Below are 67,500 nucleotides of genomic sequence, written 5' to 3'. Positions count from 1 at the left end.
TGGTATAAGTCGTGATTTACTTCAAGCCAATTTGCCAAATCAACCTTAGTATATATATATATATATATATATATATACATATATATATATATGTATATATATATATATATATATATATATATGCCTCTCTCTTTTATTTTCCATCCATATGCTATTTGAATCTTTTATATGTTATATTCTCTTGATAATGAAAAAATGTATAAAAATGGGTATCACTTTTTAATTATTATAACAACGATTTGAATAAATTCTGACACGTGGCAACAGCGCTTTTTCCTCCCAAGTTGCCACGTCGAGGAGGTGTCACAGGTGAGTCATGTGGGACTAATCGTTGTTATAATCCTAATGTTATACACATCGTACTACACAGCTTCTTTTACTATGTACAGAATGTAAAGGAAAAAAACAGATAGCACATACATGGGAAATGAAATACAGAGAGGCATGTGCTAAAATTTATTTGGCAGAATGATTAAATCATGACGTTTGACATATCCTGAACGGACTTCTTGCAGCGCACACACTATAACTATTTTGTCTTCCACAACAAAACGTTTCCAGCTACTATAGAAGAGTTTTTTATAATACGATCCTCAACATTCCAATAATGATTTCGTTTTCAGACGCAAAAGACATTTTACCAAAACACGAAATGGAAGCTAAAAACATTTTCAGGGTAAAAATCATCAGAGTAACTACTATGAGAGAATTTCTCTTTACTATACGACTCTACCACACTCCGACGACGCGTTCGTAGTCGCTTACAAAAGATACGTTACCTAAACACAGGAAGCAAACAAACTTCTTTAAACCCTGTTTTGCTGGTCCGCCATGCGTGGTCTCTCTTTTCAGACTAATAATAACCATGAATGTCTCTAGCCTAAGTGGACAACAATAAACAATGTCGTTTCTGAAGAGATATGCTTTATGAAAACATGATGAATAAAGATTTATGTACGTTCAAACTGCCTTTTACGTAAAATGTACTTCAGTCAAACCTTGAGTACTCACGGAGGTAACATCTATAGCATCTTCAGTCACAAACTTGCCGATTATTTCCAAAATTAATGATACGTGTGCCGTTAAGGACAAGGAAAGGGAAATTATGGTGGATTTCACTGACATATATAGGAAGCATATGACAATGTGGAAGGTGAAATCGAAAGAATACTCTAAAAGGAATTTAAGAAATAAAGGTATAGATGAATTGAATGGAAAGCTAAAAGAGCATGACCCTCAGTGCACGCGGGATGATGTGATGAAAAAAAAATCAACTGTCTTCATAGTTTTTTTCGAAAGCATGATAAGTTCCTGGTATAATCCTAGATAGGTGCTAGTTGCGATGAGAGCTGAAAATCTCAAGTCTTGCAGAGAGCTTCCCGTTGCTAAAAAACGCAATATTGCGCTCAGCCATTCATGATGGTTAATGGCCTTTCTCATAACGGTGTCTTTACAAGTAATGAATGGAGTGACCAAATTCAAAAGTTCTAAATATGTTGATTCGTCCATGCGCACATGATTGCGCCAACCATCTGGGTGTAATTTCAGCTCCTTCAAGTTGGTATGAGAAATGTGGTCCCTTTTCAGTAACCAGCCCTTTGTCCATTTTCAACCCTTCCTTTTCTTTTCATTGAGGTCAATCACTATCCCAATTGCCATCACCTCGTCTTGAGTAAGGGCCATGTTTTTATTTATTATTTTATTATTATTATGATTTTTTTTTTCGCATCCGACCTAGATATGGACCAGGGGGTCTCCTGTCGGCATGCTCCGCCTTTGTAATCCTTTACTCCTTACCCTCTTGCACAAAGCTTAGATATTGCAATGAGCCTCCATCAAGAAATGATGTTTACCTAGTCATATAAGCTCTCCATTACCACACGGGTGACACGAAAACTAATTTGATTTTAAATAGCATATATACATATATAATATATATATATATGTATGTATATATATATATATATATATATATATATATATGTATGTATGTATGTATGTATGTATGTATAAATATATGTACAACATTGAATGGGTACCAGTGATTAGAGATACATTTTAACAACCACAATGCACTTTAATTCTAAGCCATCAACATCGGGAGACCTAATGGATAAGTTACTACGACGCTTGCCATGTGATTGCTGGGTTCGAGTCCTTGGCAGTACCGCATTTCAATTTCTGCATGTCGGCCTCCGTTAGGTCGCCCGATGTTGATGGCTTAGAATTAAAGTGCATTATGGTTGTTAATATATATATATATATATATATATATATAATATATATATATATATATATATATATATATACACAAAGTCTTATTAGGCCAAATATTTTTATCATTTTTTTTTTAATGTAGCCCGTACACATGCAACCTAGTACCCGGCTGATAACTATTATAGAACTACACATTGCGTCATTTTGATAATACGAGCACATAAGAAGTTGATGCAATTCAACGTCCCATTTATTTATGTAACATCAAATAGAATACATTATAACACGTGGGGCCTTCATATCGCCGACGCGTGCATAGAAATGGAATATATGATAATTATGGATCACTGTAGGTTCGGCTTTGGTGTCGTCGATTTAGTGCGCTTGAATTTCAACGGAAATATCGTAGTAAAGTGGTTCTGCTGTTGCAAATTATACATTTGTATAAAATGTAGTCTCAAGATGTAAGCTAATCATACTACAACTATCGATCAAATACAAGATGATTGTTAATGCCAACTTTGGTGTTGCTGTTGCAAATTATACATTTGTATAAAATGTAGTCTCAATATGTAAGCTAATCATACTACAACTATCGATCAAATACAAGATGATCGTTAATACCAACTTTGAACTAAAGCAAAGGGTTTCTTCTCATTAATGTTTTGTATTTTTTTTTTTCTATTTTCTTGTCGGCGTTTGATTTGGGAGAAGATTGAAAGGAAACCATATCAATGTTGAAAATCCATGAAAAGGGAATAGAGAAAGGTTTAGAACTAGGCTGGTGTTAACGGTTTATTAACCTTTTTTTTTCTAGGATTTCTTGTGCGTTAAATAAAACCGCCGGCAACATACAGAATAAAAATACAAGCCGAGTTAAGTGCTCAGAAGGTTATAAGGTCGTTTCCATCGCCGTCGCTACGGTGCGTTCGAATTTCAACGAAAAAGCTGGCTGATCGTCATGTAAGAGTTTTAAGGGTTGATTCACACTATCGGTCCGGTCACGCTCCACTCTCGGTTCTGAGGCATTCACACGTACGGTCCGCTCTCGCTCCCGTCATCGCCCCTCCCTCGATACCAGTAGAAGTCTTACCATCAGTTACGAAGGAAGTGTGACTTTTCTGACGCCGAGTTGGCAATATTCGCTATTGCACTTGATGAAGAAGAAGAAGAAGGAAAACAAAATAGAAAAAGAAAGAGATTGTGGGTTCATCCTATGTTGCAAGATAGGAAGACTGAAGGAGAATTTCATACTCTGTATCCTCGTCTTATTGATGATGAGAGTAAATTCCACAGCTATTTCAGAATGAACAAAGGAACATTTGAGAAAATACTATCCAAAATTGAGGATGACTTGAAATGTACAAGAAGATGCTACACTTCCTGGCACTGATGTGCTTGCACCATACGTTATAGTGGGAGATGAGGCTTTCCCGCTGAAGAGAAATTTGATGAGGCCCTACCCAGGTTCACAGACTGAACATAAGATAGAGAAGAGGATTTTTAATTATAGATTATCTAGAGCCAGGAGGATAGTTGAGTGCACATTTGGTATTCTAGTGCAAACCTTCAGAATATATTTAAGGAAACTTAAAGCTATGCCTTCTAACGCTAATGCAATCATTACAACAACATGCATACTTCACAATCTGATACACCCAAATGCTGTTGCATTACCAGATACTGTTGTCATGCCTCCATCAAACACAGTACGTCCAATGAGAGGAAGAGGGGGAAATGCTACAAAGGAGGCTTTTGGCGCGAGAGAAACACTGAAAGATTATTTCAGCTCCCCAGCTGGTTCAATGCCTTGGCAAAATGATAAAATATAAGTAGACAAACAAACTTGTGTAGGAATATTTGTTGAGTGAGCTAAGGAGATGCATTTCCGCAGTGGATAATAGGTTATTATCCATATGGAATTTCTTTCTTCGGTTAATAATGTGTATTTTTTTCTCTCGGTACCTTGGCAATATGATAAGTATGCAAACATTATCACTGTAGTGCAGCGAAGTCAGGTCATACAGCTCTGGTTTACCTTTTGACTAATTCTATTAGCATTTCATCTAAATCCACAAAATTAAAGTAAGTTTTGTAGGTTATATTGTATTCAGTTGGTGCTTATGAATATCCTCGCTGTACGCATTGTCATTGTATCAGTGATAAATAAAAAGAAAATGTATTTTTATCATTTTTCTAACTTTCTCATGATCCCATTGTGGTGTTTCCTTTGGATTATCCATGGTTTGGTAGGACAGAGGGTAACACTACTTGCTTATATGAAGGCTGAATCTCGACTGGAGTGGAGCAGGACCGTGGCAACTGAGTTCACACTGGCGCTCACGGTCCAGTCTCGCTCCAGTAAAAATATCTTTTGACGGAACCGTGACCGGAGCGAGACTGGAGCGAGAGCGCCAGTGTGAATGCTTCCATTGAAATTAATGAGACAATATTGGACCGGACCGAGAGCGTAGCGGGAGTGGAGCGCGACCGGACCGATAGTGTGAATCAACCCTAAGTCCTCTCGAGGGCAATTTGGCGAAATGGGAAGTCACCTTACCAGTAAGGACTTGATATTTATTAGCAATGATATCCAACACACACGCCTCCACATCGCTGGCGTTCAAGAGCAAAATGATTCCTTTATTGTCATTTTACTGTTTGTTTGATCCTCTCGATCCAACAGTTTGCCATAATTAAGATAACAAATTTCTAATCAATTTTATGTATTCATTTTTTAAATGTCTGCCTTGTTCATAATTCATATATCTATGTATATAAGAAAATAAAGTTTTCCAGTTTTGAAAATTTCCTGGCGTTTTTATGACCACCTTCCGAAATCCGGCAAAAATGTCCCATTGTGTAAGGCAACGGCAATGATCCTGCCTGATTACGACTATGCCATCGACGAATCGGAATCAGATGTGTCGGTCCCCCTTAAGATTTGGGAAAGGACTTTCCAAGGAGAAGAAGAATTAAAGAGGGAGAAAGAAATAAAACAAGAATTAAAGGAGATCATAATGTCCCATCGAAAAAAATGAAAATAAAAGAGACCTTTAGGTTTGGGAAAGGACTTTCCAAGAAAAAGAAGAATTAAAGAAGGAGAAAGAAGAAATAGAACAAGAATTAAAGAAGGAGATCATAAGAAATATTTCAAAACGGGATGCCGTTGAGTATATCGAGTGTGTCCCTTCGAGAAAAAAAAATGAAAATAAAAGAAACCGGAGGTCCTGGAGCGAGCGAAGCGAGCAAGCGCCGCAGGCCAAGGCACCCACGGCGTAGCCATGACGGCGTAGCCGGTGCCTTGTTCTCTAAAATGATAAAATCTGGAAGAAACGAGGGATAAAGGTATAAAAAAGAAATTACATTCGAAGATTTTTTTTTATGATCAGAATCGTGTGTCATTCAAAACCCAACAGAAACTGTCGATTCTTCTGAAGCTGCCAGCAACAGTCTCAGAGCATTATAATATCATCTCAAAATCTTTTATGGGTTGTTATTGGTGAAATATGCCTAATGTATATATATTTCTTTATTCTTTGGTGAGTCTAATATTTTAGTAGAAAGGCTTTAATGAGATGTGCTTTGAAAATTAGTTATTAAAGACTATAAAAGCGTCAACATTCTTGTAATTTTGAGTGTCTCGCAACACAGCTATTGTTGTTGTCACAGATGTTAGCGCTTTTATTTTCGTGGGCAATCTTACACAGCTGTCATACAGTGCCTCATATTTCATGTTTTGGTCTATTGAGCGGAGTGTGTTTATGTTTGGGTTGAAAAAGTCCTTTTTCAATCTGTGGAAAGATGATTGAAGTATTCGTGTCTTGTCGCCCAAAATTTGGTGTAGTGTCGTTGTTGTTTAAGGAGTTCAATGAAAGTGTAGCTGTTTGTTTTGGGGGTGTCATGCAAATCGGCAGAGCTGGGCGCGTGACCGCCGGACATGTAGCGTTACCAAAAAATCTGGGGTGCGTTTCCGTCAATGCGTTACCGAATTTAATTTCCTTAGAGCGGTGTATATATATATATATATATATATATATATATATATATATATATATATATATGTGTGTGTGTGTGTGTGTGTGTGTGTGTGTGTGTGTGTGTGTGTGTGTGTGTGTGTGTGTGTGTGTGTGTGTGTGTGTGTGTGTGTGTGTGTGTGTGTGTGTGTGTGTGTGTGTAACACATAGGGTAGCAGAGATTGCGAAGAGTCCAAAGGTGAAGATTTAGGCAATTAAGAACAGCTTCCAGACTTTTTCACCCAAGACAGTCAAAAGGATCCAACTTAAAAGGAAACTAATGCTTCAAAGAAAATGTCTGACACAAGTTTACTCACTTCGACGTTCATACACGCGGACATACACACATAGAAGTACACATTCTTAAAGAAGGATGTCCGGAACATTTTTTTTTTTTTTTTTAACAATATTACGAGAAGAGCAGGTCCCCAGTCTCCACACACCCACCCAATAAAGTTGCCTTTTACAACTTGAGTGAGATTATTCTTGTCATCCGTCATTCACTTTTGTCTTTAAAAGTAACGGAGTGCAAGAGCAATAAATGACGAAATCGTGTTTAGCTGAGCCCAACGAGGCCGGAAAAAAACATTAGATAAGATTATCTGGCGTTGTTTGAAGTTGAAATCAATCATCTTAGTAAGCCAAGGTCCTCAAGGGAGGTCGCTAGCCAAGGCACACACTCACTACCACCCATTCCACTCTCATCCACAACCCTCACCTCCCTCTCATCATAACTCCTCTTGAATGAAGGGGTCAGTCCTGTCCAGCCCATCCACATCAGGGCTGATTCATCTACACGGCGACCCTCCCTCCTAATCCCCTAATGAGGAAAACAGAGAAGACGGGGAGAGATCCCTTCAGGCTGCGTCAAGAACATATGAATGAGACTGCAAGAGATCATAAGAGCTACACAACCACTCGTACCTATTCCCTGTTTTCTCCTTTACCTGCTCAACAGACATTCCCCTCTTGTTCAAAGCACCTTTCACCCCATCCATCCATCTCATCCTCGGTCGTCCCCTCAAGTTCACTCCATTCACCTGTTTCCCACACTCTTTTTGTTAATCTTTCTTCACTCGTTCTTTCCATGTGTTCAAACTACATACATACATATATATATACCAAGGCTTTTCCCCCCTTACAAGGGGGCTAGCCAAAAAGAAAAAGGCATAAAATCATTCCCACCCATTCCATCCCTGAATACACTCCACACCCCTCCACCCTCCCTCTACATTAATAATTCATGGGTCCTATCTGTCATCTCCCTTTCCAACGTCGCTCTACTCGCCTCCTAATTTCTTACTCTACCTTGTGATCCCAACCATACTTTTCAGACATTTCATCTCAAACACATTTAAGCTTCTCTCTACCTCTCTTAAATTCCTAGTCTCCTTTCCATACACTGTCGTAGACACAATCGCCTTTTCATATAAGCTCCTCTTTGCATCCATTCCCAGATACATACTCCTCATGGCACTTTTCAATCCCCCAAGACATTTACTTGCTTTCCTCATCCTATATATTACCTCCACCCCTCACTCCTCCATTCCCTGCCACATGCGACCCCAAGTACTTAAAACTACCCACTTTCTCCAGCTTCTCTCATCTAAGACTTACTCCCAACTTGTCATCTCTCTCGTAGTACATCTCATCAACTTTTACCCACATTTACTTTCAACTTTCACCTATCGTATACCTTCCCAAACTCCGTCACTAACTGCCTTAGACCTTCCTTAGAACCCACAACAAGCGCAGCGTCGTCCGCAAACAAAAAGTGGCTCATCTTCGTCCCTCCATTCTTTACCTTCTCCAATCCCCTGCCCAACCTCCTCGCATTTCCCGCGCCACCCATTCATGTACACGCTGAACAGCCACAGCGACATGACACGAGCCTGACGCAGCCCAACCATCAAGCCACTCGCTCTCCCCAATTCTGATCCTAATACAAGCTCTACTACTCTCGTAAAAACTCTTAACTACCCTTAACAGCGTTCCCCTAACCACATACATTTGCAATACTTCCCACAATGCCTTCCTGCCTACCCTGTCATAAGCCTTCTCCAAGGCTGCTTCATTTAATCGTCGTCCTTCTCCGTCCCGGGTATGATTGAGAGGAGATGCGACGGGGATGAATAGAATACCTTGCTGACAAACAGAAGAAAAGGGAAAACATTACACAGTAGGGAAGGTGTTTAGGCCTATTACCATGAAATCGGTACTTTTCCAGTTCTTTTTTTCTCGTCGTCAAACGATTTTATTCAGCGTAAAAGGAGAATCTAGTGCGTCAAGAATTGACAATACGATCACTGTGAGTCATCGATAAACTTCAGCTCCAACCTACACCCCAACAGACACTACAAATCAAATCAATCATCTTAATTCTTTGAAGTCTAAAACACTCCTTTGAAAACTTATTTTTTGTCTGAAGTACGAAATTATTCTAAAGTCTGAAATAACTCGTCTAACGTCTGAAATCAATCACCTGTTTCTGGCAGCACTCGTCTGAAATGACTTGCCTGAAAGCCTCGAATCTTGGAACCCAAGTTTGATTTGAAAAGACGACGTGATCAGAATTAATAAAAAATGTTGTTAGAACAGACGAAAGGTGATACAGCGAGACGCTGGCAAATAATTAAATCGTAGATAAATGGAGTCATCATGACGTCACAAAGTTGGGCGTGACCGTTAAACGTTGGACCAGAGGATCCACCTCCTCCTCCTTCTCCTCCTCCCTTCTCGCTCCGTGTGACGTGACAACGCAAAAGGAATTTAATTTGACCCCTAATATATCGAGACTATGCAAACTTATATTGCATTAATGTGATTTCGTTCTCAAAATTAAACAAATCATATAATCAGAAATTGCATGTGCTAATATTTAATGATCAACAATTAATCAAAGATATATATATATATATATATATATATATATATATATTTATATATATATATATATATATATATATATATATATATATATAGTTTTGATATGTTCTGAATCATGTTCGGGTGTTTGCAATAGTTCGTGAGAATGCAATGAATTCCCATATTTATGGGGTTATAAGACGCACCCGTGGATAAGACGCTCCCTTAACTTACGAGGACATTTTGTGGACGCAATATTCCCTGTGTTTCATCAAATATTCACTGAAAGCAATTTCAAAGTTGTTTCATAGAGGGAAATGTATAATTCTGTGAATGTGAATATAATATGAAAGAGTATGAAATCATCAGTTGTAACTTTACACTAACCTTTGAGCTGTTCTTTCTATTTTCTCCAAGTCTTCATGATTTTGTTTCAGTTGTCGGTGGGTCAAAATATCAGTTGTCCTATTACCATGTTCCTTCACGTATGCTATGGCATTTAGCATAAATCTAATGTTATAAGTGTCTTTTTTGTTTTTCAGCCATACGTTTGATCTCCGAGAGAAATTGACCATAAATGAAATATGTTATAGGCATCCTATACCATAATACCTCCGACTACGAGTAGATCGTCAAGGGGGTTTAATACAATCAAACGTGTTGGCCAACTCGCTCATCAAACCTCCAACACAACATGTTTGAAGAATTGTTACACGTGCAGACCAAACAGACAGACAACCTCAGTCGGTGCCAAGAGAAGGGGGCAACATGGGCCTTACTCAAGACGAGGTGATGGCAATTGGGATAGTGATTGACCTCAACGAAAAGAAAAGGAAGGGTTGAAAGTGGACAAAGGGCTGGTTACTGAAAAGGGACCACATTTCTCATACCAACTTGAAGGAGCTGAAATTACACCCAGATGGTTGGCGCAATCATGTGCGCATGGACGAATCAACATATTTAGAACTTTTGAATTTGGTCACTCCATTCATTACTTGTAAAGACACCGTTATGAGAAAGGCCATTAACCATCATGAATTATATAGCTGAGCGCAATATTGCGTGTTTTATTTAGCAACGGGAAGCTCTCTGCAAGACTTGAGATTTTCAGCTCTCATCGCACTGTGGGTCAAGTTCTTTTAGCTTTCCATGCAATCATCTATACCTTTATTTCTTAAATTCCTAGTATTCTTTCGATTTCACCTTCCACATTGCCATATGCTTCCTATATATGTCAATGAAATCCACCATAATTTCCCTTTCCTTCTCCTTAACGGCACACGTATCATTCATTTTGGAAATAATCGGCAAGTTTGTCACTGAAGATGTTATAGATGTTACCTTCGTGAGATTTGAGTATGTGTGCCGATTGGAGACTGATGCGTGTTCAGACGTTCATGCATGGACATGAACGAGCAAGCTCCGCCCACAAAAGTCAGGACAGATCAGACATCCGTCCAATACTTTGGTCCAACATGTTTATCCCTTTCACATGTTCAAACATACTCTCAAACATCGTGTTGTCAAACGTGTTGGCCAACATGTTTGACCGTGTAAAACCCCCTTTACTGTTTTGTCGTCCACTCATTGTAGATGAAAGTGGCTGAATTTTGTTAACATTCATTTTATCACTTCTAGGAACATTTTTCATTTAGATTTTTTCTTCTTAAAAGCAACACAATTGTTAAATAATTGAAGACATTAACGGTATATATGATGTGGATTATGTATGCTAGGGAAGAAGAACAGTGATTCGATAATATGAGTGTTTTACAGGTAAATACTAACGTAGCGCTAGCAATATGCAGTAAGTTTATGCTAACAGACTGTAATAAATTGGCTTCTAGTCGACATCCTATTACCAGTAACACACACTAAAGTAACAACTTGGTCTGTTCTGAATATCTTATAATTAATAACATTTTTTGTCTTAGAGACCCGTATTGTTACAAAATATATAAATATATACAGGTGACTTCCCAAAAATATTCACATTTCAAAGGTAAATTAAGGAATTTTTTTATAGATGTTCAAAATATAACTGTACATGTGGAACTTGTTCAGGACAGTTTCTAATCACCAGGGGTAAAGTCAAAGAAAAGAACAGGCCCCCCAACATCCCTATGCAACAAGTTCCCTTGACTGCACCTTATTTGATTTATTTCATCATTTATTTATTTGTCTATTTATTCATTGTGGGGCTACCTTAAATCAAGTGTGTACATTCATCGCCCCAAACTATTGAAGCCCTGAGGATTATCATTCAGCATGAAATAAACGTTGTTCCAACAAACACGACCCATTGAGCCATGCCAGCCTCCATGTTTGTGTATACGATGGCGGCAACCATTTGATGAATGTCATCTACAAGATGAATAGAATTGGCACAGAATAATGTTTCACGTGTGGAAGATATATATATATATATATATATATATATATATATATATATATATATATATATATATATATATATATATATATATATATATATATATATATATATATATATATATGGGTATAAAGGGGCAGTAAGTTCTCTTGTAGACATGTTCAATCAAAGACCAGAGCTAATTCTATATCCACTATTTTCTTAGTGATTTTCCCAATTTTCTAAATGGTTTGTATCTTCATGGGAGGGCAAACACAAGGCTTCCGAGATCCATATACATGATATATATACATGTATATATATATATATATATATATATATATATATATATATATATGTCTATTTACCTAGTTGAATCTTACAGGAAGGGATCTATGCTCATGGTGTCCAGCCTTTGTATCTCAGTGACTAGTTTGCTCTTATATTCGTGTATGGTTTTTGCACACACTATTGTTTTGTCCAGTTTGTTCCAGATGTCTACCACTCTGTGTGGAAAACTTTTTTTCAGGTCTCTTCTATAACTATCCTTTTTGAGTTTTTTTCATGTCCTCTTGTGTTTCTCTTGTCCCAATTTAGTAAGTCCTCTCTATCAAGGACTTCCATGCCTTTCATGTATGTGTGTGTGTTACATATACACACACTGAAAATGTAAACTTATGTTGTGGGAGGTGCTCTGAGGGGTTAATCTCGAATGTCCTCTTCAATGTGGCGGAAAGTGTCCCAAGGACTCCTGGCGACTCGGGGCTCAGAGGATTTGTGAAGGAGTGAATACAAACAGAACGAGATGGCCGGCCGGCAAACACAGATGGCAAAGTAACTGAAGGAAGAGCCGGCTGGGGGGGGAAAGAGGCCGAGACTGAAAAACGATACAGAAGGCTGGCCAGCAAACACAGCAAGAAACGAAGGAGATGAAAGAACAATCGGCCAGTCAGGAAAGAGGGTGGGACAAAAGAACAACGACATGGAAGGCTGGTTGGCAAGTATAGATGCCAGAGGAACTGAAGGAAGAGCTGGCCACTACAAATACACTCAGAATAGCCCCAACCAAATCTACAGCCAAACTGCTCACCAACTGGACAGTGGAACACAAATACATGCCACACCTTTACATCAACATAACTCATACCACATACACACACAAAATTTTTGGAGTAATATATGATACACCCATGTCATTCATACAACACATCACAAACATGAGTATTAAATGCACATCTAGACTTTACACTTAAATCAATTGCAGAACAACATTTGGATAAAATAAACTATTGATACAGTATACAAACAATGCATATACTCAATGATTAATTATGAGCCATGCATGGGCCCCTAGTCTCACTAAGACACACCACTACACCCTGCAGACCATACAAAACAAAGCCCTAAAGACAATTATAGGCTGCACAAATATAACACCTACAGACCATTTACACCATGAAACAAAAGTCCTCAGTCAAGGATCACCCTGACGTGAGAGGCCCACAGACACTTACCGCAGCTTCCATAAACATAGCATACCCACTACACTATATAGCAGAACATCCACACATGTCAAGAAACATAAAAAACAACACCCAAATACCTATATTACACTCAAATACTCTCTTCTCTTCCTCCACAACCACCAAACACCAACCTACAGAAACATATCCATAATCATATCACTCCCTGCTCACTGCTCCATCAACAAACTGAAAGACAATACATTGCTACATGCCAGACCCCCTGATATCCATTTCTCTAAATCCTTTTTCCTCTTAAAGTACAAAACCCATCTGGCCAGACTGTGGTGAAACTACCATCCAGCCCTTCTAAGCTACCAGAAGAGGCTGGATGACAGCATTGCAGAAACTGCCCAGGATGTAATACTTCACCCCATACTATACAACACATTATGGAAGATTGCATTGTACACAATCATGCATACCAACAACACAATATACACTCTATGAAGGATTTGTGGGAGAACCCCGTTCCAGCCGTGGCGTTCCTCAGGAAAACAGGACTGCTCATCTAGAGTGGAAAATGATAATAACAACAACATGAATACAGCTAAAACAGAAGTGTGTGCATACCCAGAGTGGTGGATGTCTGGAACAAATTGGATGAAAAAACAATAGTGTGTGCAAACACCATACAAGAATTTAAGATGCTGCAAGATACAAAGATGGGTCACTAGGAGCATAGCTCCCCTTCCCGTATAATACAAGTAGGTAAATACATACATATCAAAGGGCCTTCTTGTCCTTATGTAGTGATGCCCAAGTCAAAGTAAATACACATCCTCAACCCATAAAAGTAGATCTATTGCCCCTTCCATCTGAGCACCTCATGGATAAAAAGTTATCCCTGCCCCCTGCCATACTCTTTGGATCAAAGGTGTTGCAGCAAGATGCACCAACTTCATAGCAGGGCCTAACAGCTGAAGCTAGTTTACCTCAACTACACCACTATATGGCAACCCCCCTCCTCATCCACTCGAGAAAAAAAAAATAAATAAATAAAAAAAAATAAGTAGTCAAGAATATCCCTTCAGGCTACATCATTCCTTCATCCATTCACATTCTCCACTCCTATCGTTTGCATTCTCACTTCTTTGCTCAACAGACATTATCCTTGCATCCAATGCCACCTTTACCCCTATCCTTCCACCTTATTCTTAGTCTTCTTTCCAAGATCACTCCCATCCACTTCTGCTTTACAATCTTTTTACCAGTCGTTCCTAATTCTCTTTGACACTCTTTGATCACACATAGGACACAAAACAACTTATCCTATACTGCCCCACCCTAACCATACTTAGACATCAACACAGTATTTCTTCCTTGAATGAATTACAGACCAATCCAGTGACTGTTGCCAGTTACCCAAGGGTTGTGGGTCTCTTGCAAGAGAGATCTAGAGCAAAAGACTGATTGAATGACTCTTTGAACTTCTTAGCTGGCAGAGTGCAGTGTATCCCAAACTAAAGAACCACCGAGCCCCAAAAGATTGTACAATCAAGTCCCTTAAAGTAGCAAGGCCATCACCTGTGCTACCTAACCTCTTCACAAGTAACCTCCCCACTTAATCCAGAGCATAACATCTGAGCTCTTACCTATGCTGATGACCCAACAATATACCCCACCACAGTAACTACAAAATAGCTGCCAAGAGCACCCAGACATAACAAGACAAACTGGAACAGTGACTGAGACAAAACAAAATGGCAGTCTCCCTTCAAAAATCATCAGTGATATTACTCACCCTGACAACCATGAACCAAATGAATGTCTAACACTCACACTGAATGACTAACTTCTTCCATAGACAACAGCCTATGGATGGACCCATAAGTAACTCAGAAGAAATATCATGTTGCTGCGTCTCAGGCTCGTTAGTGTGAGGCATTGTAGAATGAGAATGTGGCCAGTTCTATCACTGTTTTAATGTTGGATAGTCCTGAATGCAAGTGTTCTGGTGCGATTCTTATTTCATATGGAATGGGTATTTCTTTGGGGCTGAGGTCTGGTGGAGTGCTGGTGGAGAATTGAGTTTGGGGTCTTCCTTGAAGAGTTTGTCTCATGGTTGGAGTGTGAATGTGTTTGTGTGGATGCATTGTCTGGTGCATGTGGCAGGCTGTTATATACACATTTAAGTATTATGCTGCTGGTATTTTTCTAATGTTCTGCTGGTGGTACGTGAGTGATGTAGTGAGATGGATGTGTAGTGTTTAGGGCTTTAGCAAAGAACTGGGTAGCTATCATTTCATGTTATGTTTTATGGGTAGGATTTTGGTTCCATTGCAGGTGTCAAATTGGGGTGGTTTTGGTGCATACTTTTATTAATCTCAGTGCTTTATTTGGTATCGTTTATTTTTTTTGTGACAGTCTTGCGTAAGCATATTTGAGGGTAGTTCTCATCAGCTTAATGTCACTCTCAACCCTTGTACATCATTACCTTGCTCTTATTCACAATTACTTTCAATTTCATCCTATTACATACCTTCCCAAACTTCATCACTAGCTGCCTCAGACTCTCCTCTTACCCTTAAATTCCGAGCCTGCCCCATCCAGCACCATCGGCACAATTACCCCTTCAAACACATTCTCACACACCTCGTGGCATTGTGGTTAGAGGTCTTGCCTGCCACTATGGCAAGTCTGGGTTTGAATCCCGCCCAGGGCTGAAATAATTTCAATATCGCTGCGCTGCAGGGTGTTACTCCAACTCTCGTGGGCAGAGAGTTGGGTGTGCGTGTAAGGTCAGTATTACCCATAGATCAGTCATACGAGCTCTGAGCTCTCATCTGGGGAGGTTAATAACTGTTGATCATAAGTCCAACACATGATCCAAGACCATGGTGAATGGTGAATACGATCTTCCCTGTATGAATATATTTCTGTACCTCTCAAACACTTCATTTCAGAGGCATTCAATCTCTTCTCTAATTTCCTTACATTGCAACTTTGCTCTAGAGAACACTGTGGGTATAACCACTGGTGGGCAAAGAGCTTGGGGGGGTTGTGCCTAAAGGTCACAACATCCCATAGATTAGGCCATACATGAACTCTGAGCTCTCATCCAGGAGGGTAATATCTGTCAATCATGAGTCCAACATGTGATGCAAAACTGTGGTGAATCACCCCTTCATACAACCTTCTCACTGCACTTAATCTCCAAATATCTATTCAAGTACCCACTTCTCATACCACTTTTCATTCCACTCAGAGTAAAGGTCTGTGTTAGCATATAAAAGGGGTACACCATTACTCGCCGAATAAAGCAGAGAACAAGAAACTAATTTTATTCTAGACTTCAAATATTCTATACCTTATGACTTGTTGCAGAGATAATATAAAGAGAAAATTTGAGAAAAACATACATGATAAAATCAAATAAACATTTATTAATGCAAAGAAATACAGTCTCCTTACGTGGCTTTATTCTTTCAACATTAGAATTCCTGCTTTGTTCATAAAACGTTTGACAAACCTTCTCAATATGACAAGAACCACCTGTTGTCTGAAGTGACAAGGTACAGTCAACATAAAAATGCTAAAACACCAGGTGTACAAAAACGTATGAACACTTAAATGAAGACTTAAAACGTACCCTTTGGACCTTACATAATCATGTCTGGAATCATTTCTTCTACCATTCCACTGGACCTGGTGTATCAATATTTTTTTGCGAACTGTATGTGCCATGCCAATATTCATGTCCTTGCATGAAGAAGCCACCAGGGTCGTGCTAATTCACGTCTCCAATGAGCCTGGAATTTTGGTTTTTGTTATCTGCCATTCCTATTTGTACTTTAATATAGATTTTGCTGCTATGCATAAAAAAATTACTATAAGAAAAGGTATTTATTTTGGAATCTGCATTTGAATAACTTGAGACAAAACTTGGTAACCTTTGAACAATTTGTATGTATGGAATCTTTAACAATAATAATTGTTGCCTCAAGTTTCACGGACTGGAAAGTTACAGCAGCCCTGCGCTGGCTGGCAATGGTCCTCAGGCCCTCCCATAGATCTCTTGGAAAAGAAACTTTGAACTGTTGTCTGCTCTGTATTAATGTATTTACTAAGTTGTATTTTATGGGAAGAGAGCTATGCTCATAGTGACCCGCTTTTGTAGGAAGAAGAGAGCAGTCACTGGTTGTAAACTCTCTTCATGTCAAAAGATGGAGGATATACAACTTAAATTGACAGAAATCTTCAGTTGGACAAGAGGGTGTTGACAGGTTTTGAAGATGGATGAGAGGGAGGATTCTCTTTGAAGCCCATCTTGCATTACCACCAACTGAAGGTACCCATCACCAGTTCTATGAAATAAAAAATAAATAAATAAATAAGTTTTGACAAGGAATTAGTCTTAAATATATCATGTCTTCTTTTAATACTTTAAAAATTACCTCTGCATTCAATCTTAAATCGTGGTATCCAATTAGTCTCTGTAGCATAAAACAAGAATATACTCTACACTATCTCCACAGAATACTTTCAATCCATTCTATCTCCCCCTGGCAATTTCTCAGCTCTCCTTTCAGTCAGAGGACCGAAGACCATCATATCTCTGCACTGGCAGCAAAGATCTTGTGCATAGCAAATAACCTAAACTAGTTTTATACAATGTAGAGCAATTTTGGTCGACCCCTTCCAGAGTCAATGTCAAAGCTGAAGAATCCATTTCACAAAATGCAGGACACTGCAGTGATTACCTCTTGCAATTTTCTTTGCACTAAAAACCTTCCTTTACTAAAGATTAATCTTTGTTTCATTTTCAAGTGGAAGGTTACTATATTCCACACCAGTATCAGGGTAATCAATCCCACACTAGTGATAAATACCCCATCAGGTGACTAATCCTGGTTATTATAATAATAATAATAATAATGATAATAAAAATATCAATAATAATGATAATGATGATAATGACAATAATAATAATACATATACACATACCAACGGCTTTTCCCCACTTACAAGGGAAGTTGTCAAAAAACAAAGGCATAAAATCCCCATATACTTCCCTCCCATTCCTCCTCCTTATCTTAGCACCTCTTGGATGACAGGTCATCTCTGCATCTCTGCCCTGGGTCAGAAGCAATGCAGCAAGACACAGCACATCCAGAGCAAGGCTGCTTCATTTAATCAGCAACCCACCCTCTCCATCCCCTCATGCAGAAAATGGGTAGGGAGAAATCCCTTCATGCTGCATCAAAATATCATTCACACACATTCCCTCACCCCCCTACCCCCACCCACTCCCTTCTATACATCACAGCATCATCCATACACAACCATTCTCCACTCGCCCTATGTTCTCTCTTCTCCATTCCTTCCTCAATGGACATTCCCCTCTTTCCCAATGCCCCATTTACCCCATCCATCTCATCCTTGGTTGCCCCCTCATGTTCACTCCTTCCATCTCTGCCTTCCACACCTCTTTTACTAATCTTTCTTCACTTATTCTTTCCATGTCTCCTACTATCCCAACACTCTTTCATCAACCCTATCTCCCAACTCCCTTTCCACCCCCATTCTCCTCCTCACCTCCTTGTTCTCACTCAATCCAGCCTAGTAACCCCTATCATACTTCTCAGGCCTTTCATCTCAAATACATTCAAACTCCTCTCTTCCTCTCTCGTGTTCCATGTTCCTGCCCCATACAGTGCTGTTGGCACAATTATTCCTTCATACAATTTCCTCTTAGCATCCACTCTCAAATGTCTATTTCTCATTACACTTTTTAATCCCCCAAGGCATTTACTTGCTTCTCTCAATCTACATTTTACCTCCACCTTTACTCCTCCCTTTCCTGCCACATTTGCACCCAAGTATATAAAGCTATCCACTTCCTCCAGTCTGTCTCCCTAAATACTCACTTCCTACTATTAATAATAATGACGATGATAATAATAATGATAATAATAATAATGATAATAATAATAATGATAATAATAACTGCTACCTCAAGTTTCACAGTCTTAAAACCTGTAGACCCACAGTAACCACCAAGACCTTAGGCCATCCTCAAAATATCCCTGTGAAGAAATAATGGACTTTTACCTGTGTTTTTATTAGTATGGATCTGGTTCCATATCACAAATATGGAATAGGATTGGAGCAGTTGCCAGTTGTCAGTTCTACTGTGAAAATGTGAAGGAAAAACAAAGTTAAAATACGTTGGGCCCAATCTGGAGACCATGTACCAGCTCCGGGGCTGCACCTAGAGATGAAGTTGGCGGTGTTGACGAGTTCTGAAGCTGGGCAGAAGGGAGAAAATTCCCTCTGACATTTGTCTTGCAGGACCCCACTTGTACATTCCCATCATTGGTCCTCTTAGATTAAGTCCATCCTGATTTCAGTGTCTCCATAGTAAGTCTTGCACACATATCACAGACAATATGTTTAAGAGTACACCTTTGCTATCTACATGCCTTAAGTATGCAAGAGAACTGACTTGAACAACCACCAGTAAACATTTCCCAAAGACTGCTAGTCCAAACCAGCTCTTGTCATTATTGGCCTTATCAGAGTACACATACGCCTTCATTAAAACATTTACTTCTGGAACTGAAGCTTCCATGGCATTACAACTGAGGTTCCTCAAGTGCAAGTATATGGAATTCCCTTTGTAGTACATATTATCAGTTGGTTTGCCTTTAACAGCTCCACATCACTAATCACATTTGCCTTCCTTGTAAACCAACTTGTCACACACATTCCCACAACTTGCCCTTTTTCTTTGTCACTGTCAGTGTCCTTGAGCTTTGTACAATTTCTAGTTCTTTTTTCACTCATTCAAATGACATATCAGCAACAAATATACACTCCTGCTCCATCACATCTAGATTTCAGTCCTCCAACAATATTTTCCATACCATTTCCTTACTTAATTTGATTCACCACAAAACAACATTTATTTTCCAAGTCCACTTGCACATCCTCCCAACATCACTGCAAATATACTACAAGACTTACAAGTGGCTTTACTTTTCTGCAATCAGCATAAGATGGATCAATCCTGTGAAAAGAATAATTCATATGTACAAGGTGTGATATTGCCTCTTATTTAGTTTCTTTCGACAGGTTGGACACTGCTTTCTGCGCTTCACAGTCTCCTCAATACATACAGAACAAAACACATGACCACAAACAGTTGAGCACAGTGTTCGCTGCGATGTTTGTATAGTAGCTAATGAATCAAAGCATACAGGACAGGTAATGGTGGGCTGTCCACTGACTGCTGGTGGACTATCAGGTTCTTCAATAGGTGATGATGCCCTAACAGGATTGAGAGGCCTGGCCACATTGTGGTTCAGTGTGATAGGTGGGGTGGCGTGTGTATGAGGATTTGCTGTAACATTAGCTGCAGGAATTTGTTGAGTCTCCTGTGCTCTCTGTGCTGTTTCTTGTCGTAAATCTTCAATATCATTGAGAAGTTCTTGAGGTATTTCTGATGGGGTAGTACTAGGGGAACGGGAACGAGGATGATTTCTGTGTGCTGTCAAAAAAGAAAGTTATAATTAAATCATGTTCTTGAAAAAAAAATAAAAAATAAAAAAAAATAAATGTAATGATTCTTTTTCAGTATAATACCTGAATGGAAACACCTAAAGGAATACACAGAGCACCTTATAATACAATGACCTACATTCTTTCCAGACAGTAGCACAAAAGTTCTTTAATAAATGATTTATGAACATAAACAGTAGCTGTGGTAATTTTTCTACAAGAGAACTTGAGTAAAAAATATATACATATATGTGTGTGTGCATGTATTATCTAGTTGTACTTACATAGTTGTATCTTACGGGAAGGGCAGACATGCTTGTGGTGCATCTTAGTATCTTGCAGTGTCTAGTTTGTTCTTAAATTCGTGTATAGTTTTTGCACACACTATTGTTTTATCCAGTTTGTTCCAGATATCCACCACTCTGTGTGGAATACTGTTTTTTTTCCAGGTCTCTTCTATAAGTACCAACTATCCTTTTTGAGTTTCCTATCATGTCCCTTTGTATTTCTCTTATCCCAATTTAGTGTGTATTTACCTAGTTGTATTCTATGGGAAGAGGAGCTATGCTCATGGTGATCCATCTTTGTATCTTGCAACATCTAGTTTGTTCTTAAATTCATGTATGGTGTTCACACACACTATTCTTTTGTCCAATTTGTTCCAGACATCCACCACTCTGTGTGGAATGCTCAAGTTCTCTTTTCATGCCCCCTTGTTTTTCTTGTCCCAATTTAATAAGTCTTCTCTATCAAGGACTTCCATGCCTTTCATAATTCTGTAAATGGCCAACAAATCACCTCTTTCTCTTCTTTGTTCCAGGGCTGGTAGTTCCAATTTAGACAATCTTTGCTCATATGTCATTTTGAAAGTGTTGGGGCCATCTTTGTAGTTACTCTTTGGATTCTTTCTATTTTCCTTGTATTCTTATTTTGTACTGGGTGTCCAGTGTCGCTGCGTACTCCAATCTTGGTCTTATCAGTGTTACTAGTATTTTCTTTACCATTTCCTCACCCAAGTAATTAAAAGACACCTTTATTGATCTGAACAAATTACAGGCTTCTCCAACTATTTTGTTTATCTGCTTGTCTGACATCATGTCTTTGATGATGCTTACTCCTAGGTCCTTTTCAGAACCAACTTTCTTTACTTCCTTTGCACCGATTTTATATTGTCCTGATATTCTTTTTTTCACTTTTTCCAAATTCCATTATACTATATTTCTTAATGTTGAAGTCCACTTCCCACTTCTGACTCCATTTCCAGACCTTGTTCAGATCCCTCTGTTGCGATTCACAATCTTTTTCTGTACTTACTTTTAGTAGTTTTGTATCATCTACAAAAGTTCATGTAACATTCTACACCTTCATCCATGTCATTTACATATATAGTAAACATTACCGGAGCCAGTACTGAACCCTGTGGGACTACACTCATCATTTCTTCCCAAATAGAATTTTTATCTCTGAGCACCACTCATTTTTCTTCCATGCAAGAAATCTTCCATCCATTTCAATCGTTTTCCTTGTATCCCTCCTGTTGTTTTGAGTTTTCTTAATTTTTTGTGTGGTACTTTATCAAACGTCTTTTGTAAGTCCAGGAAAGCATCCGTCCCTTTCTTGCATTATATCTATTAACCTTGAATAGAAACAGATCAAATTTGTGGCACATGACCTGTTATCATCTCCTTTCACTGGTATCATCTCCAATATTCAGCGTGGCTGTCATCTCCCTTCAATGCTTAGCGTGCACATGTGTGCATGCACACATATGCTATAAAAGTGAACTCCCATTGCATCATGATCTCCCTGGGGAAAAATAGATGCTCTGTGTCTTAGGTCAAGTCATCTACCGGCACCTCTCACTTTTACTCAAGTTGATGTGAAGAAACTTCTTTCCATTTCTGTGATATGGCAACTGCATATATGTATATAGAAAATCTTTCTGGCAACCCTCCAAAGTTTGAAAGGAGCTTACCTTGTATTTGTACAGCAGAAAGCTGTTAGACTTTGCAAAGTTATACATACATACATACCAAAGGCCTTTTTCCCCCTTATAAGGAAGGTAGCCAAAAAACAAAGGCATAAAAAACTCCCATCCATTCCATCCCTATCACACTCCACTCCCCTCCACCCTCTTCCCATCCTCTTATCTTGGCACCTCCTGGATGATGGGTCATCCCTGCATCCTGTCCACTGCCCTGGGTAAGAAGCAGCGTCGCAAGACACAGCACGTCCACAGCAAGGCCGCTTCATTAAATCAGTGACCCCCCCCTCCCCCTCTCCATCCCCTCATGCAGAAAAGGAGAAGACTGGGAGAAATCCTTTTGGGCTGCATCAAAATTTTTCTCACACATCACACATACTCCCTCACCCCACATCTCCCACCCATTCCACCTCATGCATCACAGCATCATCCATATACAACTATTCTCCATTCACCCGTCTTTCCTCAGACATTCCCCTCTTTCCCAAAGCCCCTTTAACCACATCCATCCATCTCATCCTAGGTCGCCCCCTAATGTTCACTCCTTCCACATCTGCCTCCACACCTCTTTTACTAGTCTTCACTCATTCTTTCCATGTGTAAAAACCATCCCAATACTCTTTCATCCACCCTATCTCCCAACTCCCTTTCTACCCCTGTTCTCCTCCTCACCTCCTCATTTCTCACTCCATCTAGCCTAGTAACCCCTATCATACTTCTCAGACACCTCATCTCAAACACATTCAAACTCCTTCTCTCTCTTCCTCTCTTATGTTCCATGTTTCTGCCCCATACAGTGCTGTCAGCACAATCACTCCTTCATACAATCTCCTCTTAGCATCCATTCCCAAATGTCTATATCTAATTACACTTTTTAATCCACCAAGGCATTTACTCGCTTCTCTCAATCTACATTCTACCTCCACCTCCACTCCTCCCTTTCCTGCCACATTCGCACCCAAGTATCTAAAAATATCCACTTCCTCCAGTCTCTCTCCCTTAATACTCACTTCCAGTCTGCTGCCACTTTCACCCCTTGTACATCTCATCACCTTACTTTTATCCACATTTATCTTCAACTTCTTTCACACACTTTCCCAAATTCTGTCACTAACTTCCTCAATCCCTCTAATCCTGCTACAAGTGCAGTGTCATCAGCAAACAACTGGCTTATTTCCCACTTTCCTTCATTTTCTTTAACCATCTCCAATCCCTGACCCACTACCCTTGCATTCACCTCTCGCACCACTACCACATATAAATTGAACAGCCAAGGCAACATAACACATCCCTGACGAAGTCCCACATTTACCTCGAACCACTTGCTCTCTCCATTTCTGATTTTAACTCAAGTTATACTATTCTTGTTAAAATTCTTGACTGCTCTTAAAAGATTTCCTCCTATCCCATATATCTGTAATACCTCCCACAGTACCTTCCTGTCTATCCTGTCATAACCCTTTTCCAAATTCATAAAGGCCCAAAACACATCCTTACTTTTTCCTATGGCTTTCTCACATATCTGTCTTACCACAAAAATCTGTTCCACACAACCCCTACCTGTCTTAAACCCACATTGTTCCCAACCAATTACTCCCTCTGTTCCTCTCCTAAACCACTCAATCAAGACCTTCCCATAAGCCTCCCCAACTACACTTAACGAACTGATCCCTCTGAAACTACTACATTCACACTTGTCCCCTTTTCCCTTGTAAAGTGGACCTATACAGGCACCTCCAGTCCTCTGACACTCTACCCTCTCTCCAACAAACATTAAATAACCTCACCAGCCAGTCCATCACTGTATCTCCATTTTTTAAGACATTTTGTATGACACCCACCCAACTTAGGTGCCTTGCCTGCTTTCATCATCTTAACAACTGCCTTCACCTCATCTTTCCTAATTTCTCCTCCATTTTCCTCACTCATCACTGTCATTTTCTTAGTGCTTCCCACTGCAACTACCTTTCCCTCCCTATCCTCCTCCACATTTAGAAACTTTCTAAAATAATGTCCATCTTCCTTACTGCCTTCTCCTCCATTATCATCTCTCCATCTGCACCTTTTACCTTTTCTTCTGTTCTTGATTTGCCTCCCCTTCATCTCTTAATTTCTTTCCCGAATATCTTTTTATTACTTTCAAAATTTTATGTCACACTTTTACACCATTTCACATTTGCTCTCCTCTTGGCCTCCTCTATCTTGTGCTCTACTTCTCTTTTCTTTGACCTCTCATATGATTCTCTTGTCCTATTTTGTAACCAATCTGTGAAAGCTTGCTTCTTCTCTTCTACAACCTTCTTTGCTTCCTCATCCCATCACTCACTACCCTTCCTTCTATTTCCTCCTGTCCTCCTTGTTCCATACACCATCTTTGCACACCTTGTGACTCCCTCCTTGAACCATCCCCATTCCTCCTCTACTCCTAATTCTACTCTATCCTTCACTCCCTCCCACTCCTCTCACAGCTTCTTGTACTTCTTTCTCATTTAAGCAATTCACTTTAAGCACCTCCCTACCTTCTGTCCTTTTCCTCTTTTTCCATCTATCCTCCACTCTCAATTTACCTTCCACCAAAAAATTATCTGATATTCCCCCACTCCCCTAAGAACGTACATCCTTAACTCTTCCTACTATACTCCTGGTTACCACTATATAGACCATTAATGCTCTATCTACCACCCTTCCATTCACCACCCTCTCCCATGTGTAGTTATGTTTGACTTCCTAAACACTGTATTTGCTATCAACTCTCTAGACACATCTCCACCATCAACTCTCCACTACAATTTTTCCTGGAACTCCACACTTACCAACCACTCCATCTATTGGTTCATTTCCTACCCAATACCACTACATTGACATTTCTCTCTAATCCCTCTATGCACTCATTTAAATCTATCCAAAAACCCTCCCTTTCCTATACACTCTTTTCACTACCAGGCCCATATACACTTAAAAACCCACATCTCCCTTCCCAGTTTCACCTTCATCCACATTAACCTTGAAACCTCCTTCCACTCCACCACACACTTACCCATCTCTTCACTTACTATTATAGCCACCCCTCTTCTCCCTCATCCTCCCTTCACTCCTGAGATCCTTCCAACTACACTCCCAAACTCACACTTGCCCCTCCCTTTCAACTTAGTTTCACACAATGCCAACACATCCATCTTTCTTCTCACAAACATACTGCCCATCTCTTCCCTTTTACTCACATATGTATCACATCCATGCACATTAAAAGACCCAAACCTTAGGGTTCTGGTTGGAAAACTCCTCCCAGACTCTCTTATGCCTTTACTTTATTTAGGAATGTCCCCTTTGGGGCTACAGGAAGAAGGATGCCTAGTCCTATCCTTGTCCCATTTTTGTCATCTCATACAACTCAAGTGGAGAGACTTGGTGGCAGTATTCTTTTCTCCCATCACAGGGTTTGGCAAAATGTGAAAAGAATATTCAGATAAATGGTACAGGACAGTAACAAGAATGAGGGGACCCATTACAAAGGGACAGTCACAGTATAATAAAGTATCATTTCTCTATGAATAGAGATATTCTCTACCACAGACAAAATGTGTGGCTCTGTTCTGTAGGGGCACCCCATTTAGGCCCTAAAGTATCAGCTGCATGCTACTTAGCAGCTTTTAAGCCCACAATAACATACAGCCAATACCCCAGAGAGAGAGAGAGAGAGAGAGAGAGAGAGAGAGAGATGTGGCTTTTTCATTAGTAGCCACACTGCATGAGCTCCCATGCATGTCCTGTCTTAAGGACTCCCCATTATTAGTGGAAACAGAGGACCTGGAAATCTGAGCGGGAGTTGGGGGGGGGTAGGTTTGCCATCATTTCTGTCCTAGGAATAAATCAACAATAATAAAATTGTATTTAGAAAAATAAATAAATTAGTTAATAAACACATTAGTTTTACATTTTCCCAAATGATGTAATCTAGATAACTGACAGCTCAAATATTTAGATGTTCTTCCCTTCACAAAAATTTTACTCTTCATGTGTTCATCCTTGACAATAACATGCCTTCCAAGTTTGTAACCCACCTTGTAGCCATGGCTGGGCCCAAATCCTTAATCGAGGTGAAGGCGACCTTCTGTTTTCAGTGACATCGAAATCTAGAACTGAGAAGTCTTGTGTCGAGGGTAGTAAGTCTCCAAACAACAAGTTCTGGATATCTGAAAGCCTATCCTCATATCCCTCACCAAGTGGAGGTAAAACAGGAGGAGCAGTTAGATCCAATGGCTCCTCCTGCAAACTGCGATTTACAGTGGGGTTTTCCTCATCTGTGGTACGTCTTCTTCGTCTTTGTCTAGTTTCTGTTCCCAAGTACTGTGGGCAAGGAAGATAGCGTTAAGTAAATATTAAAAGAAAAATAGTGCAAAATGATAATATACTTCCAAATCAATATGGCATTGGAAGTACACAATTATTTATATATATATATATATATATACACGTATATGTATACATATATACTGTATATTTATATATACACCAAAAGGCTTTTGCCTCCTGACATGGGGTAATAAGCTCAGTCAAATAATACACTCACCCCACCCCCATGCAAAAACCCATTCACTGTCCCTTCCATCACCTTGTGGCCTATCTCTTGCCACACTATGCAAGTCAGAAGCAATACAAAAGAAACAGCACTTCTACAGCAGAGACCAAGAGCAAGAAACAGCTCATCTCCACCAATGCACTATATGGTGACCTCTTACCTTACCCAAAGCAAAGAAGAGCATCCCCCTGGGCACATCATCTCTTCATCCATTTACAACCACTCTGTTCATCGTAACCTTTTGCACTCACTCTTTCTTGCTGAAGATATTCCTCTTGCATCCAATACCCCCTTCACCCTGTCCATGTATCTCAATCTTGAAATTCCCCTAAATTCACTCTGTCCACTTCTCTCTCCACTCTTTCTGCTTATCTTTTTTTTTAATCATTATTCCCATATACCTAAACTTCTAAACTATCACAGGACCCTTTGTATCTGCCAGCTCTGCCTCACTTCCACATTTCTCATTTTCCATTCTTATAACCCCTACCTTTTACTTACTTCATCTAAAACACATTTCAGTTCTTGCTTTCTGCCTCTTTCAAATTCCAATCCTCTGTCCCATACAGTACCATGGGCACAATTACTCCCACTTACTCTTCTTTTTGCATTCGTCCACATACTTATTTCTCGTAATAGTTTTAATTACCCCCAAATATTTACCTACTTCCTTTATTGTATAATACACTTCCATCCCTATTCCTTCATTCTCTGCTACATATTAACCCAAATACAATTATCTGTTTCCTCCAGTCTTAGCCTTTTGGATATGATGACATCTACATATGTGTCATGAGCTGTGAGTGGATACGAAGATGCCAGTGTCGGCTTCCTGATTATATTTATTTTGTAGTAGTAATTGAGTGACCCCCATATTCTGAAAACAATCTTGATCACATTTTCTGTGATGTTATACTTATTTAGGGTGAAAGAGAACAAGTATAACAGCAATAACTTTATATTTTGTAATTGTATTGTGATGCATCATCATACATCAGGCAACCTGATGTGCGTGCAAACATGTCACTCGTACTGAGGCTGAATTTTAAATTTGTCTTCAAACAAGCTTCCCTATCACCCCATCACAATTTGCCCACATTTACTTACAACTTTCCCCTCTCACACCTAAACTCTGACACCATGTCCAATCCTACAACTCAGTTACAGACTCAAAGATGCCACAGAACATCTCGTACCACAATGCCCCATACTGATTATCCTCCAGGCAACATAACAATATCTCTTCTCAAGTTAGTTTATGGTCCCATCCGGCTGCTGTTGCCAGTTTCTTAGAGGCCATGGGTCTTCTGCAGGAGAGACCAGGGGGAATGGATTGATTGATAACAGAATGGAAACCTTACCCCAGAAATCATACATACATACATACATACCTGTACCAAGGCTTTTTCCCCCTTACATGGGAGGTAGCCAAAAAGAAAAAGGCATAAAATCATTTCCACCCATTCCATCCCTGAATACACTCCACACCCCTCCACCCTCCCTCTTATCTTAGCACCTCCTGGATGACGGGTCATCCCTGCACCTTGTCCACTGCCCTGGGTCAAGCAGTGTCGCAAGACACAGCACATCCACAGCAAGGCCGCTTCATTAAATCGGCAACCCCCCCCTCTCCGTCCCCCCATTGCATAAAAGGAGAAGACGGGGAGAAATCCCTTCGGGCTGCGTCAAATTTTGCTCACACATACTACCTCACCCCCCATCCCCCCGCCCATTCCACCTCATGCATCACATCATCATCCATATACAACCATTCTCCATTCACCCTGTCTTCTGTCCTCTCCCGTCCTTCCTCAACAGACATTCCCCTCTTCCCCAAAGCCCCCTTCACCCCATCCATCCACCTCATCCTAGGACGTCCCCTCATGTTCACTCTCTCCACATCTGCCTTCCACACCTCTTTTACTAGTCTTTCTTCACTCATTCTTTCCATGTGTCCAAACCATCCTAATACTCTTTCATCAACCCTATCTCCCAGAAATCAACTGTGGAAAAATAAAAAAACAATAAAACTAAATGGCCAAACCACTGGAAGAGCCATAAAATTCCAGTTCTCACATCTAATACTCATGTGACTTTCAGCCCACATACCAAGAACCTGACAGCAAATATCTTTGCCACATGTTTAGCATCATGAATAGGACTGGAAATTAGTTTGCTGCTGGTGGTGGAGTGGATACATCAAAAAGGGTGGATGCCATCTTGAACTTCATTGTCAGCTCAATCATTGCTGGGAGTGTCAACATGAGATGGTATGCAGAAGGAAACATATTTGAAGTGGATGAATGTTTGAATGATCCTTGAATAGATTTTGCGGCCCACAGGGTTGCGAGACTTGAGGTTGGAAATTGCCTGCAGGTATTTTGTGAATCTTATATGATTATACAGGATATGGAGTAGTAGTTTTGGATAATATGAAGGGTGGCAGGGATGCAGAGTTCAGCAGTGAAGATTGAGACAATGGAAGAGAAGATTACCTCTTATTTCAGTTGAAGACATTGCTGCATAATCTACCCTGTGGTTAGAGCAGGATCCATCAGTGTTGAATGTGTAGATAGGAGGGAGTTCAAAGAGATTCCTGTCAGAGGACTTAAGATGGTGTTTTTTTTTTTTTTTTTTTTTTTTTTATGGTGACTGAGGTGAGGCCGTAGTGTGCTGGAGAAGTATCCACAGGGCTCAGTGGGCACTGTCATGAAAAGGATTTGTCAACTATTTCCAGTGTAGATAGCAGGTTAGCCATTCTTTTGCCATAAGGATGGGCATTATGTGCGAGTTGATGATTGATTGATTTGGTTTAATGAATCAAACTCCCCTTATCAGGGGGCTAGGATGGTGCCCATTACAGAGGATTGTAGCATGAAATTTAATTAACCATGCCCTTGGTCCAACTTGCTGGTGGCAGACTATGCCATCACCTTGACCTCTGCCGTAAGTACCAATGTTCTAACCTCCTCAGCCAATGGGCATTTGACAAATTATTCATGGGTTGAGGTTTTAATGGTGTGGAGGACTGAATTTTGTTGGGAAGTTCTTACTATCATAAGAGATATTTCAGTAATGTCAGGGATCTGTATATCTTGGAGGGGAGGGGTCCACTTTCTGCATTCAAGTTTTTTAGTAGTGTTGCCACAGGCACCTCAACGGAGGTACAGGCTGAGGAAGCATTTACACCCAACATCCAAAGTTATAGATGTAGCAGAGGAATGGGCTTGTTCTGAATGGGGGCTTGATATTGGTACCACAGCACTGGTTTGTCTACTCCCTAACATTTGTGGAACAGCTGTTTTAGGAGACTGCATACTGTATATATTTAAGGAGAAGAATCCAGGTAAGTCCACAAGTATCAGCCTCTGACATAAGGATTGTTACAACAGTGGGTGGGAAGCATTTCTTATATGTACTGACTGTGTATCTTTGCAGCAGCTTTGTCTACAGAAGTGTATAGTGACCAATTCTGGAGTGAAGAAATGGAATCCATAGTTTCTGGCTCACGAGTTTACTCAAGTTACAGCATTTGGGAGACAACGGTTGGTATGAATAGGGTGGGTTCTGATGAATAGGGTTTGGTCATTGACATAGTCTGGCATTTATCTATTTATTCATTTCATATATACATTCCCCTCCCCACCAAAGGAGAGCAGTTGTTTAGCTATATCATCAATTGTTATAGTGAAATGAATACCAAGGACTCTTCCTTGGGAACTCATTGTTGGATATGTGGCATGGATAGGGTTGTTCCTATGCAAACTGTGAATGCTCTATGGGGTCAGGAATTGGTGTATGGAAGCATCCAAAGCACTGGCAGTTGAAGCAACAGAATGAATGTGGATAGTAAATCTTTATTTTGTAATCAGTGAGTCCATTGTCTCTTGGAGGATACCCAGGGCTCCCAAGTAACCCATAACAGCCATCAGGAATCATACTTTTGGTAATCACAATTGCTAACTTGGAAGTTAAAGTTAACTAACAGTCACTATTAGCATGGGTGTATTGTTCTTTGTATTATTTAGGGTTTTCTTTACCTGATATATTCTTGTTACCTTTGATCATCTTACAATTCTTTCCATTATTTCCTCTGTATGGTATCACAGTGGAATACGGATTACTCACATATTAAATGTTCTATGTGGTTTTATTTAGATTAGGGTGCCTGTCAGGATTAAGGCTTCGACTCTTACTATCTCCAGTTCTTGATTGTAGTTTTATTGTTAAAGTTTCTCCTTGGGGCCATATATTACAGGGGTTTCTAATCTGTTTTTAAATTCCTTATATACCCCAAAGAGAAGTCTCACCATTTTTTATTCTTTGTTAGTGGATTTCAGGACCACGAATTTTGGGCAATCCACATCAAGGTCCACTTCATGTCAGTATGGGCCAAGTTGGTGGCTGGTGGGGTTGAGTAGGTTCCATATTGCAATGCCATTTAGTGGGACTAAGATTGCAGTCAATATCTGTGGTGTTTGGATTTGTTAATGTCAACAATGGTGAGTATCATTCCTTGTGGGAAGAGTGGGCAACTACAATGGTGGTACCATTGTCAAATATTCTCGAGTTTTTTTATTTTCTTCTATTTTATTTACTTATTTTTCATTTTTATTATTATGTATTTTTTCTTGGCAAGGAGCTCTTTGCTCTATTCACAGAGGTGTGTTGCAGGGTGGGGTGGAAGTACAACAGAGGGTCTTAGGTTTGGGGAGAGCTGTTGCTCCCTGATGTTGTTTGGTTATTGCTATGATTGTTAATATTATTTTTTACCACTCTTAATATTACTATTATCTATGCCACATAAGGGGTGACTTTGAATAGGGTAGTTCCCCAGCCAGGGTGGGTTTTTGGGAAGCTATGTTTTGAGCATCTTTTCTCAGCCCCTCCCCATGTAGAATGGTCAGAGTAGATCCTGAATAGGGCTGCTCAGTCATGAAGGTTACTGAGCTGTGGTCCTTGGGCCTACACTACCTACTGCATAGGTTAAGACTAAGGGTTTTCAGAAATCACCTTCTCCTGCCCCCACCATCTTGTACCATCACCAGAGGAATTAGCAGCATTATGAATTAAAGTTACAGTTAGTTGTGGAAGAAAAGTATGACAGTGATTGAATAAGTTGCCAGTCTCAGTCACTGCCTCATTCTCAGTAACAACTCCTGGATAGGAGACATGCAGGCTGCTGCCAAGCTGTGCTGCTCTCTAGTCCTACCACAGGACAACCACTGGGCCTACACTGCCTGCCATGTGGGTTAAGACTAAGAGATCCCAGAAATCACCTCCTGAGCCCACCATCTTGCACCATTGCAGGAGGACTTAGTGGCATTAATTGGAAGAATGAAGTTACTGTTGGTTAGTGGGAGGAAAGTTTGATAGTGACTGAATAAACTGTCAGTCTCGGTCACTACCTCTCAGCATGAACTCCTGGACAGGAGTCAAACACAGGGGCACCGCAGGGAGATGGTGAGACACCAGTTGGTTTTCCTTCATCCTGCTTCCGCATCCCGTTTCAAGATCTTGCCACCCTCTTCGATGGCAGGAGATGAGGTGAAGGGAGCTGCAAGACCCTGAAACAGGATTCATAACAGGTAGGAAGACCTTACCCCATGCTGGGATGGAATGAAAGCTCAGAGAAAAAAGTTGGCGAGGTTCACTGAAATGATAGCACTGAAACCCATAGATCCAATGTAGCTTGTAATATGTTCTCAGACCCTTTCATAGATCTCTCTGGAAAGAAACTTGGGACTGGTATGCTACACAACTACAGGCCAATCAATTTTACATCAGTTATAGGTAAAATCCTTGAATCAATAATAGCTAATAGAATCAGAGATCTTATCAAGACACATAATTTGATTGCTGACGCCCAGCATGGGTACAAAGCCCATGGCACAGGAGGAAATGTGTTTGAGTGGATTAGAGCATGGACCAGTGAAAAAAAACAGCAGGTCACCATAAACAGTGTAAAATCCAAATGGGGAGTGTTACTAGTGGAGTTCCCCAGGGCTTGGTTTTGGGTCCCTTACTGTTCATTATGAATATAAATGACTTGGACAATGGGATTAGTATAATTTTAGTAAGTTTGCAGACAACACTAAAATAGGATGCCAAATTAGGTCAGATGACACCGAAATACTTCAGGAAGATCTTAACAAATTGTTCACATGGTGAAATGGCAAATGGACTTCAATATCTCAAAGAGCAGTGTGTTAAACATAGGTTTACATAACCCAGAAAGCAGATATACCTTAGATAACACTGTTTTAGAGAAAACTGGGTGCGAGAGAGACTTGGGAGTTGTAGTGAGTCCTGACCTTGAATCCAGGAAAAGGTGTATAAGCACCAGAAATAGAGCTAACAGAGCATTAGGTTTCATTGCTAGGACTGTTATGAAAGTATAGTTATCAAACTATCTGGCATCAGTTAGACCCATCCTTGACTATGTGGTATCAAACTATCTGGCATCAGTTAGACCCATCCTTGACTATGTGGTACAGTTTTAGTCTCCGTCCTTTAGAATGGATATAAATTCACTACAGTACTACCTCTCATTAACGGACTAAAAGGAGGGTAATGGTGTCCGTTGATGTGAATAATCCGTTGATTTGGAGTGGTTTTTGGATGGCATAGTGATTGCACGCACTAAACAACAGCACCACAAACACAGTGAAAAAAACACAAAAACAGCTAATTAACGTCCATTAATGAGAGGTAGTACTGTAGAATCAGTACAGAGGAGAATGACCAAAATGATACATGGGCTCAAAAATTTACCTTACAAGGACAGATCTAGACACCTTAATTTATTCTCTCTGGAAAGATGCAGACAACAGGGTGATCTAATAGAGGTGTTCAAGTGGATAAGGACTTTAACAAGGAGGATGCAGACAAGGTAATCATATGAAGATGACAGGTAAGGACTCGCAGTAATGGATTTGAATTGGACAAATTTAGATTTCAGAAGGAAATAGGCAAGAACTGGTTTCCCATTGGAGTGGTCAACGAATGGAATAGACTTAGTAACCACGTAGTGAGCGCTGAAACTAATGGTTGTTTTAATAAAAGGTTAGACAACTTTATGGATGGGGTTGATAGGTGGTAATGGACATGGAACTATCTAGTGCAGGCCTTATGGCCTCTTGCAGTCTCCTTCATTCTTATGTCCTTATGTTCTTATTTGTGAGAAACGGTTTCTATGTTTCTGGCTGAAAGTAGCAGGAGCAGAAGAGCAGTTCTTGGTTGTCAGCTCTCCATATGTGAAAAGGTGTATGAAATACAGATGAAGTTGATAGTGATCTTAGGCTCAGTCCACAGCCTGAGTGCCAGTCCTCTGAGGTTGCACCTCTAGATGGAGATAAAAGATTTGAAAGGCTTTAAAACTGGTCAGCATGGAAAAAGATTCTCTATCTACCATCCATCTTGCAGGGCCTCTTTAATAAGTTTTCTCTGTCAGGACTTCCTTGCCTTTCATGATTCTGTAAATGGCCACTGGTTCCTAAAAGAGGTAGAGAAGCAACAGCCAGGTGTCAGCACTCAATGTGTAAAAAGGTGTAGGAAATACAACTTTTCACACATTGATGGAGGTAAGGAGGTTGATGGGTTTTAATAATGGGCAGTTTCAATGCCCAACTTGCAGGATCACTACATGTAAATACCCATCATTCATCCCACACTACTTCTTTGTGATGTGATATAGTTTAACGTCACACCCCCCCCCCCATTGGGAGGCTCAGACTGTGTCCCTCACAGAGGGTTTTTTAGTACATAAAAATTAAAAAAGTGCATATTGTTCAGCACTGTACTATATAGTAATATGCATTAATAAATATACTGTATTTACTATACTCACCAATTACAATACAGTGATGTCAATTCATCACAACTAAATCTAAAATAATCTTAAACAGCACCTACATTTAGTGCCATAAATAAATTCTAAATGAATTATTCCAATTTTAAGAGAAACAAAACTGGCACATTTTTTCTCATGTATACTGTATGTATTGTTCTCTGCCAAGCATCTTTGCTTCCTCCTAATCACCAGCCACAAAGACATTCAGACATACAGTCAGTCAGTTGATAGTTTGTAAACACACAGTTTTGCATGGTTGCTTATAAACAAGCAGTCTCACATCCCATAATTTATGAAGTGTCATTTAATGAATGTGTTTTTGTATAATGTTAAAAAAAATTATTTTGTCTATTCTAGATTGGCCTCTTTATCCATGGCATGAACAGTGCTTCCCATTTTCAAACTTCAGCTATATACATACATACATATACCAAAGGCTTTTTCCCCCTTACAAGGAAGGTAGCCAAAAAACATACATACATACATATACCAAGGTTTTTTCCCCCTTACAAGGGAGATAGCCAAAAAGAAAAAGACATAAAATCATTCCCACACATTCCATCCCTGAATACACTCCACACCCCTCCACCCTCCCTCTTATCTTAGCACCTCCTGAATGATGGGTCATCCCTGCACCTTGTCCACTGCCCTGGGTCAGAAGCAGTGTCGCAAGACACAGCACATCCACAGCAAGGCCGCTTCATTAAATCAGCGACCCCCACTCTCCGTCCCCCCATTGCATAAAATGAGAGGACGGGGAGAAATCCCTTCGGGCTGCGTCAAATTTTGCTCACACATACTACCTCATGCTATCACAACATCATCCAAGCCAAAAAACAAATGCATAAAAACCACTCCCACCCATTCAATTCCCTACATACTCCACTCCCATCCACCCTCTTCCCTCCCTCTTACCTTGGCTCCATTAAAACAGAAGTATAAATATTATCATGACCCTTTACCTTAAAGATCGTAATCCAAAATTAAATATACAAGCATTTGATCTATTAGTACTACCAAGCATGAGGATAGTGTGGGGCAGAAGTATGAGAAAATGGAAATTTAATATTAATTGATGAATATTTTCCAGTTTACTGATGAGCTCCCCCCACTCACATTATAACTTAATCAATGGTTTAATATTGCCATCAATAACATAAATATCACTCCCTAAAGAAAGCTCAGTTGAGCTGAAATCCAGATTGGAGATTATGAACAGCTACAGGCAAAAATTCTACAAAGTTTAGACCTTCCACTATAGTGAATAGTAAGAACTAAAGAAACCATCTGTAAGAAATTGATCAATGCAAAAAGTAGCATCACCCTTAACAAAATTTGTCAATTAGATTTAGTGTGAAAATTATTTAAAGTGAAGTCTCAAGGACCCTATCCCATGTTAAACATATTTTACTTTAATGTATAATTACGAAAATATTCATGTAATACAGTCCTAAGTCAATACACACTCCAAACTCTTGTTGTGGGGTGGGGAGGAATCTCGTCAGAGATGCAGTAAATATAACAAAATGTGTTATAATTGTTGGTTGGTGAGAAGACCAAATCACCTCATGGAATGCCATGAACATGTGATACAAAAGACCAGGGAAATTATCTTCATGGTTATAGGGAACAACTTGTATGCAACTGATCAGATTGATATGTCTAGGTTGAGTCAATATAGGAAAAATGGTTAACATCCATTGAAAAATAAATCTAAGTCATAAGCCACAGGAAATGAAATGATCAGCAAGTCTTGCAAGTTAATAGAGAAGGTAAATGAGGACAGTAGTAAAGAATAAGTGCGGGATGATCTAATAGAGGTGTTCAAGTGTATCAAAGGCTTTAACAAGGGTGATGCAAACAAGATCATCATATTAAAACAACATGGCAGGACTCGTAGTAATGGATGGAAACTGGAAAAAAAATTAGATTTAAGAAGGAAATAGGCAAGAATTGGTTTACTAATAGGGTGGCCGACAAATGGAATAAACTTAGTAACCATGTAGTAAGTGCTGAAACTACAGTATCAGTTGTTTTAAGAAACGATTAGACAACTTTATGGATGGGGATGACAGGTGGTGATGGATACGGAGCTGCCTAGTGTAGGCCTTATGGTCTCTTGCAGTCTCCTTCATTCTTATGTTCTTAATAAGATATCAGGATGGAAAGCTGTGATCAGTAGAGTTTCCTATGTTAATGACATGAGGAAGGTACAATAAGATATACTAACATACTTGCAGGTGATACAAAGATCATACAATTGAAAAATGAAGAGGTCTGTTGGTTGTTACAAAAAGATGGACGCTATACATGCACGGAGCCAAGAAAGGAAAATTATTTTTTTCAATACAGTCAAACCTCGGTTTTCGAACATAATCCGTTCGAGAAGGCTGTTCGAAAACCGATTTGTTCGAAAACCGAAACAATTTTTCCCATTATGATCAATGTAAATAATTTTAATCCGTTCCAAGTCTAAAAAACAACTTTTTCTAATTTTTTTTTATCAAATCTTAATACAATTATCTTGCTTTGGCACAAATTGCATCTTCACTAAGAGTATCACCTGCTAACTGTTTCTCATTTACGAAAATCAGCAAAAGTTTCTCCACTTCCTCCAATACCTGTGGCCTTTGTTTGCTAAAAACACTTGATCCTTTAGCCACATCACTTGCTTTAACCTGGTTTTTATTTTTTAGGATGGTGCTTATCGTCGATTTCGCCATCCCAGACTCCTTAGCCAACGCAGACACACGAACGCCAGATTCATATTTCGCTATTAATTCTTTTTTAAATTCAATAGTTTTGCGCACTACTTTCCTCTTTTCTTCACCACTTGAACTTGCTTTCTTTGGACCCATGATTAGGGGCTAATACACGATGCAAAGATGAAAAAAAGTCAGATTTACGTAAATAAGAACGAACACGTCTGCTCAGAATGAACTTTGATCGCAAATGCGCTACGGAGGAAGCGTCCTTAGCGTTCAAGTTCTCTCGGCTCGCGAGTGAGCCGCGTTCGGGTACGCTCGGCTTCTTTCGGTTTGTTCGAGAGCCGAAATTTGGTCGAGTTCTGAGACGTAAAATTCTCGAACTTTTTGGTCGAAAACCGATTTGGTCGAGAACAGAAGCGTTCGATAACCGAGGTTTGACTGTACAAAAAATGCAAAATATTGAAAATGAGCGGCTCAAAAAGACCATCTTTGAACTATTCCTTGCAAAGTAAATCCATCATGATAGCAAAAAAGGAAAAGACTTAGTACTACCAAAAGACAACCTCTAACAGACATACATACACATACAGTGGCCGCGAAAAGTTTGGGCACGTAACAAATGAAACACTTGTGACATTTAAATAATCATTTAAAGACCTATAAATGGCTTATTACATACCTTATTTACCAAGCGATTTTCCTTTAAGCTTTATGACCTTCTCCAAACGTGCCGGGATGCATCTTGCCAGGTTTTGTACGTGTTGAGGAATAATATTATCCCAAATATCCTGTATTTCTGTTTTTAGCTTAGCTGTTTTTTAATTATATGCCATACGTGCTCAATGGGATTTAGGTCTGGAGAATTTCCAGGCCATTTTTTGAAGTAATCAACACCACAGTCTTCTAACCATTGGGTAACAGACCGAGCTGTGTGAGCAGGAGCTCTGTCCTGCATAAACCAACTAGCATTGCACTTTTCAAAACTTTCAGGCAGGTTATCACACAATAACTCGAAATAAGTGTGCTGATTTACACACTCATTTTGTGCAAGAAACACTAAATTGCCAACTCCACCAAATGCAAAGCATCCCCACACCATAACACTTGCAGCATGTTTCACCACTTTAGCTGTATAGCGAGGGTCATTAGGGTCAGACCCCCTGGGGCGCCTCACACGCTTCGACCTGCAGCCCGACGACACCACAAACGTTGACTCATCACTCCACAATACTCATTCCCAGTCTTCTAAGGACCAGTCCTTATATTTCTTGCAAAATGCTATGCGATCACGTATGTTTTTTGCACTTTGGAGGGGAAGAACTTTAGCACAGCAACTACGGTATTGTAAATCTTTGGCTAAATGATCAGAAATACATCTTACAGACACATCATGCAGCAGTGCAGGGTTATTTTCTTTCAGTTTTCGAGCTGTGAGCGTTGGATCTTTATCTAACTGCCTCCTAATAACCGTAGAAGTACAATTTGATATCTTCCTTGGCCGACCAGAGCGATGCTTTGGAGTAGGAATGATGTTACTTCCTCCGTCTCGAAATTTCTTGGTCTACTTTTGCACTTGACGCACTCCAATTCCCACACGAGTAGCAATATCTTTACACTTATAACCCTCCTTATAGAGGGTTATGATTGTAACAACTGTGTCTCTTCCCAGCTCTTTACCACTTCCCATTACGGAGATATCAAGGCACAAAAACAGAGACCACCGCAAAAAAAAGACTACTCCCCGTGAGAGATGTTTAGAAACTGACTCCACGTGACATCGAGTGCGCCTAAACAGAGTTGCTAAGTAGTGCGTATTGTCTCGGCTAAATACGGGTACAAACGCTAGCATTGAAAAATAACGAAAAGTTTGGGCGGAAAGTTGTATTTTTCGCATGTTTTGAGTTTAGCTGAAAGTTGGGGAGCCTATAATTTTGCGCCCAAACTTTTCGCGGCCATTGTACATATACCAAGGCTTTTTCCCCCCTTACAAGGGAGGTAGCCAAAAAGGAAAAGGCATAAAAACATTTCTACCCATTTCATCCCTGAATACACTCCACACCCCTCCACCCTCCCTCTTACCTTAGCACCTCCTGGATGACGGGTCATCCCTGCACCTTGTCCACTGCCCTGGGTCAGAAGCAGTGTCGCAAGACACAGCACATCCACAGCAAGGCTGCTTCATTAAATTGGCGACCCCCCCCTCTCCGTCCCCCCATGCATAAAAGAAGAAGACGGGGAGAAATCCCTTCAGGCTGCGTCAAATTTTGCTCATACATACTACCTCACCCCCCATCCCCCTGCCCATTCCACCTCATGCAATCACAATATCATCCATATACAGCCATTCTCCATTCACCCGTCTTCTATCCTCTCCCGTCCTTCCTCAACAGACATTCCCCTCTTCCCCAAAGCCCCCTTCACCCCCATCCATAAACCTCATCCTAGGATGTCCCCTCATGTTCACTCCCTCCATATCTGCCTTCCATACCTCTTTTACTAGTCTTTCTTCACTCATTCTTTCCATGTGTAAAAACCATCCTAATATTCTTTCATCAACCCTATCTCCCAACTCCCTTTCCACCCTTGTTCTCCTCCTCACTTCTCACTCTATCTAGCCTAGTAACCCCCATCATACTTCTCAGATACCTCATCTCAGACACCTCATCTCAAACACATTCAAACTCCTTCTCTCTTCTTCTCTTATGTTCCATCTTTCTGCCCCATACAGTGCTGTTGGCACAATCACTCCTTCATACAGTCTCCTCTTACCATCCATTCCCAAATGTCTATTCCTCATTACACTCTTTAATCCACCAAGGCATTTACTCGCTTCTCTCAATCTACATTCTACCTCCACCTTCACTCCACCTTTTCCTGCCACATTTGCACCCAAGTATCTAAAACTATCCACTTCCTCCAGTCGCTCTCCCTTAATGCTCACTTCCAGTCTACTGCCACTTTCACCCCTTGTACATCTCATCACCTTACTTTTACCCACATTTATCTTTAGCTTTCTTCTATCACATACTCTCCTGAACTCTGCCACCATCTTCCTCAATCCCTCCTCCGATCCTGCCACAAGCGCAGTGTCGTCAACAGCTGGCTCACCTCCCACTTTTCTCCATTTTCTTTAACCATCTCCAATCCCTGACCCACTACCCTTGCATTTATCTCTCGCACCACCCCATCCATGTACAAGTTGAACAGCCAGGGCGACATAACGCATCCTTGACGAAGTCCCACCTTTACCTCGAACCACTCACTCACTCCATTTCTAATCCTGACACAAGCTCTACTATTCTCATAAAAATTCTTGACAGCTCCCAGAAGCTTTCCTCCTATCCCGTATATCTGCATAACCTCCCACAGTGCCTTTCTGTCTACCCTATCATAAGCCTTTTCCAGATCCATAAAAGCCCAAAAAACATCCTTCCCCTTTCCTATAGCTTTCTCACATATTTGTCTTACCACAAAGATCTGATCTACACAACCTCTACCTGTCCTAAATATGTGGGAGAAACATATATATAGTTGCAGAAGATTAAATTGGCTTTTCACTATATGAATGAGAAAATTCAGAAACCCTAATCTATCCAAGATTAGAATGCATCAGTTATATAGTCCCCACAAAGTGATTGATATAAGCAAGACTGAGAGAATACAAAGGGCAGCCACCTAACTGGATTCCTGCCTAGCAGATATGCTATCTTTCTATATAACATGGCTTTTTCCCCTTTATAAGGGAGGTCGCCACCCTTTCCTCCTACTTATCTTAGCTCCTCACACTATACCAATGTGCCTTTGGACTTGGCTACCTCCCTTATACATGGAGAAATTAAAAATATTTTGTCAACATTGAAAGACTAAAATTAAATAGGTGACTTGATTACAGTGTTTTGGTCACTAATGGGGGGTAAACTTCAGTGACAGAAATTATCTCTTGATTAAGGATGGGAGGGTTTTATGATGTCATGAAAACAAATTCAGAAAGATTAATTAATGTCTAAAGGATGTGAAGAAATCATTTTCCATACAGATGTCTAAATACTTGGAATGTTTTAGAGGGGAATATAGCCCATTCTAGAAACAATACACAAATTGTGGTACTCCCCAAGGCAGTCGTAGCTCCTCTTGGGGATCGGTGCCACCTGCGTAGAGCCGGTGGCCAGGGCTGGTTGCTGCCGTTTGGCCCCCAACTCTTGGGGTTGGGGGGTGATCCCACGACGTAGACGCTGCGGCTCCAGGACTGCATTATACACAATCATACTGCATTATACACAATCATGCACGCAAACAACACAACATACACTCTATAAATGATTTGTGGGAAAACCCAGTTTCGACTGTGGCATTCCTTGGGGAGACGGGACTGCTCGGACAGACAGTCTAGGGAACGACAACAACAACAATACACAAATTCAAATCTAAGTGTGATAATTGCAGAATAAGGAAATATAGCCAAAGTTGGACCCATACATGAATTTGAAGTTAGGTATGATAACTGGTGAGTAAAAACCAAGGTGAGGAGGAGAATGGAAGTGGAAAGGGAGTTGGGAGATAGGGTGGATGAAAGAGTATCGGGATGGTTTGGACATGTGGAAAGAATGAGTGAAGAAAGACTAGTAAAAGAGGTTGTCACGTGGGTCACGTGACGAGACTTGGAGGGCTGTCGGCGCGGACGTCGACCACGTGATTCGGCCCGAGACGAAGCTTGGTGCTGGTGAGCCAGTGCACCTGACCGGCCGAAGGACTGTCATCGTGAGGCCATGCTTGGCTTCAGTGCTGCCAACTGTCCCTGTTCGGGCGCCACTGTCAAATAGGTTCGAACGGTAATACTCGGGAAATTTGAGAAGGCGAGAGAAACACACGACACACCAACAAAATGTGTTTATTCGGAATAACATAGGCTAAAATTAAGTTTACATAAAAGATTAAATTATAAAAACAAATTGTAACTTCCCTGGGTGGGGAGAAAGAGACTGAAGTGGCCTGCTCGGCAAGCAGACAGGTCTCTCTTGTCCTTCGACGACGACGAGCGTCGGAAAAGAAGTGCCTTCCAGGTTCTCCATACCCTTCCTTTGCACGTCCGGGAGGGTGAGGGAGAGTGGAAGGGCATGGATCTGCGCATGCGCACAGCAGTAGTGACCTCGTATAGGGACAGTTGGCAGCACTGAAGCCAAGCATGACCTCACGATGACAGTCCTTCGGCCGGTCAGGTGCACTGGCTCACCAGCACCAAGCTTCGTCTTTAGCGACAAGCCGGGGCAAGCCCAAGTGATGTTCAACAGGACCATGCGCAACGTACTTCACGATGTGCCCGGCACAGAGGTATTCGTCGACGACGTCTTGGTTCATACGGAATCATTCGAGGAGCACATGGTATGACTGTCAAACCCTCCAAAACGGAACTCGGCCAGACCGTAATCCAGTATCTGGGCCACACAGTGGGAAATGGTAAATGTGGTTGTCAAGAGGACAAGGTGAAGAAGATTAAGGAGGCCCTGATCCCTACGACGAAGAAACAAGTGAGGGCCTTCGTCAACCTTGTGGGCTACTATCGGCAGTTCATCCCCGAATTCGCCGCGGTAGCACTGCCGCTGCATAACCTTCTAAAGAAGAGTGCTCCAAACAGAGTAAGTTGGGGAGAGACAGAGGAAAGGGCATTCCAACAACTAAAATCACACCTATGTAACAGTCCCATATTGCAGCTCCCGAATCCCAGAGAACCCTTCACGCTACGAACCGATGCATCCCAGGACGCCGTCGGAGCTGTTCTACTCCAGGAGCAGGACGGATGGATGTACCCAGTGGCTTACCATAGCAGACAATTGCGGGCAGCTGAGAGGAACTACAGCACCATCGAGCGTGAGTTACTAGGTGTGGTAGATGGGATAAAGAAATTTCAATTCTATCTGTACGGAGGTAAGTTCGTCTTGGAGACGGATCATATGCCGCTGGAGCATTTGAAGCCGTCCAAGACAGCCAACGCCAGGCTCACCAGGTGGGGACTATACTTGCAACAGTTTGACTACACCTTGCGTTACATAAAAGGGAACGAGAATGTGGGGGCGGACCTACTGTCCAGACTTGGAAACAAATAACTGCTGTATTTTTTTTGTCCCCAGATCCGGAGGAAGGAGACATCGTTTTTTTTTTTTTTTTATCCCATACAGTCACGTCTACATACACACACACACACAGACATTCGACACTTGTATGTCATGCCGTTTTGGCCAGAGAAGCCACAGCTACTCCATCTTCCATCGGAGTTTTCCCTCAAGGAAAAAGAAAGATCCTGAGGTTTTTCGCTCATACCGGAAGATCGAGGTAGCAAGGCTAATAGGCACATTTTCAACTCGCGACCCGCGTCGCGAGTTGTCCCCTTCGTTGGAGGAATGTCACGTGGGTCACGTGACGAGACTTGGAGGGCTGTCGGCGCGGACGTCGACCACGTGATTCGGCCCGAGACGAAGCTTGGTGCTGGTGAGCCAGTGCACCTGACCGGCCGAAGGACTGTCATCGTGAGGTCATGCTTGGCTTCAGTGCTGCCAACTGTCCCTATACGAGGTCACTACTGCTGTGCGCATGCGCAGATCCATGCCCTTCCACTCTTCCTCACCCTCCCGGACGTGCAAAGGAAGGGTATGGAGAACCTGGAAGGCACTTCTTTTCCGACGCTCGTCGTCGTCGAAGGACAAGAGAGACCTGTCTGCTTGCCGAGCAGGCCACTTCAGTCTCTTTCTCCCCACCCAGGGAAGTTACAATTTGTTTTTATAATTTAATCTTTTATGTAAACTTAATTTTAGCCTGTGTTATTCCGAATAAACACATTTTGTTGGTGTGTCGTGTGTTTCTCTCGCCTTCTCAAATTTCCCGAGTATTACCGTTCGAACCTATTTGACAGAGGTGTGGAAGGCAGATATGGAAGGAGTGAATATGAGGGGGTGACCTAGGATGAGATGGATGGATGGGGTAAAAAGGGCTTTGGGGAAGAGGGAAATGTCTGTTGAGGAAGGATGGGAGAGGACAGAAGACAGGGGTGAATGGAGAATGGTTGTATATGGATGATGCTGTGATCCATGAGGTGGAATGGGTGGAGGATGGGGGGTGAGGGAGTATGTGTGAGAAAAATTTGATGCAGCCCAAAGGGATTTCTCCTCCTTTTCTCCTTTTCTGCATGAGGGGATGGGTCGCTGATTTAATGAAGTGGCCTTGCTGTGGATGTACTGTGTCTTGCAACACTGCTTCTGACCCAGGACAGTGGACAAGATGCAGGGATGACCTGTCATCCAGGAGGTGCCAAGATAAGAGGGAGGGAAGAGGGTGGAGGGGAGTGGAGTGTGATAGGGATGGAATGGGTGGGAGTGGGTTTTTCTGCCTTTGTTTTTTTGTTACCTCACTTATAAGTGGGAAAAAAGCCTTTGGTATATGTATGTAAAAACCAAGACCCCACAAACAATGTGGTAAATAAATTTGACTATGCTTCCATATCATAGTTCCCATCAATTGGAAAAACATGACACCTTCCAAACTAAACAAAATAAAGCACTGATATAAACCTTTTGATACAGTAAGACAAAGAAATAATAAAAATGCTGAGAGGTATTAGTTTAGACAATAAGGACCTTTAATCTATTGCAAATTCATACTGGAACCAAAGAGCTACAGTTTGCACAGTGGTAAAATGGAATGGGTAGAAATAAAGGAAGGAGTGAGGAAAGGCTGCATGTTATTACCATATTCATTTCCATTATATAGTTAAAATGTGATGAAAGAATTGGAGGACCCGGAAGGTATCAAAATAGGGAGAAGAAATTTTAACAACATTAGATATGCAGATGATACAGTGCTGTTGGCAGATACTGAAGAAAAACTCCAGGAACTGATGCAATCACTAAGAACCAACTTTAACAAAACCTATTCAATGGGCATTACCAAAGGACAACAAGGGATTACAGTGACTGTAATGCTACTGCAAAAGAGAATAAAACAAGCAAAGAAGTTTACACACTTGGGAAGTGTGATAAAAGAAAAGGCTGACTGTGAAGAAATAGGTAAAAGAATATCCTGAGAAAAAGGGGCATCTAAGAAAGTAAGAAAACTGCTATCAAATATGAAAATTAACATAGGCATTAGAAAAAGGATGAAGTATTTTATTTGGTTGACATTGATGTATGGATGCAAGACTTGGACAATCAAAAAACACAGCTAGAAAAAGTTGGAAGCCACAGAAATGTGGTTTTACAGAAGAATGCTCAGAATACGCTGGAATGAACAGTTACAAATGAGGAGGTATTGAGGAGAGTGGGAGTGGAGAGCAGCCTGATAAGGGATACAAGCAGGAGACCATTAAAATTTTTGGGACATATCCTAGGAGGTGGAGAATCAGAGAGATTGGTTACTTGAAAGAATGAGAGGGAAGAGAGCAAGACAAAGGCAGAGAATAAAATTCATGAACAGCATCATAAACTACATTGGCTGAGAGTGGACACTGGCACAAATGATGCTCGACGTCACGTGACGGTCACTTTGGTAAGGTAAGCTAAGGCACCTAAGCCACCCCAATAGAACACTTGCACACAAAACCAACATCCTCCCCACAAACATACATACACACATATACCACATGCTTTTCCCCCCCTACTCACTCTCTCCATTTCTAATTCTAACACAAGCTCTACTACTCTCGTAAAAACTCTTGACTGTTCTAAACAGCTTTTCTCCAATCCCATATTCTATATCTGCAAAACCTCCCACAATGCCTTCCTGTCCACCCTGTCATAAACCTTTTCTAAATCAATACAGGCCCAAAATACATCATTACATTTGGATAAAGCTTTCTCACGTCTTAACACAAAAATCTCATCCACACAACCCCTACCTTTCCTAAACCCACACTGTTCCTCACCAATTACTCCCTCTGTTCCTCTCCTAATCCTTTCATTTAAAACCCTCCCATAAGCATTCCCAACTACACTCAACAAACTGATACCTCTGAAACTACTACACTCACATTTGTCCCCTTTTTCCTTGTAAAGTGGAACTATACAAGCACTCTACCCTCCCTTAGACACATTTAACCACCTCACCAGCCAGTCCATTATTACTGTACCTCCCTTCTTCAAATACTCCACATGACACCTATCTAACCCAGGTGCCTTACCTGCTCTCATCATTTTAATAACTACTTGCAGCTCATCTTACCTCTCCTCCATTTTCCTCACCCACCACTCAATTTTTTGGCGTTTCTAGATCAGGCTAAAAAATCTTTGGAGTGGGTGAGGGAGGAGGGTCACCATGTAATGAACCAGTAGGGGTAAACCAGCTTCAGCTGTTGGCCCCTGATGTGGGGTTGCTGTATATTGCTGCATGGCTTCTGACTCAATCAGTGAACATGTTACCTGCCACTGTCATTGAAAGTAACACAACAACATTTAAAAATCGCTTAGATAAATATTTGGACTCTAATCCGCAAATAATATATTACCCTTTGCAATAAAAGATCTGACAGCCTGGTATTTAATTGTAATTGGATAGGGTAGTGGTAGCAGTAGTGTTAGTTCATCTTCTATTGCCTAGTTGCCCTGTTTTCTCACTGCAGCTTAGTATAGTAAACACAAAACAGCCTCATTAGGGCCAGTAGGCCTGCTGTTGTTTGTTCTTCCTTTGTTAACATTAGATAAGGATGGCCCTTTATCCACATGGACCAAAGGTAAAAGGGAAACTAAATGAATGCTGTATCAGAATGGGATGGGCAAAGAGTGGGTGCATGCCTTGATTACCCACCTCCCTTATAATGAGGAAAAGGCCTTTTGGTATCTATGTATAGAAATATGTATGTATAGTACCAATATAGCCATTACCCAAACTCCAAACTTACTTTACCAAAAAAAAAAAAAAAAAGATATATCAAACTTACAATGACTGGTTGTTCTGCATGTACTACCTCAACCACATTAACTTCATCCTCATCTTCACTTGTTAAGTCCACCACACATGGCTGGTGGTCTTCAACATCTACAACTTCTCCTGAACCAGTATCCAATTCATCATGGACTGTGGTGGAATTTGGCTGTGCTATTTCTTCTGGGTCCAACTGCAGCCCTGAACAACGCGACCTATGTCTTTGTCTCACAACCTGCTGGCAAAGAAATATATGTTATTCAAAGTGAATATACGATTTGATAACCCTCACAACAATAACATACATTAGCAAATGTTGTCTGGGTAATTCCAGACAATTCTGACCAGCAGAGGAAGGGATGCATGCAAGAATGGGGCTTCAATCTGTCAAGAATCTATTCAGACTGGAGTGTCCCCTCCCACCCCCAATCTCAAGCTGAATGAAATTATCTGTCAGAATGTTACCATATAGTTAAAAAACATGAAAATGGGAAATGATTATCTAGAATAAACTGGCTTATGTTCAAGTCGTAAGTACAAACAGGTAAACAGTTTAAGTGTTAGGTGGAGAGACACCAACAAATGTGGAATTTCTGCAAATAATTTCCAATTCCCTCTTGACTCATGCCATACATAAAAAAGAACCCCTCAGGACACTCAAATACACTTTAACAACTCAAAACACTTAAAAAAGTAGCAAAAATTGGTTTTGCAAGAGCAGAAACATTTATGGTGATCAAATAACAACCTGGACCAGGTGAAAGGCATGAGGATAATTGCAGGTCAATGGAATGCAGATGACAAACAGATTGTATCTGCATGGAAACGAACCAACACCATAAAGGACCCTACAAAATCTTATGGTAAGACTCTTATGTTAGAGGGGAGGTCATTTCTTAGTACAGTGCTAGTGTAATAAAAGCTGTTTTTACTGAAGGCACCAGCGTGTCTGATTTGGTAGCAACCGGAGGTCTTTTTAGTGTAGTTATGTACTACTGGCTGGAAATTGTATTTTAGGTACTTTGGAGCATTATTTTAGTAGATGTTGTATACATGATTTAATTTCAGTTGTTTAATATGGTAATCAACAGGCAACATTCCCACTTCTACAAATTTATCAGCTCCTATAAGGCTCCTGCAAGAGAAGTCTAATAAAAATCTTATGATTAAATTTTGAGCCACCTGCAGTTAAGACTGATATATTTCTGATAGCACTTTGCCATAAGCTACAAGCATAATCAAAATGGCTTTGAATGAGTGCATACACCAGCAGTTTCTTGGTTTTTAAATCAAAGTTTTTAACATTTCTGTACAAAAAATGTGTTTTGTTTGAACATTTACTGAGTACTATATCACCTATGACCTCTAGAGACAAAGTTTGGTCTTAAGTTACTCCTAAGTAGGTAACCTGTTGTTTAGCCTCTATTTCATTGTAACATTTTATCTTTAAACCATTACACCTTCAGTTTATGGCTGGATCCAAACAATACAGATTCCATTTTACCAAGATGTAATTAGCCATTCTTGTACAACAGCAAGCTCAGAGCCTAGGACCTTCTCTCAGTTGTATCCTTGCCTGAAACAAAGTTGAATCATCTCCATAAAGCAGAACTTTACAGTCCACAACAGCTGATATATTGCTCATATATATATACCAGAAATAGAAGTAGTCCCTAGACTGTGCCCTGAGGCACACCACAGGTAACATTACATTCACAAGAACTAGAACAGTTTTTATTAATGACTTGTTTTCTGTCAACTAAATAAGATCTGAACCAGTTGATTATAACACTGTTGATTCATACCAAGTGCAGTTATTTTCTGGAGAAGGATCTCATGATTCATGGTATCAAATGCCTTTTGAAGGTCTAAAAGAACCATGCCAGTACATCTACCCTTATCACATTCCTGTCCAATGTAATCATTAAGTAAATCAAACATGTATCAGCTGAGTATCCCGAGTTCATACAAAAGATAATTTTCCACAAGGGACCATTTAGTTGTTTGTATACAATGATATAATTACCAACATCAGTTTTACTACTCTTTTTGTGTAGTGGTACCACTCTGGCAAAATTTTAGGTCATCTGACACTACAGTATACTTGAATGGATTAAAAAATTTAATGCATGTTTTATAGTACAAGCAATTATACAGGCACTGTCCTTCACAAAACGAGCTGTTGTCCATACCAGTAACCTTACTAGGATTCAAATCTTCTAAATTCTTTACCACCTCCTCAAATGCTACATGACTTAGATTGAAAATCCTTTAATTGTTGTTGAGTTTTCTATAAAAAACCTTCAAAGTCAAAACTATATCTAAACTAATTGGAAGCACTTCAACCAGTTTTGAAACTATGTTGGTGAAAAATGAATTGAAATCACCAGATCACCTTCAATCTTCAAGTCTATATTACTGGACTCTGCTTTACAATTTGAGGATGTAACCCACTTTTTTAGAGACTGCCATAATTTCTTTGGCAGATTTCTGTTTTCATGTTTTTAATACTCTTGTTTTGACTTGTTCTTCAAATATTAACCTTATTCCTAAAATATAGGAACTTCTCATGATCAGATTGGTTTTTAGACCTCTTGAATTTATTTATTCAATTTTTTTTTTTTTTCTTAATCAAATCCAAAATCTCAGCCGACATCCATGGCTCCATCCTTTGTTTGATCCTAGTTTCTAAGAAGAGCTACTGAATAAATGACACCCATAAGTGTTTCCTTAAAAATTTTCCAGGTCACTTTATTACAATTCACATGTGACCAGTCAACATTTTCAAGTCTGAAAACAAAATCTTCTTTAGAATAATGCTTCAGTGAGCAACCTTCCACAGTACTGAACTCCTTAATATCACATCTTTTCAGTTTCCTTGAGCATTAAACAAGAAAATGATCATTAATCCCTACATTTATCACACCATGCTGACAAATTTTGTTAGAGCTGACACAGCCCGAAGGGATTTCTCACAGTCTTCTCCTTTTTTGCATGAGGGGACGGAGAGGGGGGTCGCCAAATTTATGAAGCGGCCTTGCTGTGGATGTGCTGTGTCTTGCGACACTGCTTCTGACCCAGAGCAGTGGACAGGATGCAGGGATGACCCGTCATCCAGGAGGTGCCAAGATAAGAGGGAGGGAGGAGGGTGGAGAGGAGTGGAATATATAGGAAATGGAATGGATGGGAGTGGTTTCTATGCCTTTTTCTTTTTGGCTACTCCCCCAAGTAGGGGGGAAAAGCCTTTGGTATGTATGTATGTATGGATACCATAATCAAATATGAGATGGAACTGCTAGTTTTAGATAACCTAGTAGGTACATTAATCAATTGAACTAGTCCATTTGCATTCATGAAGTTATGTAACGCTTCAAACGAAGAATTTTCCGACTTTAGAGAATTGGTATTGAAATCACCTAAGGTTATTGTTTCATACTCTACTGTATCGAGTCCATTGTTACAAGCACTCGCCAAACAATCATAAAAGTCCATTTGTTTTGGGGGTCTATAGCATACTCCTGTCAGTATCAGGCAAGTTTTGGCAGAAGAACAACCCACACTAATTCTGCATCACTGTTGTTCATTACCTCAGCACTGGGGTTGAAGGCCAAGTCACTACAAATGGACATGCATACACCACTACCAGTACAGTGTCTGTCTTTACAATGCACATTATAACCTGATATCTCAACCTTGGAGTCTTCTATTGAGCCATCCAACTAGGTTTCAGTGACCCTGATGACTGCTGCATTGGAACATCGTGCAATGATACAAAGTTCATCTTTGGAAGAACACTTCTTGCATTGATATGCTTGAAAAGACCACGTTTTCTGAAGGACTCAAACTCATCGGAGGTGCCTCAGAATCTTCTACTGAGCCATCCAACTAGGTTTCAGTGACCCTGATGACCGCTGCATTGGAATGGCTTGCAACGAGACAAGGTTCGTTTTTGGAAGAACACTCCTTGCATTGATATGTTTGAAAAGAAGACCACGTTTTCTGAAGGACTCAAACTCATTGGGGATGGTGTCATTGCTACTGAGTGACTCATCATGGGCTCCTTCTCCAGGTGTAAGAAGGGTCAAGTCCTACTTGTCTGATGGGACATCTTCAGTGCTGTCCTGAGGTTCCACCTGTGGTAGCTGACTTGCCAGGCACCAAGAACATGTGAACAATAACTCATCTCTGGCTTTATACTCCTCCGTGCTTACATCAGTGCACCTCAAGCGAATCCATTGGAGCCAGAGATCACATTCAATGGCATGGCTGTTAACTGACCCCCTTTTCCCAGACAACACATGGAAAATTGGATGGACCTGGGCTGGGGTTTATACCTCCAAACAGAATCAATGTCACTATCAACAGATATTTGCTACTGTTCACAGTAAGCTTCGATTGTTTATACTTCTGCCCAGTCTGGTTTTGTTGTTATGGGCAACAGAACGGTATCCACAATAATTCTAAAAAAGAAACAATCTTTTATGTTATGATAGTTCAAAATTGAGTCAAATCCAAAGAGTAGCCCCTCCACCAACTCATCACTTCTACTGTCCAATGACAGTTTAGTGTATTGGATGACAGCTCTATAAATGTTCATCATTATCAGCCAATATAAAAAAGCTTTGCATATAGTTACCATCTCGAGTGTTCCAAGAATGAGATCATAATCAAGAGGAGTAATCATAAAAAGAAGAATAAAAAGAAGAAGAAGAGCAGGGAGGAAGAGGAAGAGGATGAGGAGAAGGGAGGAGGAGGAGGAGAAGGGAGGAGGAGGAGGAGAAGGCAGAGGAGGAGGAGGCAGAGGAGGAGGAGAAGGGAGGAGGAGGAGGCAGAGGAGGAGGTGGAGGGAGGGAGGGAGGGATGAGGAGGGAGGAGGGAGGGAAGAGGGAAGGGAGGGAGGGAGGGAAGAGGGAAGGGAGGGAGGGAAGAGGGAAGGGAGGGAGGAGGTTTGGGGAATATGGTAAAGCCTGTAGCTCAATCGTCCATTTGTTCATTGGGGGAGGTGGATTGGGTGGGTAAATATCTTATGACCTTCCAACACTGGCATCTTTGTTCAAGTTACAAGCAAGGCACTGCAGGACTTCCCCAGTTCTTCAGTTCACACTTTGTTCTTACTTTTCACATTTTGCAATTGGTGCCACTTTCAATGCAGCTATCTATTAAATATGTATATGATGCATAGATGATTCACTCACAATCACTCAGATTACCTACCCCTCCCTGTGGCACTATCCCCACATTAAAATCCCAAAACACACAGGAACCACACACACACCACGAGCGTAGCTCCCCTTCCCACAAAATACAACTAGGTAAACACACACAAAGATGACAAAGATAGCACCAATGCTTAGAAAGTTGACATATGAACAAAGATTGGACAAACTAAACTTACTAACTCTGAAGCAAAGAAGAGAAAGAGGTGATTTGATAACCATCTACAGTATTATGAAAGGGATGGAAATCCTAGATACGGATGATCTACTTAAATGGGACAGAAGAAACACAAGAGGACATGAGAAGAAACTTAAGAAGGACAGTTATAGAAGAGATTTGAGAAAGAACAGCTTTCTACACAATATTCCAACATGTAGCCAACAATAATCACCGCATTAAATGGGATGAGGCAAAAATCTTATTCAAATCTAAATGTAGTTTTAAAAGGAAAAATCATTGAATCTTCCCTGATCAAACAATTCCCTAACTTTAATATATCAAGTGGACAATGGTCACCTGATTATATAACCACTTTGGCAGTTAATAAATTATTTCCTTCCATAATAAAAGCTGACGACTTGCCACAAAGCCAGTGCAATATCATAGATGCTACCTGAAGTGTCATGTCCATGTTCCCTCACTCCATCCCTCTCCTCTGTATACAAGATATGCGTTTTCTCTTGACTTTGTATTCTGCTGAAGGGGATCAAAATATACAGAAATCGTTATTTCCTTTCTTTTCTTAATCCAATCAACAGTGGGTTTTTAGTGTATACATGGAATTAATTGAAAGAGAAAACAGTGAGTGCTAAAACTATACATGATTTTAAGAAAGAACTGGATGCGGAAAGATACAACTGCGGGTCACTATGAGCATAGCCCTTCTCCCGCAAAATACAACTAGGTAAATACACACACCAAATACTATAGGCCAAGGCTTATACAATTGTTGGATCAGAAATAGAGAAACAAAGCAGGGTGGAGGAGTCATGTTGCTAACCAAGTAAAACCTAAATACGACAAAAATCACAGGAGAGAACAATGTGGAGTTGATTATGATAAGAGTTGAGGATAGAGATATGAAAAATAGAAAGTATGCAGTGATTTATTTCCTGCCTAAAACTCATGCATGGAATGAAAGTGAACACTCCAAAATGCTGGAAGACACAAGAAAAACACTAAATGAAACACTAAAGAAAAAAGGAAACCTGGTAATTATGGGTGATTTTAACTGGAAAAAAATATGTTGGGAAGAAATGACTGTGAAAGGTGGAGAAAATCATTGGGGAAACACATTACTGGAAATGACCATTGATTACACATTGACACAATGGGTCAAGTAAAATACCAGATATAGAAATAATGATGAACCATCAAGATTAGATTTTATATTCACATCAGAACCCGAAATTGTGAATAAAATTTAATACAAGACACCAATTGGAAAAAGTGATTGCATACTACTAGAACTAGAATTAAATGAAGAAACAACTATAGAAATAAATGAAAAACACAGAAAAGGAAGACTGATAACAAAACAGATTTCAGGAAACTTAGAAAATTCTTTCAAGAAGCAAATTGAGAAAAATTTGATAATGAGAAACAAAGGTGGAAGAGAAATGGGCAATTTGGAAGGAAATCTATAATGAAGAAGTTGACAAGTATATACCTAGATAATAACAGGAAAGGGAATCCTAGTACAATAAAAAATGCATGGAGGCAAGACAAAACAGATAAAGCCTGGAAAAAAGGGAAAAAGAAAAGAAAAGAAAAAATCAGAAATGGAAAATATACACCAAACTAAGAGATGAATATGTAAAAATACATACATACATATACCAAAGGCTTTTCCCCCCTTACACGGGGGGTAGCCAAAAAGAAAGTCATACAAACCACTCCCACCCATTCCATTTCCTATATATTCCACTCCCCTCCACCCTCCTCCCTCCCTCTTATCTTGGCACCTCCTAGAGGATGGGTCATCCCTGCATCTTGTCCACTGCCCTGGGTCAGAAGCAGTGTCACAAAGACACAGCACATCCACAGCAAGGCCGTTTCATAAAATCGGCGACCCCCCTCTCCGTCCCCTCATTATTATCTGCTGACGGTCAACTTGAATATTCAAATGAAGGAATGTGTAATCTCTTAAACAATTATTTTAGCTCGGTATTCGTAAACGAAACACCTCAAAGTGAATTCCAAACTGAAACCTGTGAAAAGTCTGGGGTAAACTTACTCACTACGGTAAATATAACAAAAGAAACAATTAAAAGTCGAAAACAGAGAGTTGGACAGACTGGAAAAAGTACAACGGCGAGCCACAAAACTGATTCCAAATATCAAAAATAAATCATACGAATTTAGACTTATTCATATGAATCTGTTTTCCCTAAAAAAGCGTAGCCTCAGCGGTGTCTTGATACAGGTCTTTAAGATTTTTTTTTTTTTTTTTTTTTTTTTTTTTTTTTTTGCATCCGACCTAGATATGGATCAAAAGGTCTCCTGTCGAAATCCCTTCGGGCTGTGTCAAATTTTTTCTCATACATACTTCCTCACCCCCCATCTCCCACCCACTCCCCCTCATGCATCACAGCATCATCCATACACAACTCTTCTCCATTCATAAGGACATAATAGACAAATGTAAAGATCAACCCAAATTATTTTATAGATATGTAAATGGCTACCCACCATGTAAGGGGAACAAAAAGCCTTTGGTATATGTATGCTGTATATAAATGGAAAACTAAAAAACAAACAGGAAATACTTAAATTACATCAAGGTAATAGAGAATACACAGAGGATATAGAATTGGCAGATATTATGAACAAGTATTTCAAATCTGTGTTCACCAAAGAAAAAGAAAATCTACAAAACTGTGACCAAAGAAATGAAATAAGATTTCCCCCAATGAAGGAACTAAATATTACTCCAAATAAAATAAAGCTTGACGTTAACAAATCTCATGGCCCGGAAGGAGTTGCAAACTGGATACTAAATGAATGTATAGATGAACTAACAGGAAAAATATACAAAATAGTTGAATGCTCACTCAAAGAAGGAAAATTACCAAGAGACTGGAAAAATGCCAATATTGTGCCAATATATAAGAGGGGAAATAAGGAAGACCCAACAAATTATAGACCAGTGTCCCTAATGAGTACAACAGTTAAAATTTGTGAGTCATCAAGGATAGATGGACAAAATATCTGGAGGAGAACAATATATTTAACCCGAGGCAATTTGGATTCAGACAGGGAAGATCATGTACCACTAATCTGATCTGTTTCTATTCAAGATTGATAGATATATTCCAAGAAAGGGACGGCTGGGCAGACTGTGCCTTGCTGGACTTGCAAAAAGCATTTGATTAGGTACCACAGAGAAAATTGCTAAATAAACTGGAAACAATAGGAGGCATAGATGGAAAAGTATTGAATTGGATGGAGGAATTCCTACATGGAAGAAAAATGAGAGTAGTGCTCAGAGCCAAATATTCAAAGTGGGAAGAAATGAGTAGTAGCGTTCCACAGAGGTCCGATAATGTTTGATATATATGTGAATGACATGTACAAAAGTAATAAATGTTACATGAACTTCTTTGTGGATGATGCAAAGTTATTAAAGAAAATAAGCTCCAAAAAAGACTGAGTTGTTACAGTGATCTGAACAAAGGCTCAGAGTGGAGCAAGAGATGGGAAGTAGAATTTGACATCAAGAAATGCAGTATAATTGAATTTGGGAAAAGCAAGAATAGAATATCAGGACAGTATAAAATTGATGAAAAAGAAGTAAAGAAAGTAAATTCTGAAAAGGACCTAGGAGTAATCATCACAAAACAATGTCTCCAGATAAACATATAAATAAAATAGTCAGAGAAACATACAATTTGCCGAGGTCAGTAAAAGTGGCTTTTAAATACCTAGATAAGGAAATGTTATAAAAAATATTACAAACACTGATAAGGCCAAAACTGGAATATGCATCGATGATATGGTCACCCAGTACAAAAAAGAATATTAGAAAATTAGAAAGAATACGAAGAGTAATGGCAAAGATGGCCTCAACACTTTCAAACTTGACATATGAACAAAGATTGGCCTGCAACAAAGAAGAGAACAAGGACCTACTAGCCATCTACAGGATTATGAAAGGCAAGGAATGCCTTGATAGAGAGGACTTATTAAAGTGGGACAGAGGAAAAACAAGCGGACATGCAATGAAACTCAGGGCAGCTACAGAAGAGACCTGAAAAAGAACAGCTTCCCACACAGAGTGTAGACATTTGGAACAAATTGGATGAAAAAATAGTGTGTGCAAACACCACACAAGAATTTAAGAACAAACTTGATCTTGCGAGATACAAAAGCAGGTCACCACAAGCATAGCCCCCTTCCTGTAAAATACAACTAGGTAAATACACACATGTCCACTCTCCTCCACACTCTTTATATTCCTGGGTAACAACTGTATGCATCAAAACCACCCCAACTGGACACCTCATACAGAAACCAAAATCCTCCCTATAAAATACCACGTGAAAATGACAAGAACCTAATTCTACCCCAGAACCCTTTATCACCACACACCCTTCAGACTATGTGTCATAAGTTCCACCAACAGAATGCAACAAAAGAATTACACCTGCAGCATACTAAGCACCTATAATATCCTACCACCTATACCACACAATAACTTATGCACACTAACTTATGTACAATAACTTATGCAAATGGACTTAAGAAGAAATGAGAAACATAGAAAAGGAAGACTACTGTACAACAAAATGAATTTTGAGAAACTCAAAAAATTCTTTCAAAATACAAATTGGGATAACTTCCTAAATGAAAAAACAAAGATGGAAGAGAAATGGAATATACTAAAAGAAATTTACAATGAGAGAATGAACAAATATGTACAACAGAAGCAAGAAAGAATATACATAAAAAGCTGGTACAACAAAAAATGCAGTGAGGCTCAGGATAAGACACAAAGCTTGGAAATGATGGAAAAAAGATAAAAAATAAAATAAATAAAATAAAAAGTAAATGGGAAACATATATCAAACTAAGAAATGATTATGTAAAAATATGCAGAGATAAAAAGAGAAACTATGGAAGAGATATAATAGAAAAATGCAAGGAACAACCTAAACTATTTTACAGGTATGTAAATGGTAAACTAAAAATCAAACAAGAAACAGAGACTGCACCAAGGGAATTACGAATATAAAGAAATAGGAATGGCTGAAATTATGAACAATCATTTCAAATCAGTAGTCACAATTTTAAGTTCACAAAACTGTGAGGAAATAGGGAGAGAGAGATACCCCCACTGAAGGAAATAACTGACACAGAAGGAAATCAGAGACCAAATAAAAAAAACGATGTCAGAAAATCACACAGTCCAGATGGAATTGCAAATTGAATATTGAAAGAATGCATAGAGGAGTTGATGGACAAAATATACAAGGTAATTAAATACTCACTCAAGGAAGGAAAGGTACCACAGGACTGGAAAAATGCAAATATTGTACCCGTATATAAAGGAGGGAACAAGGAAAATCCAACCAACTACAGACTGGTCTCCCTTACAAGTACAAGAGCAAAAATATATGAAAAAGTTATCAAAAGTAGATGGGTTAAACATCTGGAAGAAAAAAATATACCGAATCCAAATCAATTTGGATTTAGACGAGGAAGATCATGTACAACAAACCTCATCTGCTTCTATTCAAGACTAATAGAAATAATACAAGAAAGGGATGGATGGGCAGACTGCTTTTCTAGACCTACAAAAAACATTTGATAAAGTACCACACAAAAAACTAACAAGAAAAATTGAATCAATAGGTGGCATCAAAAGAAAATTATTATAATGGAAGACTTTTTCACTGGGAGGAAAATGAGGGTAGTAATTAGAGACAAATATTCGACCTGGAAAGAAATGATAAGTGGTGTCCCACAAGGTTCAGTATTGGCTCCAATCATGTTTGCCATACATATAAATTACATGGATGAAGGAGTGGAATGTTATATGAACTTCTTCACAGATGACACAAAAATACTAAAGAAAGTAAGTACAAAGGAAGATTGTGAATCATTACAGATAGACCTAGACAAAATCTGGAAAAGAAGTAAAAAGTGGGAAGTAAACTTCAATATCAAGAAGTTTAGTATAATGAAGTTTAGAAAAAGTAAAAATAGAATATCGAGAAATTATAAAATTGGTGAAGAAGTCAAAAAAGTGAACTTGGAGACCTTGGAGTAACAACCAGCAAAGACATGTCACCGGACAAACATATCAATAAAATAGTTGGAGAAACCTTCTACCTACTAAGGTCAATGAAAGTGGCATTCAACCATTTGGATGAGGAAATGGTCAAGAAAATATTATACTGATAAGACCAAAATTGGAGTATGCTGCAACACTGGACACCCAGTACTAAAAAGAATATAAAGAAATTTGAAAGAATACAAAGAGCAATGACAAAGATGACACCAACTCTCTCCAAATTAATATACGAACGAAGATTGTCCACATTGGAACTACCAACTCTGGAACAAAGATGAGAAAGAGGAGATCTACTGACTATATAATCATGAAAGAAATGGAAATCCTAGATAGAGATGATTCATTAAAATGGGACAAAAAAAAAACAAGAGGACATGAAAAGAAACTCAAAAAAGGATAAATTATAGAAAATATCTGAAAAAAGAATAGCTTCCCTGGAATAAATTAAATAAAGAAACTGTGTACAAACACTATTCAAGATTTTAAGAAAAAACTTGATGCTGAAAGATACAAAGACGGGTCACCATAAGCATAGCTCCTTTCCCATATAATACACCTAGGTAAATACACTAAACAAGCCCTTCACAAACCACCAAATTCAATACTCTGACAACCCCGACATAAACCCCATAGAAAAAAAAATTGGAAGTGTACATTTACATAATATAGCAATAGAAAATTAAATATTAGTTTTGTAAATTATAATACATCAACTTAATATATATTTTTCTTGGCATAAAAAAATTGCTATAATCAAATACACTACTGAGCAAAGCTGTGATCATAGGATCTGGAATACGTCCTCAGTACTTCTGTCAGTACTTGGCATGGTACATATTTTTAAAACTGTGTTACAGAGCTGAGATTTATGCATTTCTTAAAACTGTCCAACTTCTGTACACCCTACAGTCTGATCAGGTACCAACACCACCCATCAACATCCCTAATGATGACAACCAATTACAGGCATCGCATTACTAAATGCAGGTTAGGTTAGTTTAGGTTAGAATAGACAAATCTATTATACTTTAATTTCTTTGATCACCACATCTATCATACATGCTTTTAGCACCCTTTTCTTTTATTGATTTCCACCAAGATAAACATGTATTACAAGGATGTATTATAACTTACAAAATTAATATCTAATTTTCTAATGCTATATTGTGTAGGTGTGCACTACCAAAAATTTACAAAAAATAAAATTCCCACACTAGCAGTCAGTAGACCAACATTAAAACAACACCTACATGAAATATACCTGACCACAGATTCAAACTGCCCAAGATGCAACCATGACAGAGGACAGAATACTTCATACTACAGTGCCCCATACTAACAATCCCTAGACAACAACACTTAACAGCTCAAACAATACACGAGTTCAAATCTAAATATAATAAACTGGAAATCAAGATATAGATTAACTTGGAACCATTCATCAGTTGGAGACTAGATATGTTAGAAAATTGGAAAATAAGATATGGGACCCAATTAGTGGTGTTCCTTTCCTGTATACTACAATTAGGTAAATACAATATATCTTCCCGAGGGACTTATGGTCCTGCCTGGAGGCCGTTGTCAGTAATCTGAAGGCCACAGGTCTTTGCTGTTTGCAAGGCCAGGTCCAGGGGCAATGGATTGATTGATTGTCAAGATATTTATTCTCTACAACCGTATGCAATTTTGATTATGCTTTTCATTCCATTCCTTTGTCCTTTTACTATTTTATATTCAGAGGACTTTCCAAGCTAAACAAACTTTAATATATATATTTTTATTCAGATTATCACATCACTGTTTTCTTCTACTAACACCAATATCTAGTGTGGTATTCATAACCAAACCTTTCATAAAACAATCTATATTAGCACAGATCGTATGTCTACTGAATGTAAGCTTTGAGACTATTAAAATAAATCCAAATCCAATTTCCATCACGGGAAATTCTTGTCATCATCGACATTGCACCATTCTATCCTTCTAAAACCACGAACACGACATGATCATGATGCCTTTACATCAGTTCCGCGTTTCTTAATCTTTCATTCATGTTATTGTAATTGGGTGTATGTGTACTACACAGGTTACAATTCCATGCAACTACAACTTTCGCAAAAATGTATTGCAGATGGAGTAAAATGAGATCCTCTTAGAGTTAGTACTGTCAAGGCACCTACCAGTGTATTACATATTTGTAGACTACGTCAACAAGATGGACACTTGCTTTATATTCACATTATGATAAAGAGTGAGGAATGAACAACGATATTCACACAATATCAGTAACTTACATTACTCATTGTGTAGGTATCATTCACCTACACAATCAAAACAAGACGAACTGACCGTAGCACGTCTGTATAGGCTCCTCCCTGACTGAATAATATTCAACGTAGTGTTTATTCACAACCAGATCTCAAGATAAAATTTGGATTTTGTATCTCATATTTAAATGGAATATCTAAAGAATTACCAGTTCTTAATAAATAGCATATAATACAGGACTAGACTTTTCTTGAATCGACATTACCTACTTCTGCAGATTCCGGGAAATTCAAATGTAAGTTGCTGCATTATGACAATTTTCAGTTATTTCAATGAATACCAAATTAGAAAAAAAAATCAACGTTCTCAAGCATTTTCTTATAGGAAACCTAGCTCATAACTTTATATACAGTATAATTTGAATAAAGGGTTTTGTGTAAGGATCTCAGCTCGTCATATCCTTTTCACCTTTTATTTACAAAATTTCTCTCAGCTGGCGGTATCCCCCCAAAAATAAAAAAAACATTCACATAATGCACCTATACTCAAAAAGGTTTCCCGTGCTGATCCACTTAACCATGGACTTGTCAACCTCGTACTAATACCCTGTAAGTCCATTGAGAAGATAATAACATATTTTATACAACTATTTAGACGGAGATATTTTATTTCATAATAACCATTATGGTTTTCGAAATTCGAGCTCGACGATCGGTCTCAGACCAGCTTCTACTAATCTGGTGGTATAACATCGGCCTAACTTCTGATTTGATATTGTTCATTTTGATCAAAGCTTTTGGTCGAGTCCATTACCCAATCTTGACCGATAAACTTATTTCGATTGGAATAGGAAATAACTTGCTCATTTGGACATGAAACTTCCTCCTCCATCGAATCCACGAGTGTCGCCATCAAGAGAACACAAAGTAAACCTTTCCCGTCACTTGGGGCTCATTTGTTGGTCCTGATTTCTTTCTTTGGTTTATTGATTACCTTGAATCAAATTTAACCTGTTAGCACAAAACCTCGGGCTCTCCGTGAATCATCTCATCATAATACTAATATCCTCTCTGCTATCGCATCCTCATGACTTCTTCAGTTCACTCCTAACAAATGCGTCCACATCCGTTTGGGGCGTATCCAGCTTGTCTATCCGTATCAGTACTCTGTATGGCTCTAGTACTCCCCTCTCATAACAAACTGGGCGGTATGGTTCCATCCCCACTGCCCACAAAGCCGTAGGCATTTCACCCAACCTTCCAAAATCCACAGTATGTCGCATCCCTCATTTTATGAATTCCCGTCCAATTTATGACATACGGCTTGTCACTCAACAGTGAACGGACGTTTCGGCTCGCACGTCTCTGTCACTGATTAGGAACTAAGCAGACGTTTTGGCCGCTTTGGTGTGCTCATTAGGTATGGGACTATGGGTATTTCGACGGGGCGTTTCATGTGTCGTTCGTAAATTTACTTAGTATTTTCAGCCTCCCTATTATTGTTATAGAATGGTGTATATTATAGAGAAATAATCATAATTATTGGAAAGAAAACACTGAGTTTTATCATTACAATTTATCATCTTTATTCACAAATACATGTTTAATCAATAGCCTTTTCGGGTATTTCGACAAGGCGATGCGTCGTTCAGTAATCAATTTACTTCTTCGTAGGACTCTTCGATTCATCACTCCATTGGCAAGTTCGGCGTTCTGAAATGTGAAGATCTGAATTGGTTTGTCTAATGCAGTAGCTGCTTTTCTTTTCATGCCATGCCTTGCTAAGGCTATCTTCACGTTCGTTTCGTCCGGTGCATGGGCTAACACAACGCCATGTTATTATATCTTCATTCTTCGCCACGATCTTCTTCGTATACAGAAATCCATCCAAGCAAAGTTTCTGGACTGCTATCTTAGTAGTAACGATCTCCATATTGTCGCTATCGAGTATATTGTTAAAATTACACCAAGACGCGAGCGTTCTTTATTTATTATAATGTATCTGTAAATCGAGCAATATCATATTTTAAATGAGGGCGGGGGCATTGCCTCTGTGTATGAAATTCAATTAATGTAAATGTACATTTTCAATAAATATCATAGGCCGAAACGTCCGGCACCCCACTCTCTGAAAAGACGCAGAGTGTGGGGTGATCTAATAGAGGTGTTCAAGTGAATAAGGGCTAACAAGGGGGACGCAAACAAGGTCATCATATAAAGACAACGGGGCAGGACTTGCAGTAATGGATTTAAATTAGATAAATTTAGATTTAATATGGGAACAGGCAAGAACTGGTCAACGAATGGAATGGACTTAGTAACCATGCAGTGAGCGCTGAAACTATCGGCTGTTTTAAAAAATGGTTAGACAACTTTATGGGTGGAGATGACAGGTGGTAATGAACATGGAGCAGCCTAGTGTAGGCCTTATGGTCTCTTGCAGTCTTAGTCATCCTTATGTAATATATATATATATATATATATATATATATATATATATATATATATATATATATATATGTATATATATATATATATATTTATATATATATATATGTATGTATATATATACATATTGTCGGCATGCTCCGCCTTTGTAATCCTTTGTGTGTGTGTGTGTGTGTGTGTGTGTGTGTGTGTGTGTGTGTGTGTGTATATATATATATATATATATATATATATATATATATATATATATATATAATTTCTTTATTCCTTACACCATTCTCATTTTCAAGGGCATGTTTTTAATTTCAAACTTTAGTTTACTGGCAAACATATAATTTTCATATTTTCCCAATTGTCTGACCATTTCGGGTGTCAGTCAATACTTGATTAAGGATTTCAATCTTCGAGATTATCTTGGTATTCATCTCTTGCTTCAAATTATTTATCTCTTGATAGATGCTTTCCAGTGAATTGTAAAATTTCGTTATTGCTTGTTGCTAGTGACTCAGATTTATTTCCTTCCTACTGGGACATTCTTTAATTCATATATAATGACATCACTATCCAGTACAAAGGTCTGCAGTCTTTGGGCATACATTTCTTTATTTTGTGGAATCTTACGCGTTATTGTCACATATCAGCAATTATTACCTGATTACAATAGCATGTATATTACATACTATATCGGCACCCATTACCTTACCTTTTGATCTCTTTTTTATCTAAAGTTGCAATATCACTCTTCAATGTTGTTTTAAGTTTTTTTTTTCCATCCCCTGTGAGGTCCCAGGATCAGTGCACATCTCAAGGATTGCTGATGTTGTTGTGTGTGTTTAGTATTCGTGAATATTCCTCTTTTTTAATGCTACTATATCTAACAAAACCGTACCATACCACGCCATGCTAACCTAGCTCTCCATACTCTCCGCATCTCACTAAGTTTGCACATTCTTCGGTTGTCAGTCGCCAATTTCCCATTGACCATTTGCCTTCGCTTTCTTTCTCTCCTGATATTTCTACACATTCGGACTGAATTTCATTTTCTCCTAAGATTTCCCATGTTGTTGATTTTTTTTTTTATAATTCTATTTCCCGTTTACGCTAATGTAATATAATGTAATGCATCATTCGTTACTGCGTATTTACCCACCGTATCCTTCAGCACAGCAAGCCACTATACACCAATCCGTCGGTGCCACATCATATATTACCATGTATACACACATTCTACTATCCAAGAGTTGATACCTTGACGTGGTGAATAGGCTTGAGAATCTTAATGATTACAAAAGCTATGTCGATAGAGAGGAAATCTCTGCAGGGCCATCCACATCGAACAGGTTTTGTAAGAAAGATAAGACAAAGAGCAGCTCACACGCATAGAGTCGCAGGACCCACTGCTAACTGGCACGTCCCTGATGGTGAACAGGGGAATTCCTCATAGATATATGGGGTACCGTCATAATGACGGCGTGGACCATTGGGCACCCTATAGATATATAGGGCTTCACCGAATATAATGAATACAGTGACACCAGAGAAATATCTCACCAGAAACCACTTGGCAGGGAGGTGAGATTACTGCCAAAATCACTTCATAGAACAACGATTTGCACCATCAAAAGAATACCGGGCGTTCCTGTTGGATCAAAGTCTCCTAAAGGTCCAACCGCATTGCCTTGTGTGCCTATGTGCAGTGTGCCACCGAATGTGAGTAAACACTGTCCAAGCAGAACCAAATTTGGACATTAAACAACGTGAAGAAAATGAAGATCTATATTTACAATGTAAGATCACTTTCAGAAGACCACAGGCTGGAGAATTGAATAAAAGAACTAGACAACATCAAGCGGGACATCGTAGGACTGAGCGAGGTCCGAAGAGCGGAAGAAAAGTTGATGCAATTACAAGATGGTCATCACCTGTTCTACTATAGGGCTAAGGACAAAGAAAGATCTATTGGAGTAGGATTCTTGATAAACCAAGAGGTTATTGGTAACGTAGTCAATTTCAGTAGTTTATTAGTTTATCAGACAGGGTAGCTTGGATTGTGATTAGGCTGTGTAAAAGGTACACTCTAAAAATAGTTCAAGTTTATGCACCAACTTCACAAAGTTCACACGATGAAATTGAGTCCTTCTGTGATGATTTAGGTCAGGTAATGTATCGAGAAAAAAGTAAGTACACGTTGGTATTAAGTGACTTTAATGCTAAAGTGAGGAAGAAGATGGGAGATGAGTTAAATTACAGAGAACTACATGTGGATAATGAACACTTTCTTCCAAAAACGTGTAGGTCATAAATGGACCTGGAGAAGTCCAAATGGAACAACAAAGAACGAAGTAGACTTTATATTAGGAGATAAGAGCAAGAGCGTTAGCAATGTTACGGTCATGAATAAAGTCAACATAGGTAGTGACCACAGAATAGTAGGTTGCACAGCTAAATTCAAATTCAGAGCTAAGAGAAATGAATTAGTTTTAAAAAAGAAAGTAAGCCTTGCGAAGGTTAAGGATAATGAAAAGAATTTTCAGCTAGAAATTAAAAATAAATTCCAACCTCTAAGAACTGACGAGGACACCGTAAAGATATGAATTTGAATTTAGTGAATATCGTTAGGGGATCAGCAGAGAAAGTAGGAAGTACAAAAAGTATTGGAGAAAACAAATATTCCAAAGCTACAAATGACCTAGTTAAAAGAAGACCATGCAGATAAAAAAGCAGGAGGGACGAAACAGAAAGTGTGGAACTAAACAAGCTTATCAACAAAAGGCAGAGTTCAAAGAAAAGAAAGATAAATGTGGATGAAATAAAGGAAATTATCCGGAAAGGTAAAAATATTAAAGGGACCGAGCGCAGACATGCTTTAGGAAGACGGCAAATGATATGTTTGAAAGATAGAAATTGATAGATCATTGAATGCAGAGATAGAATTGTAAAAAAAAAGGTAGAATAATTTTACCACGAGCTTTACTTGTCGAAGACCGAAGTTGAGTCAATAAATTCACCTGTAGACGTTAGTAGTGAACCAGAGATTACAAAGGAAGCAGAATTTGCTCTAAAAAATATGAAACTGGGAAAGCACCTGGGGAAGATCGTATATTGATAGATTTTTTGAAAGACGCAGGAAAAGAAGTTCATATTAAGTTAGCTCAGTTGTACACCAGTGCTTACGTCAAGAAAGGGTTTCTGAATCCTGGTGCAATACTATAGTGATTTTACTTCATAAAAAAGGATACGAGAAAGACCTTAGTAATTACCGACCAATTAGCTTGCTATCAAATTTATATAAAGTATTCTCCAAGATCCTTACAAATAGACTAAGTCAAGTTATAGATAGAAACCAACCAAGAGAACAAACAGGCTTTAGAAGCGGATATTCAACTCTAAATCATTTGCAGGCGATGAACTAACTAATCGAGAAAACGGCAGAATATAATATACCTCTTTGTTTAGTTTCTGTAGATTACGAGAAGGCATTCGACTCGGTAGGACAAATAGCAATATTAAACTCGCTACGCAAACGGGGGTACAAACTAACAGATCGTAAGGGTTCTAGAAGAGATTTATGCGGAAGGTACCGCTATAATTCGACTACATAAAGATACAGAAAAGATCAAGATCGAGAAAGGTGTGCGGCAAGGCGATACCATTTCACCCAAATTATTTACAGCTTGCTTGGAAGAGATTTTCAAAAGATTGAGTTGGGAAGAGAAAGGTTCGGAGATTAGTGGCGAATATTTGAATCACCT

At 39.5% G+C, this 67,500-nt stretch overlaps 1 protein-coding gene across 6 annotated transcripts; it reads right to left on the bottom strand.

Annotated features, from left to right (window-relative positions):
• Positions 1-16,358: 16,358 nt before the first annotated feature.
• On the bottom strand, positions 16,359-61,419 carry LOC143020346 (uncharacterized). 6 transcript variants are annotated; one of them, XM_076176683.1, is made up of 5 exons: positions 61,328-61,398; positions 49,026-49,097; positions 47,538-47,756; positions 26,541-26,826; positions 16,359-20,484 (listed from the first exon to the last, which is right to left on the bottom strand). In XM_076176683.1, exons 2-5 carry the CDS (start codon positions 49,041-49,043, stop codon positions 20,021-20,023), a joined length of 987 nt encoding a protein of 328 aa, XP_076032798.1. In that variant the 5' UTR covers positions 49,044-49,097; positions 61,328-61,398; the 3' UTR covers positions 16,359-20,020. The 6 variants fall into 6 exon arrangements, with proteins under 6 accessions (XP_076032798.1, XP_076032797.1, XP_076032800.1 ...); XM_076176682.1 differs by having other exon boundaries at positions 47,538-47,759; positions 61,328-61,392; XM_076176685.1 differs by lacking the exon at positions 49,026-49,097 and having other exon boundaries at positions 61,328-61,419.
• Between the last annotated feature and the right edge of the window lie 6,081 nt (positions 61,420-67,500).

The sequence above is a fragment of the Oratosquilla oratoria genome, chromosome 39, assembly GCF_046742065.1.
Source record: "Oratosquilla oratoria isolate Oo_2021 chromosome 39, ASM4674206v1, whole genome shotgun sequence".
Taxonomy (NCBI): Eukaryota; Metazoa; Arthropoda; class Malacostraca; order Stomatopoda; family Squillidae; genus Oratosquilla; species Oratosquilla oratoria.
Note: the sequence above shows the minus strand (reverse complement) of the source record. Positions and strands in the feature narration are given on the sequence as shown.

Excerpts from the sequence above, each read along its gene's own strand:
- LOC143020346 (XM_076176679.1), bottom strand. The coding sequence starts at position 49,020 with ATGGAATCTGTATTGTTTGGATCCAGCCATAAACTGAAG. Across the intron at positions 26,827-47,537 it reads ATGCAGAACAACCAGTCATT|TACTTGGGAACAGAAACTAG; the intron begins GTAAGTTTGATA and ends CCTTGCCCACAG. Across the intron at positions 20,485-26,540 it reads GGCCCAGCCATGGCTACAAG|CACACAGAAATCATCCTCGT; the intron begins GTGGGTTACAAA and ends CTTTTTTGACAG.